At 45.9% G+C, this 72089-nt stretch overlaps 1 protein-coding gene across 1 annotated transcript; it reads right to left on the minus strand.

The window, feature by feature from the left end:
• Positions 1–11600: 11600 nt before the first annotated feature.
• On the minus strand, positions 11601–55075 carry LOC141258649 (mitochondrial fission regulator 2-like). Its single transcript, XM_073673602.1, has 7 exons — positions 55045–55075; positions 54744–54824; positions 54310–54640; positions 42628–42817; positions 39089–39157; positions 11755–11929; positions 11601–11668 (listed from the first exon to the last, which is right to left on the minus strand). Exons 1-7 carry the CDS (start codon positions 55073–55075, stop codon positions 11601–11603), a joined length of 945 nt encoding a protein of 314 aa, XP_073529703.1.
• Between the last annotated feature and the right edge of the window lie 17014 nt (positions 55076–72089).

The following is a 72089-nucleotide window of genomic DNA, read 5'->3' on the forward strand; positions in this document are numbered from 1 at the left end:
GAGGTGGGAGGAGCTCTGCCTCTAACTCCTCCCTTCTCCTTCCATCTACATAGCATCTTATCAGGAGCAGTTAATATCTCCTAAGTAGATGGGAGTGTGGGGGAGGTGGGAGGAACTCTGCCTCTAACTCCTCCCTCCTCCTCCTCCGATCTACATAGGATCTTATCATTAGCAGCTAATATCTCCTAAGTAGATGGGAGTGTGGGGGAGGAGGGAGGAGCTCTGCCTCTAACTCCTCCCTCCTCCTCCTCCGATCTACATAGGATCTTATCAGGAGCAGCTGATATCTCCTAAGTAGATGGGAGTGTGGGGGAGGTGGAGGAACTCTGCCTCTAACTCCTCCCTCCTCCTCCTCCGATCTATATAGGATCTTATCAGGAGCAGCTGATATCTCCTAAGTGGATGGGAGTGTGGGGGAGGTGGGAGGAGCTTTGCCTCTAACTCCTCCCTCCGATCTACATAGGATCTTATCAGGAGCAGCTGATATCTCTTAAGTAGATGGGAGTGTGGGGGAGGTGGGAGGAGCTCTGCCTCTAACTCCTCCCTCCTCCTCCGATCTACATAGGATCTTATCAGGAGCAGCTGATATGTCCTAAGTGGATGGGAGTGTGGGGGAGGTGGGAGGAGCTCTGCCTCTAACTCCTCCATCCTCCTCCTCCTCCGATCTACATAGGATCTTATCAGGAGCAGCTGATATCTCCTAAGTAGATGGGAGTGTGGGGGAGGTGGGAGGAGCTCTGCCTCTAAATCTTCCCTCCTCCTTCTCCTCCGATCTACATAGGATCTTATCAGGAGCAGCTGACATCTAAGTAGATGTGAGTGTGGGGGAGGTAGGAGGAGCTCAGCTTCTAACTCCTCCCTCCTCCTCCTCCTCCGATCTACATAGGATCTTATCAGGAGCAGCTGATATCTCCTAAGTAGATGGGAGTGTGGGTGAGGTGGGAGGAGCTCTGCCTCTAACTCCTCCTCCTCCTCCTCCGATCTACATAGAATTTTATTAATAGTAGCTGATATCTCCTAAGTAGATGGGAGTGTGGGGGAGGTGGGAGGAGTTCTGCCTCTAACTCCTCCTCCTCCTCCTCCGATCTACATAGAATTTTATTAGTAGTAGGTGATATCTCCTAAGTAGATGGGAGTGTGGGGGTGGTGGGAGGAGCTCAGCCTCTAACTCCTCCTTCCTCCTCCTCTGATCTACATAGGATCTTATCAGGAGCAGCTGATACCACCTAAGTAGATGGGAGTGTGGGGGAGGTGGGAGGAGCTCTGCCTCTAACTCCTCCCTCCTCCTCCTCTGATTTACATAGGATCTTATCAGGAGCAGGTGATATCTCCTAAGTAGATGGGAGTGTGGGGGAGGTGGGAGGAGCTCTGCCTCTAACTCCTCCCTCCTCCTCCTCCTCCTCCGATCTACATAGGATCTTATCAGGAGCAGCAGATATCTCCTAAGGAGATGGGAGTGTGGGGGAGGTGGGAGGAGCTCTGCCTCTAACTCCTCCTCCTCCTCCGATCTACATAGGATCTTATCAGGAGCAGCAGATATCTCCTAAGGAGATGTGAGTGTGGGGGAGGTGGGAGGAGCTCTGCCTCTAACTCCTCCTCCTCCTCCGATCTACATAGGATCTTATCAGGAGCAGCTGATTTCTCCTAAGTAGATGGGAGTGTGGGGGTGGTGGGAGGAGCTCAGCCTCTAACTCCTCCTTCCTCCTCCTCTGATCTACATAGGATCTTATCAGGAGCAGCTGATATCTCCTAAGTAGATGGGAGTGAGGGGGAGGTGGGAGGAGCTCTGCCTCTAACTCCTCCCTCCTCCAATCTACATAGGATCTTATCAGGAGCAGCTGATACCACCTAAGTAGATGGGAGTGTGGGGGAGGTGGGAGGAGCTCTGCCTCTAACTCCTCCCTCCTCCTCCTCTGATTTACATAGGATCTTATCAGGAGCAGGTGATATCTCCTAAGTAGATGGGAGTGTGGGGGAGGTGGGAGGAGCTCTGCCTCTAACTCCTCCCTCCTCCTCCTCTGATTTACATAGGATCTTATCAGGAGCAGGTGATATCTCCTAAGTAGATGGGAGTGTGGGGGAGGTGGGAGGAGCTCTGCTTCTAACTCCTCCCTCCTCCTCCTCCTCCTCCGTTCTACATAGGATCTTATCAGGAGCAGCAGATATCTCCTAAGGAGATGGGAGTGTGGGGGAGGTGGGAGGAGCTCTGCCTCTAACTCCTCCTCCTCCTCCGATCTACATAGGATCTTATCAGGAGCAGCAGATACCTCCTAACGAGATGGGAGTGTGGGGGAGGTGGGAGGAGCTCTGCCTCTAACTCCTCCCTCCTCTTCCTCCTCCCATCTACATAGGATCTTATCAGGAGCAGCTGATATCTCCTAAGTAGATGGGAGTGTGGGGGAGGTGGGAGGAGCTCTGCCTCTAACTCCTCCCTCCTCCTCCTCCTCCCATCTACATAGGATCTTATCAGGAGCAGCTGATATCTCCTAAGTAGATGGGAGTGTGGGGGAGGTGGGAGGAGCTCTGCCTCTAACTCCTCCCTCCTCCTCCTCCCATCTACATAGAATTTTATTAGTAGTAGCTGACTTTTCCTATATTTAATGTAATCATCTTTCTTCATTGAACACCAGATGTTATCTCTGAATTGAGAATTATAAAAATGAAAGATCAGATTTGACAGAGACAGAAGCAGATTTCTCTGATAAGACATATTACAGAGTTTCTTATTTTCATGTGTACTATTGATTTACTAAATAAAAAGTGAAATGAAAGTTACTGTTTATGACTTGGAAAAAGCAAGTTTGCAATGTTCCATCTACTTAACATTAGTAATAAGAGCAGAAAATGAGTCAATATTAGATGTAGGATTTGTAGAGGCACTCTGCTGGCTTGCTGAAAATCTTGACATACAGGCCCCGATTCATCAAGACCAGCGATTTTCACGTCGAGGGGGGGGGGGGGGCTTGCTGGAGTCAGACACCCATGCCTCTTAATGAATAAGAAGTATCTGACAAGTGGCGTGTCTCGATACAAATCTTACTCCAGTCAGAGATTGACGTAAGATTTGTGGGGTAAGGAATGCTGTCTCTCATCATGAATTTGATGAGTGCGGGTTGCCACGTCCTGCCCAGCTCCGCCGACATTGTCAAAGCTGAGGGAAAATACTGTGAGAACATCATAAGTTGCAAACTTTTAGCACAGCCCCACGTTGTGCCAACATTTTCCAACTTTTCAAAGCTTCCATACCAGAAATCAGGCATAAAAGCTGTGATGAATCAGACCCATAGTGTTGTAGCAAGACATTCTCTCTCTCTACTTGTGGTCAGAAAGTAGTAATGCATAATGATGGTTCCTAATAAATGTTCTTAAAATAAAGTTAGTATTGGGTGGAGTTAGCTGAAGTGTCCACATTTTACCATACAAAAATTTGTGAAGATGTTGCATTCTTACATATCTATCAATTGACACAAACTTAACTAATACTCACTATATAGTTCATTAAAACTTACAGATGTGCCCCTGGGCCTACTGATCCCTGGAAAACCTGGGTATTCTTTGGGCTCCATTGGGCCTTTGAACTCCTCATCTCTGCTTTCCTTCTTATTGTCTTTGTCATCATCAGACAGAGAAGGAGATGGCTCGTGATCTTTTCTTCTTTTGCTGTATAAAACAAAAGCCACACATAACAGAGAACGCTTATAAAAAAAACACCACCACATACAAACAAGACAGACATCAACATCACCAACTGTATCTCATACAGGAATTCTGGATGATATAGCCCCAATTACTCTCATGGTATGTCTTCGCCTGCCCCAGAACTGGACATTGTGGTCTCATGGAATATACAGATTATTACTTTACAATGTAAGGACTTATCCTTGGGTAACTATACTGTACATTGCGATACATAGTCTGTTGGCTAACTGTTGATATTGCAGATGGTAAATTAAGTACCATGGCAAAATCATACAGGTGAAGAATCCCAGTGACCTACTTAGTGTGAAATCACCATAAGTGCACAAAGAGCCTAGTTTATGCTTTATTTGCTGACTACAAAAATAACCATTGAGGAGGATTATGGAACTACAATACTGGTGGCCTTTTCCTAGGATCGTTAGGGACCAAAACAGCAGCACCTTGCCAAGTCGCTCACTGGGGGGGCACAGCACCCTACATACAGTAGTGGTTGTGCCTGGTAATGCAGCTCACTCACTACAGTGAGTGAAAAGGACCAAACTGCAATAGCAGTCAAAGTGGCTAAAAAAAATACAGTAAGTTACTGCCTCCCCTTCATGTTTTAACAGGCACAACACTGTAATTTCAGTAGTGGCCATTTGTGCAATTACATCTCGGACCTATTTAACTGAGCAATAGCTGCAAAACTAGGCACAAGCACTACCAAAGTACAGTGCTGTGCCAGGCAAATAATAAAGATGATGAAGCTACATTCCCTTCAGTCAGCTGAACAGACCGCCAATAATATTATCATGGAAAATGCCTTTAGGAAGTCTGAACACAGCAATCTAAGAGAAGCTGCGGAGTCTTATGTAAAAACAACTATTGAATCGTAAAACATTATGAAACATTTGCCTATACTCTGTAGTTTAAGTTATTAACATTTTCAATAGCTCTGCTAGCTGTCAGAGAGTTTAATCCCATTCTGACCTGCTCCCACAGCTAACAAGCATTGAGGTGTAGAAAAAAAATGAGACTCTTCATATAGATAAGGGTGCATAGATATCTCTCTTTTGGCAAGTGTTCATTCCATAGATGTCTATGGACACATATATTATGTAAGTCGGAGCCTTATCTAGCATACATGTCAAATGTGCACTAAACACTGTCTGTGCCTTGGCTGCAGGGTTGCATTTGTATCCAATATGAAACAAGGAGTGGCACCAAAACACAGAATGGCTGCGTGCCCACTATGCGTTTTTCAAGCGTTTATGCTGCGGAATTTCCGCAGCATAAACGCTTGGTAATCCGCCCCCCATGGTCCCCAATGATAAGCCGCACTGTCAATGCCCATGCTGCGGATTTTATTTTCCGCAGCATTTATACTGCGCTCAAAAATCCACAGCATGTCCATTCATTTTGCAGACACGCAGCGTAATCGCCGCCCTTGACTTGCATTGAAACGCATATAATCCGTGTCAGTACATTTGTACACATGGATTATATGCGTTTCTATGTGCGGATGGTACCCAAGTCTATAGGAGAGGAGACTCTCATCCAGACCTGGGTACCATTGTACCTGTGAAAAAAAGAATAAAATAAAAAATAAAGATTATATTCACCTTCTGGCGGCCCACGCAGTGCTTGTTCTCCTTTGCCGGCAGATCGCGAAGGACTGTAGGACCTGCGTTGTTTGCATGGATTTATATAGTGTGACCAAGTTGTCAAGCACTTTCCAAGTGATGCTAAAATCACTTGGAAAGCGCTTGACATCCGCATGCGAAAATGCATGTGAAGAACGCTTCACATCCGCATGTATTTGGCAGGAAAACGCATGTACAATCCGCATGCATTTTTTCTGCCAGGGAGATGCAGAAATGCTGCAGAAATTTTCTGCTTCATTTCTGCATCGTGGGCACATAGCCAAAGGGTGAAATCTTTTAACTATAGTTTTTCTCTTTAGGTTCTGGCTCTGGCTTAAAAATTCTGGCACAAAATACTGCCTAGAATACTGACTAAACTACACCTTGTGTGAACATGCACAATATCCACTAGTATTAAAGCCCTTCATCATGATCCTAAAGACAATTCATCCCTATTCCATCGCTATTAAAATATCTTGATTCTAAAGCAAAAGTCCTGCTGGTGTCCCATACTCCTGATGAAGCTGCACATGGAGGGAACGTGTCAAGGGGGAATCTATGAGTACTGTATGTGACTCGCCCAGGGTGATATAGGGGAAACTTGGTACCCGGGCCTTTACGTTGTTTAGGATGTCACAGCAGTCGGCTCCCGGGCCCATCCTCTGGGGTCACTCTTTAAAAAGGGCTGGTCGTTTGATGGAACGAATAACGGTTTTGTCTCGTGACGCCACCTGTGGTTTCTGGTAATGGGTACCAGCGCTGCTGCAGACCTCCGGGGGTGATGGAATGGCAGCTGGGATGCTTCGGCTCCCCACAAGCGAAGCGGGCCCCCGGGGCAGGGTTGATGGAAGGAATGCAGGTGAGAGGTGGCCCAGTCGGGCCAGGGGAGAATAACAGACACGCACACAGGGGGTACGCTTCAGTACCTTTACTGGTGTAGACGGCAGGTACGGTCCAGGGTACTTGATAGGAAGGGTGCACTTCTGGACTCTCCCCAGTGAGTGGGTATAAGGCCTCCTGATCTATTTCTCCCTCTCTCTCTCTGAAGCTTCTGACCAGCCTGAAACTGAGCCTAGCTTCTGTACTCTTTCACTCTCCAAACCTGTATGCTTGGTGGTAAGAACTTTCTTCTGGCTACCACTATCCCTGGACGCTGGGGCCTTCGTGGTTCCTAGTTCTTTAGATGATTGTAGCTTCAGGTTGACCAGGGGTCTGGAATCCTCCTGGTATACCGGTTATTCCTACTGGGCGTAGAGGACCCTGTAGGCGCGGACCTGGTGTCCGGCTTGCGTTCTGGGGTGAGCCTAAGACGCTCCTCTGCCCCATAACACCTTTCACTCTTCTCCTTGCCTCTGGCAACGCTCTGGGCCCTGAGGCTTCAGCATGTGCTTTAGGCCCTGGCTGGCCCTCAGCACAGCATCTCACATGCTGCTTCTTCACTGAACTACAGTGCCAGCACACTCTCCCTCTAACTCAACCTTCCAGTCTATATAGATCCCTAACAGGACTCCCTCTGGTGGTATGAGGTGGAAGGGTGGATGTGTCTGTGATGTAATGAGGGCCTCTTGTGGAGAAGTCCGTCCATGCACCCTTTTGGGTCCTGTGGTACCTGTGAACAGCAGGGTGCCACATATGATTTTAATATTCCAATATCCAATGTAATAAAGTAATAATAGTACAGGGTGCAGGTTTCAACATATAACCCTGTTAGGCTGTGTGCCCACGATGCGTTTTTCAAGCGTTAACGCTTGGGAAACCCTTGGTAAACCTTCCCCCATGGTCTCCAATGCAATTCCGTACTTTCAATGCCCAGGCAGCATATTTTTCCGCAGCGTTTATGCTGCGCTCAAAAATCCGCAGCATGTCCATTAATTTTGCGAACACGCAGCGTAATCGCCGCCATTAACTTGCATTAGAAAGCGCCAATTCCGCAAGACTACATCTGTACTTGCGTAATTGGAGCGTTCTAATGTGCGGATGGTACCCAAGTCTGGAGGAGAGGAGACTCACATCCACACCTGGGTACCATAGAATCTGTAAAAAAAAGAATTTAAAACAAAAAATAAAGTTTATACTCACCTTCCAATGTCCTCCCGGTGTTTTGTCCACGCCGTCCGGTCTCCTGCAATGCTCGCACTGTTGTGAAGGACCTGCCATGACGTCACTGAGTCAAGTGACCCATCACATGACTCAATGACGTCACCGCAGGTCCTTCACACCACCGCGAGCATTGCAAGAGACCGGACGCATTTCTGCATCTCCTTGCATGCGTATTTTACATGTGTTTTTTCAGCGTTTTCGCATGCGGTTTTTTCAAGCGTTTTTTCAAGTGATTTTAAGCATCACTTGGAAAAGGGCTTGACAAGTTGGTCACACAATATAAATCCATGCAACTGGCATGGATTTATATTGTGTGACCAACTTAGAGGAAATTTCTACTATCAAATGCTGCATCTAAAGTAAAAAAAATAATTAAAAATTAAAAAGAAATAAAAAACGTTATATTCACCTCTCCGGTGGTCCCCGGTCTCCTCCCGGCCACGTCTAGTACTGGCAGGACCTGCAGTGACGTCATTTAGTCAGCTGATAGTTGCGCGACCGCTGACGTCAGCGGTCAGGTGATGGTCGCGTTACCATCAGCTGACTAAATGACGTCACCGCAGGTCCTGCCAGTACACCTCGGGACGCCGAGGAGAAAGGACGCGGCCGGGAGGAGACCGGGGGCAGAGGGAGAGGTGAGTATGAATATTTTTTTTTATTTTTTACTTTATGACTCTCTTTTTACTTGCAGGTACGATGGTATCCGGGTCGGATGAGAGTGTCCTCTTTTCCAGACCTGGGTACCATCCGCGCATTGAACAGCATAACATCCACATGTATACATGTGGATATTATGCGGTTCAATGCAAGTCAATGGGCGTTATTTTGCCCCCAAATTGGTTGTGCTACGGATTTTTCCGCAATGATAATCCGCAGTGGTAATTTCCGCAGCATGTGCACAGCACATGCGGATTATCATTGGGGAACATCTCAGACCTCTTAACAAACGATTTGAATGCGTTTCCGTGGCGGAAATGCATTAATTCCGTATCGTGGGCACTCAGCCTAATGGTTGTGACTCACACTATATTCATTAAAGTTATATGTTTAAAACATACCCATGGCAGTAGCAAAGTTATAATTTACTATTCACCTGACCTGAACACATTAGGCTTGGATTCAAGTTATTTATATATATATCTGTCAGCAGGAGATATCTATGCCTTGTCCATAGATTTTAACAGCTCATTGACATATTAAGAAAAATGTGGATTTTTCTGGAAACTTTGGATCACAGATATCAAGGTGTCACTTAATTCAGCTTCTTATGACCAACATGCCCTTATAAAACGGCTTAGGGGGGGTTGAGCCTACTGAGATTCCCTTTCATAGCAATTACAGATAAATTCTTTTTAGGATCTTGCTAGTGAAGGACTGTAATACTAGTGGAGCATTGGGCTCATACTGTATATAAGGAATCAATTCCCTTCTCAAGCACCAAATTATTCCTATGACACTACTAATTTGTTCTTTGTGAAGATGGCCTTACTGAACTACTTCATTATTTCTTCATGAAGTTTAACAGAAAAGAAAGCACATTGTCCTATGATTTGTTTCTATAATGAAAAAACAGACTATCTCCCTTTACCCCTATATCACTGAATATTGTGTGAGGCAAAAAAAGGCTAAACATTTTCCTTAATTTAAGGAGTTGTCCATGATTTAAAAAAAATAGTATCAATGCAAGGACGAAATAATAAAATGACTTGTACTCACCTGGTAAATGTCTCACTGCTCCAGTGGTCCTGCCAGTCTTTGCTACCTGTCCTTATGGCGCCCCTGAGGGTTCGACCGCCACAGGAATGCTGCACTTCTTTAATGGAGTGTGGTGTTCTTCCTCCGAGGTAAGGCCAGTGTGATAGTCGTGACCTAACCTTTTGCATCCAACACCACACTTCTCCAGCAGAGGGGGCTAGTATGCACTAGGTGCTGCTCCCCTGGTTACAGGGAGACTGGGGAACACAAAGTGGTAGGAACCAGTTAGTGGGTGAGGGTGGAGGACTTACAAGTTAGTTACACTTTAGATTTCATATTTAATAAAAAGCCATCTTTGATCTTGGTCCTTCTGCTAATTCTCTCTAGTTGATTAGTTGGTCGTACTGTGCTGTCATGTACTGTGTGTTAATGTGACTTCCCTCCGGGAGCGCAGATCCTGTGTGGGCCTGCGCTGGCAAGGGACACAGCCCTCGTACCCTGGCCTTGGTACGAGAGGTAGGTTGCAGACAAGGAATGTCTCAACCCAGCCAAGGACCAGGATCAGGAAGGCCCGGAGCTTAGGAGTGTGGCTCCACAGCAAATGGATCCCAGGCAGGATGCAGATGGAGCAGTGTACGCCACCTGTCCTCGCCATGCTGATATAGTCAGAGGGACTCTGGCTGCAAGAGGGGTACCGGCCCCCGACACCCGACCTTGCTACTCTACGTCCTAGATGGGAAAGCCCAGTTAGGCCCATAGGATCCCACCGGGTATCGGACGGAGCGGAGCTGCCACCCGTGCCCTTGTTCTGAGAGGAGTTCAGAGAGAGTCCTGGTCTATTTGCACACACACGGACAGGAAAGGATTCGGTCTGTAGTTCAGGAACTCTCTGCTGTAGGGTCGTGACTGAATGCTGGACTTACTCGGAGGTTGTCGGACACCTGTCCCTGGTGACCGCAGGACTCCGCAAGGAGCAGGGAGTCGCCTTCCTTCTGCAATCTCTAAAGTGAGTAAAGCCTTGGAAGTTCACCCCTATGGCCTCCAGACTGTTTATTTCTGCGCCACACCGCGGGATGCGGGATCCCTTCCCCTCTACTGCTACCTCCCATCCTCCTGTCCCTCTGCCCTGAGGCCTCGCTCCACCTGTGGGGAGTAGTAAGAACTTTAGCCGCCATAACACCAGGCCTCAGTGGACTGCAGCGGCGCTGGTGACCCTTCACCAGGCACCACAGGTGGCGTAGTCGTTAATCAGCCACTCAACCCGGACAAGCCCACACCATCTCTTTCTAATGTGACGGCCCTGAGCACGGGTCGGGCCCGGGCCACGGCTGCATCCCATCTCTCCATCACAGGGCCCGACACCGAGTCCCCCAACTCCCAGGGTAAAACACGGGCTTTACGAGTAGAGGCGTCACAACCTGACTTGCTGATCATGCCACCCACCACTGCAGCTTCATATACTGGCATCACTACTGAGGACAATGACTAGCTGCTGCCATCACATGCGTATCGTGGCACGTCATCACTGCACGGCAGTTACCAGATTTTACTATTCAAACTGAATACAATAAGTAATAGATCTCTGATGAGGCAAACACACTTACTGTGATAATCCATGTAAAAAGTCCATGCTATGTTTATTATTAGGCATTTCAATTATCAGAAAGAATCACACAGTTATGGATTTTCACAGCAAGTACACCAACGTGATCAGGTCTAAGATCTATTTAACAATGCATATAGTCTGAATAGTGAAATTTGATAACAGATCTGCTTTAAGAAAAGCAGGTCAATTTACTAGGCAAGTATCATTTATTGTACCACATTCCCTGCTTTGAAACTTTTTTTGTGATTTTTTTTTAATCCCTAATGCACAAAACAAGACCATAATTTGACTATAAGGACTGGAAACCCTTTTAATCTGGTATCACTCTGGTCCAGGAAGTCAATTTATTTTTAACACCCCCTTACAATTTGTGTTTATTGTCTATTTTTGTCCCTTTTTCTATATGGAATGCAAAATCTCATTATATAACGTTAAAAGATCTATATACAAATAAGTGACTGATCATACAGTGGAGCCACTGTTAAACTAGAAATACAAATGTGAAACTACCCCCCATAACGAACAACAATATACACGCAAAAGACAAATAACATCCTACTGCGTGTAATAAACTCTGCTCTTAACGGTAACAGAAAGATCTCCCAAAAATATCTGTCTCCAGGCACAAACAGCAAACAATAGCGGAAATTCTTCATCACTTCAATACACTCTGTGGCATTCAAACACAATAAATGTTTTTTTTTCCTTCATTGACATTGAAGAGTCAACAGCAAACTGCGGTGTTATGAGTGGAAAAAGTGGAATCAAGCAGAAAGAAGCAAAGTTCTTACACAAACGGGTTCTAGAAATGCCCTGCACTGAAGTCCAACTTCCTGATGTTACCTGGACAATAGGACACAATCATTTGTCATTTTCAGTTAGCCTGCTAATCCAAAGTTTTTGTCCTCATCCACCATTAGTCGTGTAAAAGACAAATACATTTTTGCTGTAAAACAAATAATTGTGAAATAGAGACAATGAATTCACAAAGCATTCACAGCTTGCTACAAGACGGATATGCATTTTACTTACTTCTCACCCTTGAATAAGTCATTTCCTTGTGCTCTTCATGGGCCTTTTCCATCTTGCAAGAATCACTAGATTCCTGGGAACCCTTGGAGCCCCCTCGTTCTTTGCGGTGCTCTAGCTTACGACGATCTGTATCACCCCGCAGATCAGTTGAGCTACTCTTTACTTTCTTTTCAATCTAAAGACAAGGCAAAGTCATATAAAATTCCTTAAGGCTATGTGCCCACGGTGCAGAAATGAAGCAGAAAATTTCTGCAGCATTTCTGCATCTCTCTGGCAGAAAAAACGCATGCAGATTGTGAATGCGTTTTTCCTGCAGAATACATGCGGAATACATGCGGACTGACAAGCGCTTTCCAGGCGATAGCATCACATGGAAAGTGCTTGACAACTAGGTCACACTATATAAATCCATGCAAACAGCATGGATTTATATAGTGTGACCGTAAAACAATGCTTAAAATAAAGCTATACTCACCCCCGATGTCCCGGCGTGGCTGCAGCGCTCGTTCCTGTCTGGTTCCTGGCTGCCGGCATATCGCGAGACACAGCGGTGAATGGCCTGCGGTCACATGACTGTGACGTCACCAAAGGTTCTTCAGCGCTGCCGGCATGCAGAGAGAAGCCGTTGGACAGGTGAATATAAACTTTATTTGTTATTTTATTCTTTTTTTCACAGGTACAATGGTACCCAGGTCTGGATGAGAGTCTTCTCTCCTCCAGACCTGGCTACCATCCGCACATTGAATCGCATATAATCTGCGTGTACAAATGTACAGACACGGATTCTATGCGTCTCAATGCAAGTCAATGGCGGCGCTTCCGCAAAATTAATGAACATGCTGCGGATTTATGAGCGCTGCAGAAACGCTGCGGAAAAATCCGCAGCATGTGCATTGACATTGCAGAATGTCATTGGGGACCATGGGGTATGGATTACCATGCGTTTTTGATGCGTTTCCGCTGGGGAAATTCCGCAGCGGAAACGCATGAAAAACACATCGTGTGCACGCAGCCTAATAAAGGAAACATAGAGGGAGTTCATTTATGACAACTGAGGCAAACTAAAAAGATGACTTCTCTGATGTTAGATAAGAACAAAGCAATAAATTATGTGAGGCCATGTAACACGGGCACTTTAGATGCAGCGACACAGAAACACAGAGCAGCCAATACGGGGTTAATAAACAGGGGAAGTTTATAATAACAGGGTAAATCTCCACGCAGGGAGTATCAGGGGAAAAACAAGGGAAAAGCAGGTAAAAGTCTATCACTGACAGTTCACAGTTTAGCTGGATGTAGCAGAGTCAAACCGGTTATAATCAACAGTTTTTTGTCACTTAGCTGACTCTCGCTCCTCACAAGGCAGATGCACGCTGATGCCGGGGTTGATTTTTCAGGCGTCCCCACCCAAACAATGCTCTGTCTTCTGGCGGCAGCGAGCGGTCTCTGGTTTTACCCGCTGAGCCCCTTGTCCATAACACGGCACCCCACGTGCCCGGCTCCACCGACCCTGCGTCTCTTCTCTAGTCAGCCTGACTCCTCCGGTCCACTGCACTCGGCTCTTGCTCCCAGTCCTGGAGCCTGGACCCTCTCACGCTGCTCTGCTGAGCCGGATCCAGCTCCGCTTTCCCCCGCGAAACGTACTCGTCTCTTCCTCCCTCTAGTCACACCAGGAGTCCCTCTGTCACCTGCTTCCCTGTCACATGACTCCTCTGCTTGCAGTCTGTCTTCCCCTGCAACAAGAGGTACGGCCACAGCAGTTCCGGATCCCTTGCTCTGAAAGTACTTACAGCTTGGTCTTCCCCCTTACACTCCCGCTCTCCTTTAACTCACCTTTCCACGGGCGAGAGTTCCTTCATCAAACGTTCACATTCTTGGACTTCCTGGATGATATGGTACCATATGAATTGATCTTGTTCGTAACGGTGAGGAGGCACTCCTGCTGTTGTCCGTTCTGACCGGCGTAACTCAGTTTGACCGATGGGGGGTGCAGGGTCACTCGGATTTCCAATCTGCCCGGTGGCTTCAACCGATGTTGTTCCCTCGCCGCCTGCACTGGGGACTGCAGGTAATCGAGTGCTGGGGATGGAAGGTAGAATCAACAACTCTTCTTCGTCCACATCGTGGCTTGGGGCAACTGTGACAGGTCCCTCTCTAGAAGCAGGTGATTCTTCTCCACCCTCGTCATCTTTAGACAGACATGGTCGCAGCATACTACGATGAATCACTCTGGTAGTGGCTCCTTCAGCCCCCTCGGGTTGAACTTCATACACAGGTCCTTCAGCGCCAATCCTGCGCTTCACTCGTTACGGGGTCCGTTCCCACCGCCTACTCAATTTGCCCCGGGGCCGCCTGTCCCGAACCAACACCCGCTCCCCGGGCCTCAGAGCTGTCCCTCGAAGAGGCAATGTCTCATGATGTTTGAGCTCCTGAAACTTTTGTTGTACCAACCGACGGAGGGTCTGCAGTCGATGCCGATGTTCTCGGACCCAGGAAGACACCCCCGTCTGTGGGTAGTCCTCCTTGGGGTTCAGCTCTAACTCGGTGATCTCTAGCCCCTTTCGTCCGAACAGCAAGGTATAAGGAGTGAACCCAGTCGTACTATTCACTCGGTTGTAGTAGACCCACACCAGCCACACTCGGCCACAAACTTAGGCCATCGTACCTTCCGATCTTCCTCCAACGTGCGGAGCATTTGGATCAGTGTCTGATTAAAGCGTTCACAGGCGCCATTTCCTTGAGGGTGGTAAGGAGTAGTCCGTGACTTCTCAATCTTGTACAACTGGTGCAGCTCTTCCATCACCCGGCCTTGGAAGCAGGCGCCTTGATGGGAATGAATCCTCTTTGGGCAGCCGTACACCCGAATGAAGTCTCGGCAGATGGCCTGCGCAGCTGACTCGGCGGTCTGGTCTCTGGTCGGGGATCACTACCACAAACTTGGTGAAGTGGTCTGTCATTACCAGGCAATGTTCATACCCGAGATGCGCCGGTCCAACAGTCAAATAGTCGATCATCAGCACCTCCAAGGGGGCACAAGTCACAATAGTTTGTATGGGGACCCGCTGCTCCGGGGGCTTTACCAGCTCACAGCTCCAACATCTTCGACAAGTGTCTTCTATTGTTGCTCGCAGTCGGGGATGATACACCAGCCTCTGCAACCACTGAAACGTCTTCTCTGGTCCGAAGTGAGCCCCTTGTTCATGAGCCTCCTTAGCCACTACTCCGACCAACTTCTCTGGGATCACCACTTGCCAGGTGGTCCCGAACTCTCGCATTAGTTGCACCCGTCGGTACAGCAGCCCGTCTCGCAAACACAGTCTCTCCCATTGTCCCAGCATTTTCAGTGCTCCCGAGGACAGGGTACTCCTCTCTTCTCGACTGGGGACTTGCCGCAAAGTCACCCATTGACGTAATTGAGCAACTTCTCTGTCAGTCTGTTGAAGTCGGATCCAGTCATCTCTTGGCTGTCCTAGCACTTGTTCTTCCGACGTCTCTCCGATCTGTCCCTGTGCTGCAGCCAGCGGTCCCATGAAACTTCGGAAGCTAGATGTCTCATCCGCCACCAAATCTTCATCACGGTCATGATCAGGCTGTTCATATGTCACTCTGGAGAGGGCGTTGGCATGAGTATTCTCTGCCTTAGGCTGGTAGGCGATCTTATACCGGTACCTGGCCATGCGGGCCACCCACCGCTGTTCCAGGGCCCCCAATTTTGCATTCTCCAGGTGGGCCAGCGGGTTGTTATCTGTTCTCACCAGTACTTCGGACCCGGACAAATACTCCGCAAACTTCTCAGTCATTGCCCAAACCAGAGCCAGCAACTCTAATTTGAAAGAGCTATAATTATCTGGGTTCCTCTCGGAGTCGTGAAGGGAGCGGCTGGCATATGCAATCACGCGCTCTTTCCCCTCCTGTACTTGGGATAACACGGCTCCCAGACCATGCAGGCTCCCATTAGTGTGGAGTATGAAGGGTTGGGAGAAATCCCTATAGGCAAGTATTGGGGCCTCGGTCAGGGCCACTTTTAGGGCACGGAAGGCCTCTTCCTGGCTGCTTCCCCACCGAATCGCCTGATTCTTGGAGCCCGCCGTCACTCCCTTAAGTAGCTCCAGCAATGGGTTGGCTATGCGGGTGAAGTTCTTCGCGAATCTTCGGTAGTACCCGGCAAGACCCTGCGTCTCTTCTCTAGTCAGCCTGACTACTCCGGTCCACTGCAGTCGGCTCTTGCTCCCAGTCCTGGAGCCAGGAGCCTGGACCCTCTCATGCTGCTCTGCTGAGCCGGATCCAGCTCCTCTTTCCCGCGCAAAACGTACTCGTCTCTTCCTCCCTCTAGTCACACCAGAAGTCCCTCTGTCACCTGACCTCCCAGCTCTCTCTCTCGACACACCCCCTGCTTCCCTGTCACATGACTCCTCTGCTTGCAGTCTGTCTTCCCCCTGCAACAAGAGGTACGGCCTCGGCAGTTCCGGATCCCTTGCTCTGAAAGGACTTACACCCCGGTCTTCCCCCTTACAGCCACATGGTCAACCACTATAGGCACATCAATGGTCATAAGCTATCCTGATCAGCGCTGCAGCCGGAGATTGGTGCTCATGTACTTTTGGGGGGTGACCTGAGCAGCTCTGGAAAAGGAGTGGCAGTGCATCAGTAAGGTGCATCTACTTCTTTATTTCAGAGCATGGTGGAGAAGTTGTTTTTTTTCCTCCAGGGGAGAACAACTGCTTTAAGACTTCAGTTTTTCTAGTGCCGAGTAAGGGCTCATTCAGATGTCAGTTTTTCACGGTTATCTAATAGTCCATGATGCTGTTCACATGTCTGTGTATTCTGCCAATGTTTTTTGCATTCTGTTTTTATGGCTTTCGTGGTGCGGTAACAATTGCAGACATTTCAGGTCAGCAGGATTATGTCAATATGCTTCATAGACTTACCCGGGAAAATAGATTTCTGGGCTCTATGTGTAACTTTTTAGACAAAGACTTGAACCTGCAATCATCTGATCATACCGTATACAGCAGAACTAGAGAGTTACACTATATTGTGAAATTGACAAGCACTCCAGAGACCCAACCTATTAAATGCCACCATCACTGATTGACAGTGACATATAAAGTTAAAAAGCAGCTATCAGAGCTAGCTCAAATCGCTGTTGTCGGGGGAAGAACCTGCTCCATACATGCACACCCTGATGGTGATGTACCATTATGTTATGATCAGGGGCGGACACAGACTGTAGTGGGCCCCTGTGCAAGAAATTTTGGGGGGCCCCCCCTGCCCTTCATAAGGCAACAAAGTTATGTAAATATAACCCCCCATGTGCATCTCTCACCCCCCCATGTGCAGCTCTCATCCCACCCATGTGCAGCTCTCACCCCCCGTGCATCTCTCATCCCCCCATGTGCATCTCTCATCCCCCCATGTGCATCTCTCATCCCCCCATGTGCATCTCTCACCCCCCCATGTGCATCTCTCACCCCCCTCATGTGCATCTTTCACCCCCCCCATGTGCATCTCTCACCCCCCCCATGTGCATCTCTCACCCCCCCATGTGCATCTCTCACCCCCCCATGTGCATCTCTCACCCCCCCATGTGCATCTCTCACCCCCCCATGTGCATCTCTCATCCCCCCCGTGCATCTCTGATTCCCCCCACTCCTAGTTAATTAATTGTATTTAAAAAAAATAAAACATGTTATACTTACCCCCATGCAATCCCTGCAGAATCCTGGCGCTCGTCCACGTCGCTGCCACCAGGTTCTCCTGACGTTCGGCCATGTGACGGCGCCGTCACATGACCGGAAGTCAGGGGAATCATGAAGGCGCTGCCGCAACAGCGCAGCTCAGCGCTGAAATGTCCCGGACCCGGCGCATAGCATGCATGAGGAGAGAGACGCACAAGAGGGGGGCCCCCGAGGGGGCCCCTACCGGCCGGGCCCCATACTGGAGTCAGGGCAGTCATGCCCTGATGGCGGCCCTGCTGGAGGCTGGAGGGGCCCCCTCTCCCTCGGGGCCCCCGTTCAATGAACCGGCTGCACGGGCGGTAGTTCCGCCCCTGGTTATGATGTGCAAAGTGATTAAATTAAGGGGGCTCTTGCTGAAATGAATAGGAGACAAGATGCAGTTTTCGACAATGGCCAGTAAACTGGCTAAACTGTTCACTGTCTGTAACCAGCCGTAAAAGTGTTAATTGTCTGGGTGCCAGACCACCACAAAGGTGATATTATCATATTATACTACATATATTATTAGCCTTGGCAAACCCTTTAAACAAGTATGGAATTCTACATAAAACAAGTAATTTTTACTCTGAATTTAGTAAAACCTCTCTCCACGTAGGCACATTAGATATGAGCATTTAGATTATGTTTTTCTGCCACAAAAATATAACTCGTTCAATTATATTTCACATCCTGAAACCGGTCACCAGATTTACCCAATATAAACTAAAGTCACCACCTTGAACGCCTATGCCCTTGCCAGTTTTCACCTTCATGACAGGCCAATTTTTTCAATTCTGACCAGGATAACTTTAATAACGCTATTGCTTCAACGGATTCCACTGAATCTGAGATGTTTTTTTGTGACACATTGTAGTCCATGTTAGAGGTAAATTTAGGATAATATTTTTTGCGTTCATTTGTGAAAAGATCAGAAATTTGGAGAAAATGGCACAATTTTCTAACTTTCATGCCCTTAAACCAGAGAAAATGCATCATACAATTTTTTTGTGAACTTTCTCCTGACCACGCCAGTACCCCATCTGTGGTGGAAAACTACTGCAGGGCTCGGAAGGGAAGGAGGACCATATGACTTTTTGAATGCAAAATTGACTAAAGTCAATAGCGGACACCCTGTCACTTTTGGAAAGCTACTGATGTGCTTAAACAGTGGAAACCCCCACAAGTGACCCCATTTTTGGACACTATACCCCTCAAGGAATTATCTAGCTGTATAGTTCTAGTAATGATAATAATGTTTTTTGTTTTACTGGTGTATGAATTTATAATGTGGTGGTATGGGTAAGTTGTGTGGAGTATATCAGATTATAAAAGTGTGTTGTGTTAACAGAGTAAAAGCCAATTTTTATCAATTTATGGACTTGTGATACGCTTTGAAGTAATCGTTAATGCAAAGGCCAGATTTCTCAGGGCAGGTTTCACAATGGTAAATTGTCTCCTTTCGTATTCGCCTCTTGGAGCATACTCTGAACTGGGAAGAAGGCACGCCCGCCGAAACACATGTTGGGGAAGTGGCACTTCTCTTTGACCTAAGGTATATGACTTTTTTTTAATTGTTTAGGCATGCAATAGGCTAATTAATTTACAACGTGGTGCTTTGGCATTGATTTATAGTATGTCCTAGTTGAACTACCATCTATGTCTCTTGTTTACTGCACTAGATCACTTTATGTATAGTGTACTATGTATCTACATCTCTATATAGATCTATTAGCCAATGCCTACTCTTACATAATAATGCCTTAAGCCTGCTTCACTATTTACCTTTTTTCAAGCTATATGATTATTTGTAGACCTGGTTGAGCTTTGGTGCCACCTATTAGCTTGTTACCGTGCATCACCCCGCACCACCACCTTTTTACTTAGTTTTCTCTATGTTGTATTCTTGTATTCAAGAAAATGTGAATAATTTTTAATTAGAGTTCTGTGTGCGCAATTTTCTTCTATATGTTCAATAGAGGAGTTGTAGACCCCAGACCACCGATGCCCATTGGACTGGACAGTACTGATTAGCATACAACCCAGGAGACTTATAAAAAATATCTTTGGGAATGTACAGGGGGAGCTAGGGGCTTATATACAGGTTGATGGGCTGTGGTTATAAACCAGTTAAATGGTGGTGGCTTTAGTTTATATTGGAAAAAACTAAATCTAGTGATCAGAATCAAAATGTCTGAAAATATAAGCAACATAAAAATACATAAGGAAATTTTCTTTTTTTATGGGAGAAAACCTGATATACACGTAAAACAATACACAGTGCAGATGTATACTAAATTATATAATTCATTATACATTAAGACACAGGAAAACATAGTACTTAAAGGATTTTTTGGGTTGTAAGTTAATAAAGCTTATAGGAACACAAAACATATAAAATGCATCAATTCCTTCCGTTTTGTCATGTGGTCATAACTATGGACACCTAATGTCCTCAATGCCCTGCACATGGGGTAAGTGACATAGCGAATCAGAAGAACTATACTACATTTCTAATTGGAGGCATTTGCTAATATTATTATTACACCTACTACATATTGTGATATGATCTTGGAGATGGGAATACCTCTTTAAACTATATGTGATAATCCAAGAATGGTTTCCAGCATTACATACTGGTATAATGTGGAACTTCATAAGACCAGAAAGAGATAAATGGCCAATTGCACACTAACCCAAAAAGATAGCCATCCCCAATAGAAAGCGTCCCAATTAAATTTATTTTAATTATAAACAAAATAATATTGCATTATTTAATATGAACAGATTGGCATGCATGATGACAGTATTATAGCACCCCTGGCATATACCTGTGTATTTTTGGGCTCTTTGGACGGCTGGCATGCTCATCAGCGGCTGTCTGATGCCCTGCAAATCTCTCACGGAGGGTCTTTCTGTCACCCTTGAAATAATGCTCTGTTGGTTGTAGAGGAGAAAAACTGCCTCATTAGTTTAACTCCCTTTAAACACTAAGCCACAGATTTTAAAATGGGACTTGTAGAATGTCAATATATATTAATAGGTTGAATCCTATTAAAAAGGCAGAAAAGAGGAAAAAAGATATTACATAAAAGATAATACTTCTCTTCCATGGGATATTTATCAGTCATACATTATCCAGTTGTTATTAACCTTCACATTCACAATTTCCAATGACAGCCAACTCCAAATAGACAATGTTATGGTTGATTATTAAGTGTAAGCACCCATAACTATAACATTTCTATTTAATAATGATATATAAGACAGCAGACAAATGAATCCTTAAAGGGAACCTGTTGCATCCAGAAATGCCATTTATCTGCAGATGTAAGTGCAAACAGCAGGTAAATAGCATTTAAATCCTATTTAGTCGCCTTACTGGAGCAGCAACTTCAGGGAGAAAATTAGGTTTTATTCTCCCTGCAGCCAGTCACTTCCAGTCATCAAGGCGGTGCAGGGGCTGTTAGTTACCGTTCACTACACAATGAGCACGTTGTAATCACTCCCCTGCACATTAATTGACTGTCTGCTCTGCAGCAAATGTGTATGGCATGTGTTCACAGCTGGTTGTCCATGTCCTGGGAGTGAGAACAGTGCGCTAATAGTATAGTGAGCAGAGACTAACAGCTCTCTGCACCTCCCCAATGACTAAAAGCGGACGGCTGTAGTGAGAATATATGCAGTTGTGCTCAAAAGTTTACATACCCAGGCAGAATTTTTACTTTCTTGGCCTTGTTTCAGAGAATATAAATGATAACAAAAAACTTTTTCTCCACTCATGGTTGTTGGTTGGGTGAAGCCATTTATTGACAAACTACTGAGTTTTCTCTTTTTAAATCTTAATGACAGCCAAAAACATCCAAATGACCCTGATCAAAAGTTCACATACCCCAGTTCTTAATACCGCGTATTGCCCCCTCTAACATCAATTACAGCTTGAAGTCTTTTGTGGTAGGTGTGGATGAGGTTCTTTATTTTCTCAGATGGTAAAGCTGCCCATTCTTCTTGGCAAAAAGCCTCCAGTTCTTGTAAATTCCTGGGTTGTCTAGAATGAACCGCGGTTGAGATCTCCCCAGACTGGCTCAATCATATTGAGGTCAGGAGACTGAGATGGACACTCCAGAACCTTCACTTTGTTCTGCAGTAGCCAATGACAAGTCGACTTGGCCTTCTGTTTTGGATTGTTGTCATGTTGGAACATCCAAGTACGTTCCATGCGCATCTTCCAGGCTGATGAGTGCAAATTTGCCTCCAGTATTTGCTGATAACATGCTGCATTCAACTTTCCTTCAACTTTTACCAAGCTTCCTGCGCCTTTGTAGCTCACACATCCTCAAAACATCAGCGATCCACCTCCGTGCTTTACTGTAGGAATGGTGTTCCTTTCATCATAGGCCGTGTGGGACCTCTCTCCAAATGTAATGTTTATGGTTGTAGCCAAAAAGTTCAATATTGGTCTTATCACTCCAAATTACCTTGTTCCAGAAGTTTTGAGGCTTGTCTCTGTGCTGTTTGGCGTATTGTAGGTGAGATACTTTGTGGCATTTGCGCAGTAATGGCTTTCTTCTGGCGACTCGACCATGCAGTCCATTATTCTTCAAGTGCCTCCTTATTGTGCATCTTGAAACAGCCACACTGCTAGTTTTCCGAGAGTCCTGAGTTTCAGCTGTTGTTATTTGTGGGTTTTTCTTTGCATCCCGAACAATTTTCCTGGCAGTTGTGGCCGAAATTTTTGCTGGTCTACCTGACCATGGTTTGGTCTTTACAGACCCCGTGATTTTCCATTTGTTAATCACAGTTTGAATGCTGCTGACTGGCATTATCAATTCCTTGGATTTTTTTTTGTATTTCTTTCCTGTGTTATACAGTTCAACTACCTTTTCCCATAGATCCATTGAGAATTCTTTTGCTTTCCCCATGACTCATAAACCAGAAACGTCAGTGGCTGGATAAAAGATGCAAGAGTCTGTCTAGATCCCAGAAACTCACTCAGCTTTTATGCACACACACTTACTACAAGCAAACAGGTCACAGGTGAGGATGTCACCTTTAGTAGCCATACAAACCCATTCATGTCAAATTCTGTGCATGTTATCAAGCCAAAATCATCAGGGTATGTGAACTTTTGATCGGGGTCATTTGGATGTTTTTGGTTGTCATTAAGATTTAAAAAGAGAGAACACAGTAGTTTGACAAAAAATGGCTTCACCCAACCAATAACCATGAATGGAGAAAAAGTTTTTTTTGCTATCATTCATATTCTCTGAAACAAGGCCAAGAAAGCAAAAATTCTGCCGGGGTATGTAAACTTTTGAGCACAACTGTATATATACAGTGGCTTGCGAAAGTATTCCTTGCCATTTTTTGTGTTTTGGTACCTCACAATCTGTTTTTTTAGGGTTTGCATCAGTTCATATAAAGATCATGCCTACAACTGTGAACATTTGGGTTTCTTTATTTTGTGAAGCAAACAACAAAATGGATAAAATAACTGAAAACTTCAGTGTGCAAAACTATTCACCCCCCATTAAGTCAGGACTTTGTAGAGCCTCCTTTTGCAGCAATTTCAGCTGCAGGTCATTTTGAATAAGTCTCTATGAGCTTTCCACATCTCGCCACTGGGATTTTTGCTCATTCCTCAAGGCAAAACTGTTCCAGCTCCTTCAAGTTAGATGGTTTCCTCTGGTGAAAAGCAATCTTCAAGTCTGATCACAGTTTCTCAGTTGCATTAAGGTCTTAGCTTTGATTATGCCACTCCAAAACATTTACACGTCCCACCTTGAGTGTTGCTTTAGCAGTATGCTTTGGGTCATTGCCTTGTTGGAAGGTGAACCTCCATCCCACTCTCAAATCACTGACAGACTGAAACAGGTTTTGCTCAAGAATATCCCTGTATTTCATTCCATCCACCTTCTCCTCGACTCGGACCATGTTCCTTGCCCCTGCTGCTGAAAAACATCCCCACAGTATGATGCTACCATCGTCATGTTTCATTGTGGGGATGGTGTTCTTGGGGTGATGAACCTTGGTGGCCAAAAAGTTCAATTTTGGTCTAATCTAACCACAGCACCTTCTCCCATACATTTGGGGAGTCTCCCACATGTCTTTTGGCAAACTCAAAACGAGCCTTAGGCTGAGTTCACACGATGCGTTTTTAATGCATTTCCGTGGCGTTTTTGCAGCTGCGTAAACGCCGCAGAAACGCATTTAAACGCATGGTAGAAGGGCAGCAATGTTCCCCAATTGAAATCCGCATGTGCTGTGCCCATGATGCGCTCAAAAATCTGCAGCATGTCAATTAATTTTGCGTAAACGCGGCGTTTTCGCCGCCATTGACTTTCATTAGAACGTGCCAATTCCGCAAGACTGCATTTGTACTTGCGCTATTGGCGCGTTCTAATGTGCGGATGGTACCCGAGTGTGGAGAAGATGAGACTCTCCTCCACACCCAGGTACCATTTAAAAAGCTGTAAAACAATAATAAAATAAAAAATAAAGATATATTCACCTTCTGACGGCCCCTGGTCTCCTTCCCTCTGCTCGCGTGCAAGACTGAAGGACCTTCGGTGACGTCACAGTCATGTGACCTCAGGCCCTTCAGCGCAGTGTCTCGCGATATCTCGGCAGCCAGGAACGAACGCGGCAGCACACACCGGGGCATCAGAGGGTAAGTATAGCTTTATTTTTTTATTTTTAAACATTCTTATACTGTCACACTATATAAATCCATGCCGGTTGCATGGATTTATATAGTGTGACCTAGTTGTCAAGCACTTTCCAAGTGATGCTAAAATCGCCTGGAAAGCGCTTGTCAATCCGCATGCAGAAACGCATGTGAATCCGCATGTATTCCGCAGGAAAAACGCATGCGTTTTTTCTGCCAGGGAGATGCAGAAATGATGCAGAAATTTTCTGCTTCATTTCTGCATCGTGTGCACATACCCTAACAATTGTGTGCAAGTAAAGATTTTTTTCTGCACACTCCTCCATAAAGGCTACCTCTATGGAGTGTACGGCTTATTGTGGTTGTATGGACAGTTACGCCAGTCTCTGCTTGGGAACTCTGCAGCTCCTTCAGGGTTACTTTTGGTCTCTGTGCTGCCTCTATCTAATTCCCTCCTTGCCCGAGCTATAAGTTTTGGTGGGTGGCCCCCTTCTTGGCAGTTTTGTGGTGGTTGCATGTTCTTTCCATTTAATGATAATGAATTTGATGGCGCTCTGGGGGATCATCAGAGATTGGGATATTTTTCTTAAAACCCAATCTTGACTTGTACTTCTCAACAACTTTATCCTTGACTTGTTTGGAGATCTCCTTGGTCTTCATGGAGTTGTTTGGTTATTGGTGCCTCGTGCTTAATGGTGCAGCCTCCGTGGTCTGTGAGAAAAGCTATGCATATACTGACAGACCATGTGACACTTAGACTGCACACAAGTGGACTTCCTTTCACTAAGAATGTGACTTATGAAGGTAATTGCTTGCACCAGAAATGTTTTGGGCCTTCATAGTAAAGGGGGTGAACACATATGCACATGCCAATTTTTAGTTATTTGATTCCATAAATTTAATTTATGCCTATATTTTTCTCACTTCACCAATTTAGACTATATAATGCTGATGCATCACACACAAATAGGATTATAAAAATATTTAAACATAGGTTGTAATGTAACAAAATAAGTAGAAAGCGAAGAGGGTGAATACTTTCGCAAGCCACTGTATATAAATATTTACGAATATTATTATGTAAACTGCAGAGCACCTGTTTTCTTCCAACCTATTATGCATTATCACTTTCTTGGGATAGGAAAATTGGTCCAGGAAATCATTTTAAAATTGAGCCAAGTATTAAATTCCATGTCACGCGGAAATGCTGATTTATGTAACACGTTGTGCAAGAAGCATCACCACGAGCTTAAAAACATCTGTGTTTCCCGCTGCTGTGTAGGCCTCTGGGATGTTATATTGTGGGAATGACAACTTGGTTTCATATACCTCTACAACTTGGAGGTCACCAGATCTGCATCATAAAGCAGGTGTAAACGATATTAGCGAAAATACTGAATATATTTCTAGTGTACAGATTTGCTAGGAGAAGAATCCATTGGTGCTTTGCAGCCCCCTTGGTGCTCACTTGTGGTATCTGCAGGAATATTTCACAGTTGAATTGCTGTAAACAACCTTGAGGGTGTGAAGCTGTTGGGGACATCATATACGGTGACACACTGCCTATAGGCTTCCTACCGAGAAACATTATATTCAATGTCAGACAATGAACGAGTTGGGATTGAACAGTTTACGTGGAGTGAGGAATATTTCCATGCAGTAAGGCTATGTGCAGATTGCACTTCTGCCCACTGTCGGGCGCATATACGCAGAAGGTATGCGCCCTACAAACCTTTATATTAACAGGAGCAAGGTGGATTTTATACACAGTTGTCTAGTGGTGGTTTTTGAGCCTTTTTTTGAGTGTGGATGAATGTGCATGTTACTGTATATATTTGTGTATGAGGTGATGACACACTATATTATATTTAATTTAGACATAATATACTATTGTAGGATGGTGAGACAGCAGTCTGGCGCTTCAGGGCTGGAGATATATGCTGACCCACCAAAGTGGTACAAAGTATAGATACCAGTGTTCACATGAATATAAACCTTGTTTCCTGCTGATATCAGCTCATCTATATACTGTATATAATTGTCTTATCCCGTCTGTCTGTCTGTCTTTCTGTCTGTCTGTCTGTCTGTCTGTCCAGGAAATCCCGCGTCGCTCATTGGTCAGGCCGCTGTCTGCCCAGGAAATCCCGCGTCGCTCATTGGTCCGGCCGCGGCCAATCAGTGACGCGGGATTTCAGAAAAAAAGATGGCGGCCGTTAGCGGCTCATCTGCCGCACGGAGGTCAGCGGCGATGCAGCGGGGAGATGAGCGGCGCTAGCAGCAGAACTACCCGACCAGCGCCGCTGACCTCCATGCGGCTAACATCGGAAGATCAGCGGCTGGAGCCACTGATCTCCGGACCGCAAGTGTGAACGGAGGAACGAGGAGCGGCGCCGCCGGGCGGGATGCTTCTGCTGCGAGCAGCCGCTCATCTCCCAGCTGCTCGCAGCGGAAGTAGCTGCACAAGCAGCGCCGCTCCCCGGTCCTCACTAATACGACGCTGATTGGTCGCGGTCGACGCACGCGACCAATCAGCGATATGGAAGGAAAATTTAAACGCCGCTCTGCTGATTGGTCGCGGTCGCCGGCCGCGACCAATCAGCATTATTGGCGCCACATTTAAACCCCGCTCTGCTGATTGGTCGCGGTGGCCGGCCGCGACCAATCAGCATTATTGGTGCCAAATTTAAACCCCGCTCTGCTGATTGGTCGCGGTGGCCGGCCGCGACCAATCAGCATTATTGGTGCCAAATTTAAACCCCGCTCTGCTGATTGGTCGCCGTGGCCAGCCGCGACCAATCAGCGATATGGGCGGCAAATGCAAACGTCGCTCTGCTGATTGGTTGCAGTCGCCGGCCACGACCAATCAGCACTATTGGCGCCAAATTTAAACCCCGTTCTGATGATTGGTCGCGACCGCCGGCCGCGACCAATCAGCGATTTTGGCGCCAAATTTAAACACCGCTCTGCTGATTGGTCGTGGCCGCCAGCCGCGACCAATCAGCGAGATTGGCGCCAAATTTAAACACCGCTCTGCTGATTGCCGGCCGCGACCAATCAGCGATTTTGGCGCAAAATTTAAACACCGCTCTGCTGACTGGTCGTGACCGCCGGCCGCGACCAATCTGCGATTTTGTCGCCAAATTTAAACACCGCTCTGCTGATTGGTCGCGATCGCTGGCCGCGACCAATCAGCATTATTGGCGCCAAATTTAAACCCCGCTCTGTTGATTGGTCGCGACCGCCGGCCGCGACCAATCAGCGATTTTGGCGCCTAATTTAAACACCCCTCTGCTGATTGGTAGTGTTTGCAGGCCGCGACCAGTCAGCATTATTGGCGCCAAATTTAAACACCGCTTTGCTGATTGGTCGAGGTCGCGACTAATCAGCGATTTTGGCGCCAAATTTAAACACGCTCTCCAGTCCTCACTAACACGGTTCGCTGATTGGTCGCGGCCGCCGCCCGCGACCAATCACCGACATTGCCGCCAAATGTAAACACCGCTTTGCTGATTGGTCGCTTTGCCTCAGGGCAGTGAGTGTGGATGATGGGAGTGATGGTGCACGGGTGTAGCAGGAACGACTCTTTGCAGTGCAGTTCAGGGTCTTTACTGATGATGATAAGGCAGACCCTCCCGGGAGTACTGGCTAGCATAAGAGGCCTGGTCAGTCTGTGAACAAACAGGAGTTCCCCTGGCCAGGTGGAGTTGTAGGCCTCCCCGTCTGTCTGCACTCTTCCTGGCTACCTTGCTGTAAGCGAGTGGAAGTAGCCCACGTCCCTGAGCGTACCGTGTAGTGCTCACCCGTATGGCTGGTGACTTGGGGCCTTCTGATAGCCTCCGCTCCTCGATGGCGGTGCTGGTCCCTTGCTCGTGACTGAGCCTCCGGGTTTCTATGGCCAGAGGACCTGGAATCCCCTGCCGGCTGGTTTCTGCTGCTGGACGTAGAGATCCTCACAGCCTCGGACTCCGTTATCCGGTCGTAGTGTCTTCAGCCAGGACGAGCTATATCTGCTTCCAGTCCCTGGCACTCAGCTCCTGCTCCTACAGAGCTCCTAGCTGTTGCTTTCCCTGTGTCTGGAACTTCACTCTGAACTAGTCTCAGCTCTGTCTCAGCCTCCAGTCTCTGGTCTCTCTGGAGCTTCACTTCCTAACCCCGCCCCAGAACCAGTTTATATAGGGCAGGTTCCTCCCCTATCTGGTCTGGGACAGGAGGTGTTGCATGTTCAAGGGCTCCTGACCAGGGAACCTCCCACTTGCTCCCAGACGTGATATTTCTATCACCGTGGCAACCAGACCCCTGGGGTGCCACACTTGAAAGGCACCTATGAACATTGCTATGGTAAAAGTCCCTGATCCAAAGTCCTGTTGAAGCAGCTGCTGTAAAAACGTAAATGTGTACACTAAGCGCTTTGGGGAGCCAGGATATTTAAAAGTTGCCCGCGATGCAACTTCTATGTTGCACCGCGTGCAGCCCAGGCCTCGTATTTACTGAAATTGTTCCTGGTTCGAGTATTAATAGTCTTTATATTCTGCAGTACATATCGTGGGCTGCCCTGCCGTACAGCATAATAGTCTCAACTGTAGGTTGAGTGTTTGGATTTGTATATGTTGTGGGTGTAGTTCAATATACAGTGCTGGCCAAAAGTATTGGCACCCCTGCAGTTCTGTTAGATAATACTCAGTTTCTTCCTGAAAATGATTGCAATCACAAATTCTTTGGTATTATTCTCTTCATTTAATTTGTCTTCAATGAAAAAAACACAAAAAGAATTGTCCTAAAGCCAAATTGGATATAATTCCACACCAAACCTAAAAAAAGGGGGTGGACAAAAGTATTGGCACCCTTTGAAAAATCATGTGATGCTTCTCTAATTCGTGTAATTAACAGCACCTGTAACTTACCTGTGGCACCTAACAGGTGTTGGCAATAACTAAATCACACTTGCAGCCAGTTAACATGGATTAAAGTTGACTCAACCTCTGTCCTGTGTCCTTGTGTGTACCACATTGAGCATGGAGAAAAGAAAGAAGACCAAAGAACTGTCTGAGAACTTGAGAAACCAAATTGTGAGGAAGCATGAGCAATCTCAAGGCTACAAGTCCATCTCCAAAGACCTGAATGTTCCTGTGTCTTCCGTGCGCAGTGTCGTCAAGAAGTTTAAAGCCCATGGCACTGTGGCTAACCTCCCTAGATGTGGACGGAAAAGAAAAATTGACGAGAGATTTCAACGCAAGATTGTGCGGATGGTGGATAAAGAACCTCGACTAACATCCAAACAAGTTCAAGCTGCCCTGCAGTCCGAGGGTACAACAGTGTCAACCCGTACTATCCGTCGGTGTCTGAATGAAAAGGGACTGTATGGTTGGATACCCAGGAAGACCCCACTTCTTACCCCGAGACATAAAAAAGCCAGGCTGGAGTTTGCCAAAACTTACCTGAGAAAGCCTAAAATGTTTTGGAAGAATGTTCTCTGGTCAGATGAGACAAAAGTAGAGCTTTTTGGGAAAAAGCATCAACATAGAGTGTACAGGAAAAAAAAAGAGGCGTTCAAAGAAAAGAGCACGGTCCCTACAGTCAAACATGGCGGAGGTTCCCTGATGTTTTGGGGTTGCTTTGCTGCCTCTGGCACTGGACTGCTTGACCGTGTGCATGGCATTATGAAGTCTGAAGACTACCAACAAATTTTGCAGCATAATGTAGGGCCCAGTGTGAGAAAGCTGGGTCTCCCTCAGAGGTCATGGGTCTTCCAGCAGGACAATGACCCAAAACACACTTCCAAAAGCACTATAAAATGGTTTGCGAGAAAGCACTGGAGACTTCTAAGGTGGCCAGCAATGAGTCCAGACCTGAATCCCATAGAACACCTGTGGAGAGATCTCAAAATGGCAGTTTGGAGAAGGCACCCTTCAAATATCAGGGACCTGGAGCAGTTTGCCAAAGAAGAATGGTCTACAATTCTAGCCAAGCATTGTAAGAAACTCATTGATGGTTACCGGAAGTGGTTGTTCGCAGTTATTTTGGCTAAAGGTTGCGCAACCAAGTATTAGGCTGAGGGCTACTTTTGTCTGGCCCATTTTTGGAGTTTTGTGTGAAATGATCAATGATTTGATTTTTGCTTCATTCTCTTTTGTGTTTTTTTCTTGCAAGCAAATTAAATGAAGATAATAATACCAAAGAATTTGTGATTGCAATCATTTTCAGGAAGAAACTGAGTATTATCTGACAGAATTTCAGGGGTTCCAATACTTTTGGCCAGCACTGTAGCTCCCTCTTGATTCAGTAAAAACCTTATTTTCTGGGAATAAACTGTCTGGGTCGTCTTCCTTATGTGTGACTTCGTCGTATCCTGAGAACCCCGTCGGTACTCGGCTTACACTGTCAGGGGTGGATTATAATGAGGGCAGTTTGGGCAACCCCCAGGGGCCTGCAGCTGTAGGGGAGGCTCATGGCCAGGCTGCCCTCTTTATAAAATTGTTTGTGCCACCATCTACAGCATCCATTATTGGACAGAAAGCTTTCCTGTATCTCCTTTGCCACCAATAGAGAATCGCTACAGGAAGCTATTCTTTGCTTTCTGCCTGGCGCTTTCTCTATGACTCAGCCAGCGCATATTCATCACACCAGCTGCGTCATTTAGCAAATACCCACCGACCACAAGAGGAAGAAAGCACAACACTGTCTGGAGAGGTGAGAGATTGTTTTTGTTGAATGAATTTTGGCTTGGGGGCAAGAGGCCATGATATTATAATTAATTGGGGGTGAGAGAGAGGACATGACATTATAATGAATTGGGGGTTGGAGAGATGACATGACGTTAAAATGTTTTAGGGTTGGGGTGTGGGGAGAGGACATGACATAATGAAGTGAGGGAGTGGACATGACTTTATAATGAATTGGGGGTGGGAGAGAGGACATGACATTATAATGATTTAGGGTTGAGGTGTGGGAGAGGATATGACATTTTAATGAATTGGGAGTGGGGGGCGGTAGAGAGGACATGACATTATAATGAAGTGGGGGAGAGGACATGACATAATGAATTGGGGGTCGGGTGGGAGAGAGTATCCGACAGTATAATGAATGTGGGTAAGGGGGAAATTACATGACTTTATAATGAATTGGGGGCGGTAGAGAGGACATGACATAATGAAGTGGGGGAGAGGACTTGACATTATAATCAATTAGGTGATTGGGGGTCGGAGTGGGAGATAGTATATGACAGTATAATGAATAGGGTCAAGGGGGAAATGACATAATGAATTTGGGGTGGCGGTGACAGAGGACATGACATAACGAATTGGAGGTGAGGAGTGGGAGAGAAGACATGACATTATATTAAATTGAGGGTGGGGAAGAGTGCTAATTATAGTTACTAGGGGGGCACAATTCTGGGTTAACAATTTATATATAACGCATTTTTTAAGTGCAGAATTCTATTGTTTCAGCACCAGAAAGCACATACAAAAAAGAAAACGTCAAATCTGCACAAAAAAAAACACATAAAAATTTGGAAAACTCATTAAAAAAATGAAGCAAAACCACATTATTCAGATTAGACTGCTATTGCATATTTGGGTGCAAAGAAAAATGCAGCGTTTTTTTACAAGAGGGAACATTGCCTAAATTTCCAGTTTAGTTCCCTGATCACACAATACCTCCATCAGATCGATATAACCCGATTTGTCGTGAGAAAAGTGGATCTGTGTCATAACGCATGCCATTTTGAAGCCATGCAGAAAGACATCATAATGATCGGCAAAGTATATGGGAAAAGTTTTACTTCTGTTTATTCCCGTTGGTATCCTGGCTCCCTATGCTGGAGAAACGATTTTGGATGAAATGTGCCAGCTGAAGCCAATCGGTGGTCATGGGACATTCCCCGCTGGAAGAACCACCTAGAGATTGGCATTGAACACATACAAAGGTGCATGTATTAATATTGTTGCATTGTTTATGCTTGTTCCATTTTTGATATGGTTTTGGTGTGTACTTGACACGGCGTTTTGGTTTTTTTCAATACGTTTTTATTGAAGATTTGATGGGTTTTTTTATTCTTCCGTCCACTTAGCCTTATGAGGGCTTGTTTTCTGGGGAATGGCTTGTACTTTTGAATGATATCATTCATGATATCATGCGATAGATCCAAAAAGAGACATGGAGTCAACAGTCCAAAATAGTAAAGAATAGATAAAAATGTATTAGATTATAAAATACATAAATCACATAATAATCAAAGATGTAAACAAAGAAAACAAAAAGTGTTTGTGACGTGACATGACGGGCATAGGAGATCTATATATCTTCAAATAGTCACCAAAAGTGATACTAAAAGGTATGACCAACCGCTCACAGGACAATACTGGCCACAAGCACAAGTAGCACTTCTAGACACAGGTTTAAAAGGTCTCATATTCAACACAATCAATAAATACATGTAATAATACATGTATTATTTATAGAAATGTAAAGTGCTTGTGCAAAATAGGTTTGATCTGGAAACATTCCAGATGGAAAGGTACATTTTGCATGGAGCGGCATGCCACAAGCTCAGGTGCTCATAGCTGCCAAATCAGAACTCATACTTTGCACTGACGAGGGCCAACGGCCCGAAACACCGTGTCTGCAAATTGATATTCTGATTTGGCTTTTATCCTGAGTCATATTGCACGACTTGTTAAAGGGTTGATTGTGACTTGTAGGATTGCTACTTCCAATTGGTGGCGCTATAGAGTACAAGTCCTTTTTTTCTCTGAAGAGGCAATTTGCATATTAAATTTCCCAGAGGAGAATTGCATGGCGAATAAGCCTCCTTACATTGACATGCCAGAGCTGGTGTGTCACTCTCCATAAGGAGAAACGCTACCCCTTAGACCTCAGTCCAGAGCTTCTCACCTAGCCAAGTTAGTTCTCATACTTTGCACTGATGAGGGCCAACAGCCTGAAACACCATGTCTGCAAATTGAGATTCTGATTTGGCTTTTATCCTAAGTCATATTGCACGACTCGTTAAAGGGTTGATTGTGACTTGTAGGATTGCTACTTCCAATAGGTGGCGCTATAGAGTACAAGTCCTCTTTTTCTCTGAAGAGGCAATTTGCATATTAAATTTAAAATCCCAGAGGAGCATTGCATGGCGAATAAGCCTCCTTACCTTGACATGCCAGAGCTGGTGTGTCACTCTCCATAAGGAGAAACGCTACCCCTTAGATAAAATATTTGAAATTCTGTTTAAAAGCCAATGATGCCCCCTAATGGAGCAATATGATATAACATACAAAAATGACATCCACTGGAGAATAAATGTAAAGAATAATGAGGTATATAACACAAAATTGTCCTTTTCTACAGAATAAAAGTAACTAATATTTATACTAATAAGTCTCAGTACTATATACAATACTATACATCTGACGAGTCGCTTGTCATCTTTTATGTACATGTGAATGCTGCATATCAGTAAAACTTTGTTCACACACTGCTACTAATGGGCTACCTAGGAATCTGTATTGGGGACTGTGATAATACAGCCTAAAATCTTAATTAGCCAGACAATTAGATTTGTTAATCCAAGAGAAATACCTTATTGTGTTTTATTAGAGATTGCTGGCTGTGTTTTTCTAATGTTCTGCTTGCTTATCAGTTTATGTACACTAATTTAACTTGTAAAGTGTCCTGCATTCCACTAATCTCATTAGTACCTCAGGAGCATCTAACCATTGTTCAAAAAATTGTCTAGCCCCATTGTGTAAGTCTTGAAAAAAGATCCGGCCGAGCCTTCACCACAGGGAGTCTCACATGTAGACCCAGGTGATGAGGTCACCTGAGAAAGATACCTCCACTAATGCACACTTAGCTTTGGGGGAGGAGAATGAGAGCAGTTCTGCCATTCAGGGGGCTGAGCCCAGAGAAGCAGAAGATACATGTTTTTTGTCAGACTTGGGGCAGAGTGTCAAGGAGCATCAGAAAGACTTTACAAAGAGAATGAGAGACATCCTTCAGGAAAGTAGCATGGCACCCAAAGAGACACAGATTTGTATTCTATGATTCTAGTTTATGGGTATTCGCCCTGACTGGAAAGATTCGGATCTGCTCCATTGACCATCAGAGAGACATGGATACATTTTGGGGAGACAAGGGTTGGGACGAAAAAGTCACCTGGCCCAATGGATATGTTGTTTGAAGTTGCCAGGAGGGACCTACCGGTCGCCTGCAACCCACAGAGACATTCAGAGAAGCCAGATTGGGACCCACCGGTCATGTGGCCCCATGGAAACTCGAGGAGAGGCCAGGTTGGGACCCTCCTGGTCTTGGATCTCGATGGACTGCTAGCTTTCTAAGCTTGCTGCTACCTTCTCTCTGTGGGGGCCAGCCTGAAGCGGGGGGGCCACGGGTTGAAGTAGTCATCCCTGGAAGTCTCCAAAGTTTCAGCTGTTCTATCCCAGGCGGGTGGAGAAGGACGTGTGAGGACTGTGTAATGTTGTACCATCTTGGGTATTTGCTGGGGCTGTTCTATGTGTTTAATGTCAACTTTATGATTCAATAAAGTATTGCCACACTGTTTTACCCTCACCCTGTGTTGTCTGAGTAGCGTTACGCCCACGGAAGACCAAGGATCTTCACATTTTGGTGGCAGCTGTCAAGCAGCTTAAAGAGCACATTGTGAGCCAGTATTATATAAACTGGACTGATGCATGTCACCATTAAAATAAAACCGGTCAAAATTGTTCTTATTACAATGGGCACATTGTAGATTCAGACTGAAGGACAATGACCAGTCCCCCCCCCAAAAAAAACAACAAAAAAAACTCCAAGCTATGTGACCAAGAAGAAGGACCTCAGTCCAATTGAGATGGTTTTGGATGAGTTGGACAGAAAAGTGAAGATTAGGCAACCAACAAGTGTTCAGCACCTCTGAGAACTCCTTCAAGACTATTGGAAGCCATTCCATGTGAATGCCTAAAGAAGGTCTTGAGAGAATGCCAAGGATGTGTATAGTGGCCATCAAAGTAAGGCCAGGGACAGACGAATGTATCAAAAATCCAGAAAACTTGGGCGATTTTTTTGTGTGTTCAAACTTTTGACCCAGTACTGTATATAGCTGCTACCGGTAGAAGTAGACTTTATAGCATTGTACGAGCCAGAATTATGTAAACTGGACACACGCCTACCATCATTAATATCTAGCATTGCTATTACTTTAGGTGGCGTTAGCCAGTGTTATGCAAACTGGACTGACAACTTCTATCAATACCCTTTTGCCACTCATTGGCTCACACCTACACCATAGCAGTAATTGCCTATTTCTCTGTTCCTTTGGTTTGGTGGAAACTTTGCACTTAATGTATTAAGAAACAAGAGGTCAAAAGAAGTTGGAAGTGAAAACAAATTTATTTTAAAAACGATATACTAAATAGCAGAATGTACATCATTTCCTGTGAACACGAGCAGCAGATAAAACAAAGCAGCATCTCATGGTTCTCCCTGATTGCAAATGTAAAGCCTAGAAAAAGTTAAAATCACATAAAACCAAGAACAAGATAAAACTGAAATTTAGAAATGGATAACATAACACATGTCAAGTATGAGTGTGTAAAATAATTCTGTAAGGCTACATTCCCACAATAAGTTTTTTTTATGCAGTGTATTTTTGAAAAAATGCAAGTAAGCTATTTTACTTAATGGGTGAAGAAAATCTGCAACATCAAAAACTCACCAAAAACTCATTGTGGGAACGTAGACTTAAAAGGAAAAGCATATAAAAGCATGGGTTCTTGCATGGAACACAGCCATCGATTTTTAGCTAGCAAAACCTGGTAAGAATTCATATGTTTCATCGGTCCAATCACCTGTCTGTCTTTCCAACACAGGTTTATCAGCTATACAAGAATGGACATGCTAAAAAGAAAACAGATTGCTTGAGGGAGAATAAGAAGGCAGCATTTAACAATGCAAGTAATGCACTTTAAAGAGTTTGTCCAAGAATGCACTAATATGGCCCTTGTCACATAATTCAAACGGCAGTTCGTCCTAGTCACGCGTCAAAATGGGCTGCAGTCTGAAGAAGAAACACTGCTCCAAAGACCTGTGTCTCAATGTCAGAGGAGCTGTATCGTAAGCACATGTACCTCTGTGAGCCGAGGAGAAGTATGTGAGAGAATTGCACAGTGAATAAGCCTCCTTACCTTGACGTGCCAGAGCTGGTGTGTCACTCTCCATAAGGAGAAACGCTACCCCTTAGACCTCAGTCCAGAGCTTCTCACCTAGCCAAATCAGTTCTCATACTTTGCACTGACGAGGGCCAACAGCCCGAAACACCGTGTCTGCAAATTGAGATTCTGATTTGGCTTTTATCCTAAGTCATATTGCGCGACTCGTTAAAGGGTTGATTGTGACTTGTAGGATTGCTGCTTTCAATAGGTGGCGCTATAGAGTACAAGTCCTCTTTTATTCTGAAGAGGCAATTTGCATATGAGAGAATAAATAAATCTTCTTGGCTGACTGGGCACAAGGGACTGAGGGTGGAGACTGTGCTCAGTCAGCCCAGAAGATTGATTTCTTCTTGTCACACACTTTTCCTTGGATCACAGAGGTATTGTGTGCTTACAATATAGCTCCTGTCTGTTGGAACACAGGTCTCAGAAGTAGTGTTTCTTCAGAATGAAGCCCGTCCTGACACGTGCCTAGGACGGGCTGCGTTTGAATTATGTGATGGGGACAATTTTATTATATGCCTGGAGAACTCCTTTTAAGTGCAATTCTACACGCACAGTATTTATTCATTACTAAAATCAGCAACTAACAGGACTTTCAAATTTCATCATCTCGGTCTACATATAACAGTACCCATGAAGCTTCACCTGCCATGGAAGGGTTTTCCTATGCAGGCTTTCCTTTGCTATTTTAAGAGTTTTCCACACTTATTTATCAACTGCATGTGGCTTTTACTCTGGTTAGTTATGTACTCACACTACACCTTCCCCATCTCCATTTAGAGTCTTGCCAAACTAATTAAGTGGATTGTCTGCAATTTAGGGTATTTTTTGTTTTACTTAGATGCATGTATTTGAGGCTAAAAATCATTTTAGCAATTATGTTTACTTAAAAAATTGTACCATTTGCTTCTGTGTTGCACTGTCTGTTGCTGGCTGCAGAATGAGTTAACTGAGAATCATCAGTAAGCCCTTTGTAAAAGTCTTAATGGGAGAGTTTATAGAGCTTTCATCTGTCTTTTTCTGAACTCCTGTCAGCTCATTTATGACCACAGACCACATCAAAGTTGAATGTGCAGGGAAACAAACAGCCTGTAAAAGCCAAACGGTGAACAATGAAACCCAAAAATTATTTTTAATCTCAAATACACTGCATTTTAATAAAAAAAAATAGTATGTATAGTATGTACCAAATTTTGTTATCTCCTTTGGTGTTATGTAGCTATATTGCATAAAGCAGCCTGGAAATAGCATTTGATGGACCAGAGTTAAATAATGAATGGCCCCAGTATGTTACAAAACTAGTAGCATTACTTTGTGTCATGGTAAAAGTGAATTGAGAAAAGTGACATATCCATAACATATGACATAAATATCTGGTTGTGCCTCTGTCAAGACATCCAGAAATTGGAAAAACGTGGGATCCCATATTACTGCTCGAACCTGGGGAATAAAGGAGCAGAGGTTATGATGTCACTTCAATGAAGTCTGGGTCTATTAGAGTCATTGGTCTGCTCCTCTATTTTTTTGCTGCAGGTTTATAGTGTACCTAGACTTGTGTGCTCCCTCATGTATGACCTTCTGATATGGAATAGGACCCATGCCCAAGTGTCTCCTGCCGTGGTACAGTAGCCACTAGAACTTGACCACCGAGCATGCCGAAGTGTTGTATCACACCAAAAGATGAGACTGTGTGTGAGGACTAAAGAGTAAGTACGCATTATGGTTGTAGAAGAGCACAAAGGACCTTCTTCTGACTGGTGGAACCTGACCCAAACATTTATGATTTAGCCACTTAATAATAATACTTATCAAAATGTTATTTTAAGCAATTAAAAAAAATATGTTGAAATTGCCCACCGAATCAAGTGTTACGGTGGAACCATGAGACTTGTACAGTAAGATAAACCTTCCAATGGCAATCCTAAGGCATAAATTAAAAAAGAGGAGCAGCTTGTTACATTAGGCTATTCGGAGTAATTGTCAAATTTTCACATGCTTTTCCCAAAAACCTCTGAAACATGTCCATCAACTCAGACATGGACTTGCTTTCTTGTAATTTCCTTCTGTGTTATTTTCCCAATAGGATTTAGCAGGTGGCGCCCAAACTACAAGTAAAGCACAGAGAAACAGAGTAGACCCAGCACCACATTGATTCTGACTGTATATATGTGCCAATGTCCCAGAACAATGCAAAGGAGAACTCTGAGGAAAATTGGGACTAGGGGGGCACCAAATATACTGGATTATTAAATATAAAGACAATGTTGTACAGAATTATGCAAAATTTTTATTGTTCCAAAAACATTAAATACCATGATAAAAAACATGATTAAAAAACATATACAACAAAGACACAGCAAAGAATAAAGACAAGAAAATCCCCCCAAGAGAAAGGGAAAGTAAACAAATCTATCCTATATAGTATATAATACATTTTGTGCAGAGGCAATGCAATTCAATAAATACAATGCACAATTCCAATGTCCCTGAAATAAGAATAAGATGGTTTCGATGAAATTATTAATAAAATATCATGAAAAAATATATAGAGCTAGACTCAATCTTAATCCAATATCATATAAATTGTATCCACAGAGAAAAACCTCATGTACTATGATAGTATAGGGATTAGGAAAATTGTCAAGAATAAAGCTGCTCAAAGAAATAGGAAGGATATAAATAACCTACGCGTTACGCCAAGTGATTATGGCTTCATCAGGGGTATGAACATCAACTCAGACATGAACTTGCTTTCTTGTAATTTCCTTCTGTGTTCTTTTCCCAATAGGCTTAAGCAGGTGGCGCCCAAACTACAAGTGAAGAACATAGGAAAAGTTAGAACCAGATATACATTCATATATACACTGGGAAAATCGTGAAGGATCAGTCAACGATTCAATTAGTTAAAACACTTCTACCCAATAAGGGTATGTGCCCACGATGCAGAAATGAAGCAGAAAATTTCTGCAGCGTTTCTGCATCTCCCTTGCCAGAAAAAATGCATGCGGATTGTGCATGTGACTCGCCCCCTGGGCCGAGGGGCACCCGGAACCGGGCTTCTGGGGGTTGTAGTCTCCGTGGCGGTGACCTGGTCCCATGGCTCAGGGTGGTCAGGCCAATGGCGGTCTTTTGTGGGGGCTTTTATGGGATAATGTCCGATTACGCCACCCGTGGATTGCGGTCAGTGCGAACCGCCGCTGCAAGGCAGACCGCTGGGGCTGATGGTGTATGCAGCTGAGGTAGTGTGACTCCCCACGGGAAGAGTGCAGCCCCAGGGCAGTGTAGTAGACGGTGGGGGTTATGGTGCACGGGCGTCCCAGTACCAGTAGTGCTGCATGCGGTGAGAAAGCACAGAGACAAGGCGTTGCAGTTCAAGTTCTTTACTCACAGTTCTCATCCAGTTCACTTGTGCACAGGTAGGACCGCCCGAGCCGTGCTGCTTCCACCAGGCAGGGGGCTCGGTCAACCCCCAGGTAATTCCAGAGTGTGGCACAGGACTCCCTTCTATCCTTTCGTCAGCCGTGCCCCACCAGTGACACTACTTTTGTCCAGCTGCCTCGGATCTTCTCCTGGGAGGGCTGGGTGCCCACTTCCCTGACCCTATGTGGTGTGCCTTTCTAGTAGGTGTAGTAAGGGGTCGCACCAGTAAATGATCGCGACCACCGGTTCTTGGTTAAGGATTAGTCGCCTCCACCAACTTGGGATCCGGTACCCTGTTCTGCCAACCCGTCACCTGCAATCTCCTGGGTCCTTAGGGTTCCTTCTGCCTTCGTGTCTCTGGGCCTCTCTTGGTGTTCTGTTCCTTCTTACTTTCCTTTCTGTTCCTTTCTGTTTCTGTCCTTTCTTCTGGCTCTGGCCTTCACTCTAGGCCTGCCTCGTGGAGCTGGGCCCAGACTGAGCCACAGCTCCCTGTCAGCCCTCCTGGCTGAACTCCTTTTCTCTTCTCCTCCTGACTGAACTGACTCTACTCGACTAAGATGGTGACACCTTATATACCTCCCTCTCTGTGTATGAGCCCAGGTGACTTCCAACCAATGGGCTCCTACCTATGCCCAGAAACCGTCCCCCCCTGCTCCTACATCACTGGGTGTGCTTCCCCCCTCCCCACTCCAGCCAGGGACATGATCTGTCGTGCCTGCATTACTGTACTAATGGGAGCACCGTTGAGCTGTCCCCCGGAAATGGGGTGTGTGTGATGCATGCAGCTAACCGAGCCCCGATAGCATCACTTGGAAAGTGCTTGACAACTAGGTCACACTATATAAATCCATGCAAACAGCATGGATTTATGAAGTGTGACTGCAAAAAATAAAGCTATACTTACCGATCCCCTGCCGCGTGTGCTGCCGCGTGTGTTGTCGCGGCCTTCCGGGTTGCCGGCATATCGCGAGACTGCCTGCGGTCACATGACCGCAACGTCATCTCAGGTCCTGGAAGATAAGCGCTGCCGGCCGGCCCACGAGAAGGTAAATATAAACTTTATTTATTATTTTATTCTTTTTTTCACAGGTACAATGGTACCCAGGTCTGGATGAGAGTCTTCTCTCCTCCAGAACTGGGTACCATCCGCACATAGAAACGCATATAATCCACATGTACAAACGTACAGACACGGATTATATGCGTCTCAATGCAAGTCAATGGCGGCAATTCCGCTGTGCTTCCGCAAAATTAATGAACATGCTGCGGATTTTTGAGCGCCGCAGAAACGCTGCGGAATAATCCGCAGCATGTGCATTGACATTGCGGAATGCCATTGAGGACCATGTAGTGCAGATTACCAAGCGTTTTTAATGAGTTTCCACTGCGGAAATTCCGCAGTGGAAACGCATGAAAGACGCATCGTGGGCACGCAGCCGAAAGGTCTAGATTTTAGAGTATGTGGGTTGCCTTAAAAGGGTTATATAGCATCTATAAGAACTATGTTTTTTTTACTATGTAGTATCAACAGTGTAAAAACTTGGTTTCGATGACGAATGCTTCAACAAAGGCACATGCTTGACAGCTGCTCCATTCATTCCCTAGGTGGCTGCTCGGCTTTTTCCGGTAGACTCCCAGCGGTCATGCATCTGACCTGCGGCACATATTTTGTATCAGGGATAAAAGTTCACCATTGGGGATAAAAATTCCCCGTTCTGCCAATTGGTGCATGTTGCATCTTTGTGGACTTAAAGATATATTTTGTGCATTTTGGTTTCATTAAATATATTGCACCATTTGGCTTTTACAGACTATTTGTTTCCCTGCACATTCAACTTTGATGTGGTCAGTGGTCTTAAACCAGCTGAGATGAGGTCAGAAAAAGACATAAAAAAAGGTACTCTCCTTCTCTTGTTATAACAGTTCTCTCCTATTGAACTGTTATAATAAGCTCACTGATGGATTCTTAGACAGTGCAAGATAGAGACTACAAAAGGCAAACGGTGCAAAATTTTTAATCAAATCCAATTCCAAAAAATTATTTTTAGCTAAAAATGCATGCATTTAAGTATTTAAAAAAATTGTCTTTATTGATGGACAACCCCTATAGAGCAATTAGGGTCTATATCTGTAGCTAGTGCCGCCAACATTAGGAACCATATTTCAAATAAATGGGGTTGTCCGTGCTTTTATACTTTCTTATCACTGGTCAGTAATAGACCATGTTATACAGTCAAGGACCATGTTATACAGTTGACTTAGTCTTATGGCCACGTCACACGATAGATAATTGCTGCCAAGTATATAATGTTAAAAGGGGTTATCTAGGACTATTATTATTTTTTTAACTATTGACCTAAGAACTAACAGGTAGGTAGTTGCTAACTACCAGTCTGTTGTGCCCTGCACCGATCTCTGCTGACACAGAGCGGTCACAGCAATTCAGCGGCTTCTGCTAATATCATGTCTACAGAGCAGCGGCTTCTCTTCTGCTCTGGTCTCTTGATGGATCGTGACTGCCGACGTCATGCTGATTGGCAGCCGACTCACAAGTTGCCTAACGTCGGTAGCCACGCCCCATCAACAGAGCAGCCTGGAAGAAGAAGAGCTGCTCTGTTGACTTGGAGCAGCTGAATCGCCGGCGACAGTGGTCGGTGACCTCTCCGAGCCGGCACCGGATACAACAGGCAGGTAGTTGCCACTATTAGTAACAACCTGCCTGTTAGTTTTTAGGCTTATAGTAAAAAGATAAAATAGTCCTGGATAAACCGTTTAAAGATCCAGCAACAAACCTTCCATTCACGATCTTTCATAAGCCTGATTTTTGGTTGGTCAGTCATGTAAGATTTACAAACAGTACCATTGGGGCTTCAGGACTGGAGAACGGAGACTCCTCATGAGATCTATTTTCTTTATTGACAGCGTCATCACCATTTCTGTGCGCAAACTTCTGCTTCAAGGCTTTGGCTATAATGGCTGCAGGGTCTGTGGGATCATTAAGTGAACATCTCTTCTTGTCTTTCCTGGTTGAGGGTTTCCCACCAGGGGATCTAAAGTGAAAAAGCGGTGAAAATAAACATCACTGCCATTCTGTAACAGACGGGCTGACAGGCTATAACTTAGCTCTTCATACAAACCACTTTTCATTCATTGCTGCTATGTCTAATAAGATTTTTTTTTACAGACTTTTTCTAAAAAAATGCATCAATCACCTGCTATCCATTTTCTGAAAAGACTCGTCTAAGATCCTATTAGTGGGGCTAATACAGCATATTTATAATTAGGGACAGACTACTCTGAAATGTTAAATCTAATATAATTATTGAAATCATGTTTGCATAAGTTAATTTTAACTTTGCAAGTTATCACTTATCTGTGAAGCCCAGCTGTGCTTGGTATCACAGACCCAGGAGGGTGTATTGAAGGATTCCTCCACAAGAGGCCCCCATAACCATTCACACATCTCCACCTTCCACCTCAGACCACCAGAGGGAGCTCCTTAGGGAGATATATAAGGGAAGGTGGAGCCAGGCAGCATTTAGTCTAGACTGGAGACGACAGAAAGCAAACCTGTTGTGAGAGTTCCTGCAGTGCAAAAGCCTGAGAGAGGTCAGTCTGCAGTGGAGCACGTTCTAGACTCACGTGTAGCTCAGTGAGGTGAGCTTTAGGTGTGCCGGCGCCATAAGATCGGTGAAACGCGGCACGCTGCCGTTAGTGTAAGTAGCCTATTGAGGGTCCGAGTAGGCCGAAGGCGAAGAGTAGAGAGTTAGTTCATAGGGGGCAGAGGAGCTTAACTAGCTCACCCCGAAGAAGAAGTAGTTACCGGACACTGGGTCCGAAGCTTGCCAGGATCTCCACGACCCAGTAAGATAAACCGGAATCCCTGGAGAACTACAGGTCCCAGGATCGCTAAAGTGCTGATACGTACCAGAGCCAGGAGACACATAGGCCCCGTAGGTCGGGAGCGTGCACTCCAAGAGAAGGCCCTACCACAAGGTCAGCCAGCGCAGGACAGAGACAAAGTTAGGCCTAGCTCCAGGCAGGTCAGAAACTTACTACGCAGAAGCCAGAACCAGGAGGCCCAAAACCTGCTCATTGGGGAGGATCCGGACATACACCCTTCACCCTACAGTGCTCCGGGGAGTGCCTGAAATTCCACCAGTAAAAGGTACTGAAGTAACTATTGTGTCCGTCCCTGTTCTTGATCTGGCCCGGCGGAGTCTCTTTGTCCTGCATCCCCGTTCCTATACTGCCCTGAGGCCCAGCTCTACCTGTGCGGAGCTATACCATCAAGCTGCCTTATCACCAGCCTCAGTGGACTGCGCAGCGCTGGTGATCCTCACCAGAAGCCACAGGTGGCGTCACAAACTCTTTCTTTTACAAGACCAACCCTTTTAAAAGAGAGGCCCAGAGTACGGGCCCGGGAGCCGACCACCGCGACATCCCTAAAGGCCCGGGTACCGAGTCATCCCCATTCCCCTGGGCTAGTCATCTCTTTCCTGGCGTCACAAACAGGATCACGTGCCCACTGCAACGACGCCGTGTTTTGCCCGTTGCCACCGGGTACTGTGCGCCTTTATTTTGAACTGTGTACGAAAAGTTGTGGTGAAGATAGCCGCCATTGTTGGGCCGTTGAGCGAGAAGAAGGGCGTAACCACGGGAAAATAAGGGGCGTACCTGCAAAAGAGCGCGAAGTCCCGGACACGCCCCACGCCTTGACGTCAAATCAGGAAGCGCCAGGTCCTGTACGGAGCGTCGCTGAACGCTCTGACGTAGGATGCAAGCGACGCAAGGTCCTGAAGACAACCGTCACCTGCGGAGCTGCGGCCTACCGGAAGAAAAACCAGAAGGTAGGCCACGGTTAACTAGGGGGGCGCTAAGATGTCCGTCGAACAGCAGAACGCCGACCTACCGGTCAACGTCCCCGATAATGGGCAGGCCGAAGCCGCCGCTCCACCAGCAGCGCCTGTAACACCTGTTATTCCTATGACTTTACCGTACATTCCTGGAGCAAAGTGGCTCCGCCAGTACAACGGCAAACCAGATACCCTGTCTGGATTTAAGCGGAAGATATGTGGTATTTTGGACATGTACTCTATGACCGGCAAGCAAAGAGCTGCCGTTGTATTAGGACAGCTGACCGGTGCTGCGGAGCGGGAAGTGGAAACATGGTCGGCCGCAGACCGGAGACAGTGTCCGCAATATTCCAAAAACTACAGACTGTCTTTGAGGACCTTACTAAGGCGGACCTCCGGATGAGGTTCTACAGCTGCTCCCAACAACCAGAGGACTATGTTCGGGACTACGCCTGGCGTCTTCAAGCGGCCCTGCGGGCTCTGAACCAGGTTAGTCCGACCAGCTTTGAGAATGAGAACAAAATGCTGAAGGAACAGTTTGTCCGGGGACTGAAGTCTCCAGAGGAGAGCAGGACTGTGCGTTGGTGGTCCCTGGATCATCCAGATGCCACCTTTGACAATCTAAAGGACATGGCTATAAAAGGACTACAGCCCCTGGAGACAAATGCCATCCAATGTTACCAGGGTGGGGCAACCCCAGAGTCTGCAACGCCCACCTTTTCTCCAGTGACTGCTGAAGCTAAGGTTCCAACAACGTCCCCTAAAGACCTGGACAGTCTGCGCTCAGAGGTGCGTCAGTTGAGTAAAACCCTGACCACCGTGCTGAGTGCCCTGCAGCTGCGGACGGAGCCTGAGGGAGGAGGGAAGATCCTGCTAGCTGATAGCCCTGAGGATGTCCCCTGGATGCGGAGGAGGAGGAGGCCAACACCACCCTCGCCGAGGACCAGTGACCAACGCCGTCCACCAAGGGAACCGATCTGTTACCGATGCCGTAAGACCGGACACATCGCCCTGAATTGTCCCTTAAACGAGAAAACCCTAGGTCCGAGGGCCACCACCCAGGAGTAGACTCACTAGGTCCATCAGACTGGTACAACAGGTTCGTCGGAGGAAGACCTTTCCTGTCCATTGTGTTGGACGGGATCCCGATGCATGCCCTGCTGGACACAGGATCTCAGGTAACCATCATACCTGAAGTCCTCTACAACAGGTACTGGTCCATGGACGATCTGCGTCCGCCAGCTCCAAATTTGTCTGTATATGCATCAAATGGACTCCCCCTTAACCTACTCGGGGTTAAGAATGTGACTGTAAAGGTGGGGAGAGTGGAGCTGAAGGACCAGGGACTTATTGTAGTGGAGACTAACCCTGATGACAGCAACCCATATATGGTACTAGGCATTAATGTTGTTGGTAACTGTTTGGGAGAGGTTGTGTTCTTGCTCCAAGAGATCGCTGACACTGCCAGACTGAGACAGAGGAGGGTGCTGCAGAGAGAGATCCGCGTCTTGATGTATCAACAGCAAGTACAATTAACAGATGGTGAAATCGATAACGTGAGGGTAACAGACCCTATACCCATTGTTGTTCCCCCAATGAGTAAAATGCTCATCTGGTGTAGAGCTGCCATAGGTCTTAGAGGACAGAGCTACCAGGCGGTAGTAGAACCCCTTTGCTGTGAGCACAGACCCACGCTCTTAACCGCCAGGGGGGTGGTAGATGTACGTAATGGGAGGGTGCCTGTCCGTCTTCTTAACCTAGGGGAAGATGAGGTCAAACTGCCACGTTATGCCACTGTTGCTAAACTACATGCTGTCAACAACAACTGTATCCATGTGGCGGAGTCCTTAACTTCACCAGAAGAAGTGGAAGATAATGACCCTGCAACCCAGGTGGAGGATTGGTGTCAACAGCTCCATGTTGGGACAGACACCACTCCTGCCCATCAAAAACAGGGTGTACACCGGGTGGTTCAAGAATACTGGTTAGGAAAAAGGATGGGAGCATGAGAATGTGTGTAGATTACCGTCAAGTAAATCGCATTACACATAAAGATGCATACCCTTTACCATGCATAGAAGAGTCCCTAGCTGCCTTAAAGTCTGCAAATTACTTTTCTACCCTTGACCTCACTAGTGGTTACTGGCAGGTCGCTGTGGCTGAGGAGGATCGGGAGAAGACGGCCTTCACCACCACGATGGGACTCTGCGAGTTCAACAGCATGCCGTTTTGACTCTAAAATGCCCCCGGAACGTTCCAGAGACTGATGGAGTGCTGCCTGGGACACCGCAACTTCGAGACTGTGTTACTTTACCTGGATGACGTAATTGTGTACTCCAGAACGTACGAGGACCACCTGAAACACCTGGCAGAGGTATTTGAGTCACTGTCCCGGTACGGGATGAAGTTGAAGCCCTCAAAGTGCCACCTGCTCAAGAGAAAGGTACAGTACCTGGGGCACATTGTCAGTCCGGAAGGGGTAGCACCAGACCCGGAGAAAGTTACTGCCATCCAGAAGTGGCCGGAGCCGAAGAACCTCAAGGAGGTGCGTCAGTTCTTGGGACTAGTCGGATACTACCGGAGGTTTGTAAAGGACTACACTAAGAAGGCAGCTCCTCTGCAAGACCTCCTGGTAGGGCAGTCCCCCAAAAGCAAAAACCCTCCATTCCACTGGGGTAAAGAACAGGCTGAATCATTTCAAGAGATGAAGGAGATCCTGACAGGTGATGAGATCCTAGCCTACCCTGACTACAGCCAAACATTCCTGCTGTATACAGATGCCAGCAATGAAGGCCTGGTCACTGTCTTAAGTCAGAAGCAGAATGGCCAGGAGAAAGTCATCGCGTATGCAAGCAGGAAGCTCCGCCCGACCGAGAGGAACCCAGAGAACTATAGCAGCTTCAAGTTGGAGTTCATGGCCTTGATCTGGGACATCACAGAAAAGTTCAAGCACTACCTAGCCTCCAGCAAGTTTACTGCCTACACTGACAATACCCCCTTAACTCATCTTGAAACAGCCAAGCTGGGAGCCATGGAATAACGATGGATGGCTCGGCTGTCAAACTACCAATTCACCATAAAGTACCGGGCGGGCCGCAAGAACGCCAACGCCGATGCCCTGTCCAGGATGCCTCACCAGTCAGACACAGAAGAAGAAGTGGATGACCTGGAAGAGGTTGAACTACCTGCCTTCCACCGGAATGGGATGGCCCACGAGCTACGAGCCTCCAGGAAGCAACGCGGTAAGACGTTAAACCCCTTGCCTCACCACAGCTGGAAAGAGACCCAGGACAGCGACCCGGTTGTCAGCCGTATCAAGGAGCTGATAACCCAAGAAGGTTCCTCCCTGGAGAAGGATGCGGCTCTCCAAGCAAAGCAGCTGTGGAATGAGAGAAGCCGGCTGTTTATCTACCGTGAGAAGTTGTGCCGGAGGTACGTCAATCCCAAAACCCTCGAGATGGTGTGGCAGATAGTGGTCCCCAAGACGGACATCCAGATGGTGTTGGAGGCCTACCACGATCAAGCGGGGCACTTTGGCTGGAAAAAGCTAGAGACCCTGTTGAAGTGTCGATTCTACTGGGTGGGGATGCGCAGCTTCATTGAGAGGTGGTGCAGAGACTGTGGACCCTGTAGCCTCAGAAGAAAAGACTACAGCAGCCAGAAGGCACCCCTGCAACCCATCAAGACGACTCGCCCTCTGGAGATCGTGGCCCTGGACCATGTCAAGTTGTCACCCAGTCGGTCAGGATACTCCTATGCCCTGACCATGGTGGATCACTACTCCAGGTTCCTGGTGGTCTCCCCTGTCAAAGACCTGACAGCAGAGACAGCAGCTAAGACGTTCCAAGCGTACTTCTGCAGGTCCCATGGATAGCCTGAGCAGGTACTGACAGACCAAGGCACGGCCTTTGAGGCTGAATTGTTCAAAGAGTTCTGCCATCTGTACGGGTGTAAAAAGATCAGGACTACACCGTACCACCCCCAAAGTAACGGTCTCTGTGAAAAGATGAATAACATCATCATCGATCTACTGAAGACCATACCACTAGAAGAGAAAAACCAGTGGCCAGACCTACTACCTGACCTAGTGGATCTGTATAATCACATACCAGTAAGTTCCACCAATTGCACTCTGGCATATCTCATGCGTGCAAGACCAGGGAAGTTGCCCATGGACCTGAAGCTTGGTGTGGTAGAACCTGAAGCTGATGTGACCACTGAGGACTGGGACACGACCAGACAGGAGCAGTACAGGAGAGTCCAAGCCTGTGTCGAAGACAGTCTCACTCGGGTGAGGGATAAACAAGAGGCACAATACAACAGAAGTGCACCAGCAGAACCCTTCACACCAGGAGAAGTGGTATTGAAAAGGAAGCGGAGGAAACACAAGCTTGATGACCAGTGGGAGAGAGAACCCTACACTGTGTTGAATTCAAGGTTTGACAACAGGAAGACGTGTTTGATCAGCAAAGATGGAGGAAGAACAACTGCGACAATATCTAGGGACCACCTGAAGTTGTGTCCACATCTACTAAAGACTCAAGAAGAAGTGTCTTTCACAACCCAGGAAGAACCTAAAGAAACAGTGATACACACTGACCTTGGAGACTTCCCAGCGGATTGGCCTCAAATAGGAGGTGCAGTAATCATTCCAGTACTCCAATTCTATGAACAGCCAGAAAACCCTCCACAGCAAGTTGAACCTGTAAGTGCTGCAGAAGAGCCAGCTCAAGAAGTATCCCCGGATGAAGGATCCCCGGCAGGAGCGGAGCAAGAGGGCCCAGCCAATGGTAGACTTGCCAGTCCAAGAGAGAGGTTAAAGCAATTTTACAACATGGTTACACGTAAAACTGGTAGGGTAACTGAGGATACAGATACTGACACTCCACTAACCACAGCACTATGCAGATCAGTACGCAGCACAAGAGGTAAAACTCCTGCTAGGTACACTGAGTAAAGTAGCAAAATTTCAGAGAATGTAGATAGTTACCCCTGGGGTATTGAGTATTAAATTGTAATGTATTGCATAGCTGTTTGTTTTCATGCATGCTTATCAATTTGTGCTTTTTCCTATTAATTCTTTATTTGCATAATGAACTGCATGGCTGAGGACTGTGTGCAGCCCAAAAACTCTTATTGTATATAATTGCGCTCCCTGGAGTGCCCCTTTCAGGTGACCTCAGAAGGAAAACCTGTCTGGAGTGGCTCTTTTGGAGGTCCAACTCGGATCTTCATGCCCTGCAGCCACCCCAGGGCCTGCGTAGAGGGTTTAGGACAGGTCCCTCAAAACTACCAAAGTACTCTACCTTGTGAGATGGACATCCTGTATGGGAACCTCACCATAGGAGACTTGGATTCTGAGGACACTCTGTATTTGTATTGTTTATGCAACGTTTAAGATCCGTGCCTCCCATAAAGGGAAGAGTGTTCTAGTATTGCTTATGTTTCCTATTGTTACTGTTGTTATAAAATGTACTTCAGCCCGGGAGTGCTGAGTTTAACTAGGGGGGAATGTGAAGCCCAGCTGTGCTTGGTATCACAGACCCAGGAGGGTGTACTGAAGGATTCCTCCACAAGAGGCCCCCATAACCATTCACACATCTCCAACTTCCACCTCAGACCACCAGAGGGAGCTCCTTAGGGAGATATATAAGGGAAGGTGGAGCCAGGCAGCAGTTAGTCTAGACTGGAGACGACAGAAAGCAAACCTGTTGTGAGAGTTCCTGCAGTGCAAAAGCCTGAGAGAGGTCAGTCTGCAGTGGAGCACGTTCTAGACTCACGTGTAGCTCAGTGAGGTGAGCTGTAGGTGTGTCGGCGCCATAAGATCAGTGAAACGCGGCACGCTGCCTCTAGTGTGAGTAGCCTATTGAGGGTCCGAGTAGGCCGAAGGCGAAGAGTAGAGAGTTAGTTCATAGGGGGCAGAGGAGCTTAACTAGCTCACCCCGAAGAAGAAGTAGTTACCGGACACCGGGTCCGAAGCTTGCTGGGATCTCCACAGCCCAGTAAGATAAACTGGATTCCTTGGAGAACTACAGGTCCCAGGATCGCTAAAGTGCTGATACGTACCAGAGCCAGGAGACACATAGGCCCCGTAGGTCGGAAGCATGCTCTCCAAGAGAAGGCCCTACCACAAGGTCAGCCAGCGCAGGACAGAGGCAAAGTTAGGCCTAGCTCCAGGCAGGTCAGAAACTTACTACGCAGAAGCCAGAACCAGGAGGCCCAAAACCTGCTCATTGGGGAGGATCCGGACATACACCCTTCACCCTACAGTGCTCCTGGGAGTGCCTGAAATTCCACCAGTAAAAGGTACTGAAGTGACTATTGTGTCCATCCCTGTTCTTGATCTGGCCCGGCGGAGTCTCTTTGTCCTGCATCCCCATTCCTATACTGCCCTGAGGCCCAGCTCTACCTGTGGGGAGCTATACCATCAAGCTGCCTTATCACCTGCCTCAGTGGACTGCGCAGCACTGGTGATCCTCACCAGAAGCCACAGGTGGCGTCACGAACTCTTTCTTTTACAACACCAACCCTTTTAAAAGAGAGGACTAGAGTACGGGCCCGGGAGCCGACCATCTTGACATCCCTAAAGGCCAGGCTAAAGGCCCGGGTACCGAGTCATCCCCATTCCCCTGGGCTAGTCATATCCACAGGATAAGCCTGCTGATCGCAGGAGGTCCGCATGGAAGACCCCCACCATGAATGGGGCTTGGAAGAGACACATTATATTTGAGCCTTCTCAAGCATTCACGCCACTGCTACATTCATTATATGTGGGACTTCCAGAGAAGGGTACAGCATTGTTAACCCCATTCATGAGCTTGCAATTTTCTGTTTTTGCCCTTTCATTTTTTTCTACTCTTATTCCCAGAGCCAAGTTTTTATTTTTTGTCAATATACAGTACAGACCAAAAGATTGACACACCTTCTCATTTAAAGATTTTTCTGTTTTTTCATGACTATGAAAATTGTACATTCACACTGAAGGCATCAAAACTATGAATTAACACATGTGAAATTATATACCTAACAAAAAAGTGTGAACCAACTGAAAATATGTCTTATATTCTAGGTTCTTCAAAGTAGCCACCTTTTGCTTTGATGACTGCTCTGCAAACTCTTGGCATTCTCTTGATGAGCTTCAAGAGGTAGTCACCGTCAATGGTTTTCACTTCACAGGTGTGCCCTGTCAGGTTTAATCAGTGGGATTTCTTGCCTTATAAATGGGGTTGGGACCATCAGTTGTGTTGTGCAGAAGTCTGGTGGATACATAGCTGATAGTCCTACTGAATAGACTGTTAGAATTTTTATTATGGCAAGAAAAAAGCAGCTAAGTAAAGAAAAACGAGTGGCCATCATTACTTTAAGAAATGAAGGTCAGTCAGTCCGAAAAATTGGGCAAACTTTGAAAGTGTCCCCAAGTGCAGTTGCAAAAACCATCAATCGCTACAAAGAAACTGGCTCACATGAGGACCGCCCCAGGAAAGGAAGACCAAGAGTCACCTCTGCTTCTGAGGATAAGTTTATCCGAGTCACCAGCCTCAGAAATCACAGGTTAACAGCAGCTCAGATTAGAGACCCGGTCAATGCCACACAGAGTTCTAGCAGCAGACACTTCTCTTCAACAACTGTTAAGAGGAGACTTTGGGCAGCAGGCCTTCATGGTAAAATAGCTGCTAGGAAACCACTGCTAAGGACAGGCAACAAGCAGAAGAGACTTGTTTGGGCTAAAGAACACAAGGAATGGACATTAGACCAGTGGAAATCTGAGCTTTGGTCTGATGAGTCCAAATTTGAGATCTTTGGTTCCAACCACCATGTTTTTGTGCGACGCAGAAAAGGTGAAAGGATGGACTCTACATGCCTGGTTCCCACCGTGAAGCATGGATGAGGAGGTGTGATGGTGTGGGGGTGCTTTGCTGGTGACACTGTTGGGGATTTATTCAAAATTGAAGGCATACTGAACCAGCATGGCTACCACAGCATCTTACAGCAGCATGCTATTCCATCTGGTTTGCGTTTAGTTGGACCATCATTTATTTTTCAACATGACGATGAACCCAAACACACCTCCAGGCTGTGTAAGGGCTATTTGACCAAGAAGGAGAGTGATGGGGTGCTACACCAGATGACCTGGCCTCCACAGTCACCAGACTTGAACCCAATCAAGATGGTTTGGGGTGAGCTGGACCGCAGAGTGAAGGCAAAAGGGCCAACAAGTGCTAATCATCTCTGGGAATTCCTTCAAGATTGTTGGAAGACCATTTCCGATGACTACCTCTTGAAGCTCATCAAGAGAATGCCAAGAGTGTGCAAAGCAGTTATCAAAGCAAAAGGTGGCTACTTTGAAGAACCTAGAATATAAGACATATTTTCAGTTGTTTCATACTTTTTTGTTAAGTATATAATTCCACATGTGTTAATTCATAGTTTTGATGTCTTCAGTGTGAATGTACAATTTTCATAGTCATGAAAATACAGAAAAATCTTTAAATGAGAAGGTGTGTCCAAACTTTTGGTCTGTACGGTACCTTTTTTTTTTGCGGGACAAGTTGTTCTTTTGATTGACACCATTTATTTTACCATATCGTGTACTGGAAAACGGGAAAAAAATTCCAAGTGTGGTGAAATTGCAAAAAAGTGCATTTCCACAATTGTAATTTTTTTTTTTTATTTACCATGTTCACTAAATGCTAAAGCTGACCAGCCATTATGATTCTCCAGGTCAGTACGAGTTCATAGATACCAAACATTTATTGGTTCTTTTATATGTGAGTGGTGAAAAAAAAATCTGAAGTTTGTAAAAAAAAAAATAAAAAAAAATCGCTTATGTCGCCATTTTCCGAGACCCGTAGCATCTCCATTTTTCGGGATCTAGGGCCAGGTTAGGGCTTATTTGTTGCGCCCTCAGCGGACGTTTTTATTTATATAATTTTGAGGTAGATACAATGTTTTGATCGCCTGTTATGTTTGCGGAGGCAAAAAAAGAAAAACATAATTCTGGAGTTTAGATTTTTTTTGTCGTTACGCCGTTTACCGATCTGATTAATTTACTTTATATTTTGATAGATCGGAGATTTCTGAATACAGCGATACCAAATATGCGTACATTTTTTTAATGGTTTTATTTTCAATAGGGCAAAAGGGCGTGATTTAAACCTTTATGTTTTTTAAAACTTTTTTTTACTTTTTACTGGCAGCAATAGTCCTCTTAGGAGACTTGAAGCTGCAATCATCTGATTACCTGTGCTACACATAGCAGGGCTTCAGCCCTGCTATGTATAGCAGAAATCACAATCTCCTATGAATGCCGGCCACAGGGGATCTACAATGACAGCCAGGGGTCTTCTGCAGACCCCCGGCTGTCATGACAACACATTGGCACCCCGCAATCACATGACAGGGACGCCTATGGGTGTGTCTTGTGACGAGCTTCTGGCAGGTGTGTATTAAATGCCACTGCTAGTGATTGACAGCGGTATTTAACTGGTTAACAGCTGCGGGTGGATCTCGGATCCGCCTGCAGCTGTTAAAGGCACATGACAGCTCATGAGATCAGCAGTCATGTGCAGGGAAAGATGCAGGCTCAGTGACAGATTTTTTCTTTTTTTTTACAGTTTTCTCCTTCATTCTATTTCACGCATGTCTGTAATAAAAAATATATATTTAAAGAAAATCTATAAAATGACCTTTCGACTGCCCGAAGCTTGATGGAATTCATGCCTTTTAACACATCCATCATACTAGGGAGCTGATCCACACTGCCTTTCTCTGAAGCCTCACTTTCCGTCGGGCTGCATTTGTGAGAAGCTTTACGTTCTCTTATAATATCAAGTGCAGATTTTAGTTGGGAAGATGAGACTGGGGGTGGTGGAGGAGGAGGAGGAGGAGGAGGAGGAGGGGGCAGCGGAGCTACTGGGGTTGTAAATTGCAAAAACTGTGCGGAAAGTGGTGGAGAAGCTGAAGATGGGGATGAGAGGGCATTACCTGGGCAGCTAAATGAGCACATTGATTCTGTATCTGAGAAACAAAAATGAGATCAAATCATACCAAATACATAGCAAAAGCTTGACCTGTTTAACCCATTAAGTGATTTATAAGGATTACAAAAACAATGGCTTACGAGACTGTGCGGCTTGTGACTGTTGTAGGGCAACAATGGCAGCAATCTGTACTCTCTGCTGCAGCAGCTCATCTTCCAAAGCTGAAAGGCATGATCGTCTGCAGGAAGGAGACTCTTTTCACACACTCTCTTGGCCAACATCATAGTCAGAGATCCTGAGTCTGAATTATTCGGGTCCATTGACTTGTTGGATGGAAGATCGTGTCTGATGTTACTAAAGGGAATCTGTCACCAGGTTTATGCTACCTCATCTGAGAGCAGCATGATGTGGGGGCCGAGACCCCGAATCCAGTGATGTTACTGGGCTCCTTGCTGTAGTTTTGATAAATCATTGTGTTATCTGCTGCAGCTCTGCTAGTCCTCTCAATGATCAGCTCCTGCTATGCAGTCCTTAATATTCATGAGCTCAGGCTAACCATGTCCCTCTCTACTGTCAGCGTTGTCTATGCACAGTGTAGACAGAAAGCTGTAAATCAGTGGTGCAGGCAGGGCTGTGGAGTCGGTAAACCAAACCTCCGACTCCTCAATTTCCATGACACCGACTCCAACTCTGACTCCAACACCCTCATACATGGATCATGTTTAAGAGATAAATTTACTGTAGCACAGATTCATCTCAGCTAAAAGTCTAGACCCTTAGATCAAGAATAGGACAGACATTTATAGGACATTTCATAACTTTCCCAAATTCTTATGAAATAATATTCTCCACAAACTGCATTGAACTACTATACCCAATTTGTTATATATTTTAGGAGTCGGAGTCGGTCCATTTTATCATGACTCCGACTCCACAGCTCTTAGTGCAGGTGGGGTTAGACTGAGCTCATACAATATGGGAGAAGACAATCAGAGCTCACCAGAAGTAAGAAGTATCTTGGTATATTTATTTGTCTTATTAGTCACACCAAACGAAGCAGCACAATAACAGGAAATGGTCGGCACCTGCGTGCACCCACGCTCTCCTGTAACAGGTCAGCTGCTATTTTTTAGCCAACAAAAATGCCAAGACCCTTATGGTGAGTGTCATCTTTCTTCTCCCATATTGTATTACTGGGCCATTTACTATTGTCACTGAGCATCATCTATGTAATTACCTGACAGAGGCCATAATGATAATTGATCAGTGTCATATATACTCAAGCCGTTACAGTAGTAGCCTAACCAGTGTCTACACATACTTACATATATATATTGTAAGGCAGTGCTAGTCATCACGCTGGGGGACCCTCGCTTCACCGGGTCAATTAAAGCACACATGCAACGTTTTCCAGTAACATGAAATCCAGCAGTTTATTACACTTCATAACTGCTTATCACACAGTCCATCTCAGTGGCTCACCGGCATGTTTACACACATAACAACCAAGAGCCTTTCAAGTGGCAGCCAGGTCCACTTGGCTCCAGTTACAGCCTTCAGCAAAGTAACTATATCAATGTCCATATAACGCACCGCTTTTACCTTTTGCCGGGTCTAGCGGATTCCATCAGATTTGTTCTGCCACAGCTGTGGCTTTAAGGCTTCCCAAGCCCTGATCTCAATACTATGGAAAATTTATGCGCAAAGCTGAAAAGGCAGGTGCAGGCAAAGCGACCTACAAACCTTGATCAGTTACACCAGTTTTGTCAGGAGCAGTGATGAGTGAGCATGCTCGCTACTGCTCGGTGCTCGCCCGAGCATCTCGGCAGTTTTGTCTGCTGTTGCTGTTAGATATTTCTAGAAATAGGCCCAGGTCTCAGGGGCCAGGAATAATTTTTTGGGGCATCTTAATCCTCATTATTTGCTTAAAAAGCAATCCAGAGAACACCGTTGTTCTGCGCCATTTGCTTGTTGGCACTGCAGAATACAGCCAGTTCCTTTCCATATTACAGCGCTAAAAATCCAGCTATTTAAAACTGTGGTTTGTCCGTCACACGGATCACATATAATTGTGCTGACAATACTGCCATTTCTGGCCTCCATTAAAATTTTGTTTCAGTGTGTCAGTGAAGAAATTGACAACAGTTTGCTGTTCAAAATAGTTAACTACATGCCAGGTATTTAAAACTGTGTTTTCTCCGTCACACGGATCACATATACGTTTTCAGACAATACTGCCATTTCTGGCCTCCATTAAAAATTTGTTTCAGTCTGTCAGTGAAGCAATTTACAACAGTTTGCTGTTAAAAATAGTTACCTACAGGCCAGGTATTTAAAACTGTGGTTTCTCCGTCACACGGATTACATAAAACTTCGCTCCAAATTCAGCCATTTGTAGTGAGTGTGGAAGTGTGGCGCCCCTGAGGGTTCAGTCGCCACAGCGGTACTGCACCTCACCCAGAGGTATGGCATCTCCTTCTCTCAGGTAAGGATGGAGTGCTGCCCGGGACCCTAACACCTGCACCCAACACTACACTACTCCAGACCATCTGGAAGGGCAATATGCACTGCTTTCTGCTGCCCCTGGCTGGAGTGGGGGGGAACCAAACTGATGGGGAACCATGTAGTGGGTGTGGGTGGAGGACGCAGATCAGGGGAGCACTTGAAGAAGAGGCATATATATATAGGGAAGCCATATTTTTAGAGAGTTGAACGAAGAGAGAGGGAGTGTGAGGACGTCGGGAGCGGAGACTCTTCAGGAGCTCCACTCGGGAGGCAGGTCTGGCCTGTCATGGCCAAGACTGAGAGAGGAGTGGGAGCAAGAGAGAAAGGCTCCAGGAGCAAAAGGGGTCCCACTGGGTACAGTGAGTGCCGGACCGTCACCCGTATGCCCGAATCTGCCAGGCGGTAGAGGGATCAGGCCACAAGAAGGAAACCGGTCCCTGGGCTAGCCAAGTTACTTTAAGTCTCAGCTAGAAAACCGGAGGCTTCTGCACTTTCAAGGTGCAGTTGCCACATCCGCACCTAAGCCACCGAAAAGGGCATCAAGTAAGGTCCGGGAACTTCAAGTTGCCAGAGGGATCCCAAGGTACCTGATCGGTACTTTGTGTGGCGGGGAACAGGGCAGGAGGGAGAGACCCAGCACGGGAAGTCGGCTAAGAAAGGAACATACAGAAAGGGGTCCCATTAAGTGCCCTTGAGATACTTGAGGGAGTGCTGGACCCCTGCTTGGTGAACGCAGCACGACGTGGGAGGCTGTCACCTGTACAGGCAACCTGAGGAACTTGATAACTGTGAGTAAACTCGGACGACTGCACCCCACTGTCTCAATCAGTTATTGCTGCTATGTTATCGCTCCTGCACTACAACGCCCAGCATTACCATCTGCACCTACACTGCCGTGGAGCTGAGCTTTGCCTGTGGAGAGCCGCACCAACCCAGCTGCCTTAACATCTGCTCCAGAGGTCTGCAGCAGCGCTGGTACTCATTACCAGGAACCACAAGTGACGTCACGAGACCAAACTATTATTCATCCCTTCAAGCAACAACCCCCTTTTTAAAGAGTGACTCCAGTGTACGGGCCTGTTTGCCGACTGCCGTGACATCCCAAGAAGGTAAAGGCCCGGGTGCCGAGTCCCCATATCCCCCTGGGTGAGTCAGAAGATATTGTCCTCCATTTAAAATGGACAAGGCACTTGGCAAGGGACGGGGAACTGGACATGATGGTGATGATGCATGCAGACGCTGAAGCCGAGGCCGTGGGCAAGCTGAAATTGTGCCACAACAAACACCCACATCTTCTCGCCTGACCTTCTCGTCCCAATTCTTAGGGGACCGCAGCACACCACTATTGAACCAAGAGCAGTGTCAAAAGGTTGTTTGTTGGATAGCGGATAATGCTTCCAGTCACTTTGCCACCACCACCACCACCCTGCCTTCCACATGGCCAACTCTCAGTAGCCGTGAGTCTGGACTGCATATTCCTCACCCTAATCCTTCTTCCTCCCACCATGCCGAGTGCCCAGAGACAACTGATCCCACACTTGGAGACTCCGAAGAGCTGTTCACTTTTCCATTTAAAGATTCGGGCCTCTCGCCCGGTCCACTTGAAGCAGGGCAAGAGGAAATCGGATGTAGCGATGCCCAAATATTTGAGCAGCCATGGCGATGGTGGGAAAGTGTCACAAGAGGTGGATGATGATGAGACACAACTGACAGAAAGTTAAGAAGAAGACCAGGGTGCAGAAGTGGAAGACGAGGTGGTGGATGATATAGTAACTGACCCTAGCTGGCAGGAGGACATGCAGAGCGAGGACAGCAGCACACAGGGGGAGGGAGGCAGAGCACCCCAGCAGGCAGGAAGAAGCAGTGTGGTGGCCACAGACAGAAGGCAGGCAACAGTGCCCCGTAACACCAACACGAAGGAAGTTGCCAGTACAACTGTTAGGTCTTCCTGAGTCTGGTTGTTTTTTAAACACTCTGCTGATAACCCCAAAAAGGCCATTTGCACCACCTGCCAGGCCAGCATCAGCAGGGGTAGCAAAACTAGTAAGCCTATCTGCCTAACATATAATACATGGTCAGCAAATCCCTATAGTAGAAGTATAACCAAAAAGATCTATTTTGGAGAGAGAAATTCGAATGTGAAAGAGAAAAGATTTTTTTTCCCGCCTATACAGGTAATGATTTTAGTCTACTTATAAGTACTCTCCAAACAGACACACATGAGGGATTTAAATTATAAATATATACTGTACTTTATTGAAAAAATATTAATATCATAAAAATTACAATAGTGAAGGACAAAATGAGGGCAACAAGGGAAGGGGGGAGAAGACAGCTAGAGAGTAGTGGAGTAGGGTGGATAATGTAGCAAAGAGACTAACACCCCAAAATGGCATTCAATACATGACAGGTGTAAATATGCTGCCAATGGATGAAAATCCTAACACTGACCATATCTGGTGATAATGGTTACAAATCCTATGAGGGAAGCTGAGAAAATATCTAGCATAAGACTGATAGCCCTGTATATAAAATACATACAGGTAGATACCAGAGCGGTTACATGCAATCAAATGAGCAATAAATTATAATAGTTACGCTATGAAATGTACGTGTCAGTAAATCATGAATACAGGCATTAAGCTTCCATTACCTTGAGTCATGTCAATGGGATCCAAGGCAGCGTGGGAGAGAATGCTGGGGGTGTAAAGCAGCCTCGACGCGCGTTTTTCCCGGAAGTGGCTTTGTCAGGAGGCGTGGTTATCATGAGGAGAGGGGACACCTTATGTACCAGAATGTACCAATCGGAATTCGGTACGTTGTAATGTCCCGCCCCTGGTGATGACGCGGACGCCCGCGCGTCACACGCAGCCAGGAAGGGGCTGGAGTACCTCCCACATTACACAGCAACGCAGCCCGTCGGAGACGCCGCCGGGACGGAGGCATATGCACACAGAGACAGGTGTGTTAAGGTTCAGAGGGCGCATCAGAAAGCCTGAATGAGCAGGCAACAGGCTGTGGGAGGCTCAGCACCACGCAAACACACAGAGTGGCCACCTCACTGCGTCGCAAAGTGCTGGGCGTCCATCAGCGCTAAAGCAACAGTCATGAGCAGCCCTGAATGGTAGGGGAGGGGGGGCATATTAATATCTCTGTATAGGGGGGAAAAAAATCTTTTCTCCTTCACATTCAAATTTCTCTCTCCAAAATAGATCTTTTTGGTTTTGTAGCATAACTAGAAGCCTGACCATCACCAGCATGTTCAGGCACATGGCAGCAAAGCACCCCACTAAGTGAGCCGAACACCAGGGTCTAGAAACAGTGTCTGCGGGTGACACCACTGCTTCTTCCACTGTTGTGCATGCACCCCAATCCCCTCTCCATGGCGCATGCCAAGATGCCTCCTGCCCTGCACCTGTCATTGCACACTCTCAAGTAGCAGCATCAGGAAGCACGTCCACGTCCTTGTTCAAGCACAGCATTCAGTAGTCCATACCCCAGTGCTTGGAACGCAAGCGCAAATATGCAGCCAATGCCCCACAGGCCACACTAGTAAATTCCCACATTTCACGACTGCTTGCGCTTGAAATGTTGCCTTTTAGGCTCGTGGAGATGGAAGCATTCCGCAACCTGATGGCGGCGGCCAATCCTCGGTACTCGGTGCCCAGTCGCCACTATTTCTCCCGGTGTGCTGTCCCCGCATTACACAAGCACGTGTCCCAAAACATTAGCCGTGCCTTCAACAACGCAGTTACTGGGAAAGTCCACCTAACCACAGACACGTGGACAAGTGCTTGTGGGCAGGGACGGTACATCTCGCTGATGACACACTGGGTAAACATAGTGGAAGCCGGGACGCAGTCGGATCTTGGAATGGAACACGTCCTCCCGACGTCAAGGATCGCGGGCGCCAGATCAATCAGGGTTGCCCCAACAGTCTACAGCTCCTGCACCTCCTCCTCTTCAGCCTCCATCTCTGAAATGACTACATCAGTCACAAGCTGGAAGCACTGCAGCACTGCCTCGGCCAAGCGGCAACAGGCTGTGCCAAAGCTAATATGCGTAGGTGACAAACCCCACAATGCTGAAGAGTTGTGGACAGCTCTGAAAGAGCAGGCAGATCTCTGGCTCACACCACTGAACCTACATCCAAGCATGGTCTTGTGACAATGGCCGGAACCTGATGGCGCTCTGAGGCGAGGCGAGCTCACACACGTACCATGCCTGGCCCATGTGCTTAATCTCGTGGTTCAGCGATTTCTCAAATCCTACCCGGAGCTGCCGGATCTGCTTGTCAAAATACGCCACCTGTGTGCCCATTTTAGAAAGTCAGCTACAGCTTCCACTGCACTTGACGTGCTTCAGCAGCGTTTGCAGCTTCCGGCTCACAGACTGCTGTGTGATGTCCCCACGCAGATGTTGGGAAGGATTTGTGAGCAGAAGAGGGCAGATATTGAGTACCAGCATCAACAAGGCCATCGGTATTCAGTTCAGACTCCACACATAAGACCTCAGGAGTGGACATGGATGTCAGACATATGTACCATCCTCCAAAATTTTGAGGACTTCACCAAGATGGTGAGCGGCGATGACGCCATAATTAGTGTAACATACCTGGTGGTGGGCTTGCATGGTGCACCATCTCTCACTGTGCAAGATCGCAAACTCAATCTTCAGTCCAGTCTGCTAGCCTGGCTTCTATTCATGCTGTCTGTTTGTCTCTGTTCTGACTGCTTAGGGCGGCGGCCCGGTTACTTCCTGTTTCTTGTAGCTGCTGTGGGCACACCCCTAATGCGTCCTCAGCCTATTGCTGTCTGTCACTGGATATTTAAACCAGCTTCACCTGGAAGCTGGTGCCTGAGCAACTCTATCATTCAGTGTGCTCCTTGACTCTGAATGTGCCAGGTCCTGTTCTGTTTCTCTTGCCTGTCTGTCCACCTTCCTGGAGGCTGTATTTCCAGGCCTGTCTGAACACGCTCCTAGCCTGTTCGTCCCGCCTTCTAGGGGCCGCATACCTAGATCTGTTATCTGTGTTTTCTTGCCTGTCTGTCCGCCTTCCTGGAGGCTGTATTTCCAGGCCAGTCTGAACTCGCTCCTATCCTGTTCGTTCCGCCTTTTCTGGGGGCCGCATACCCAGACTCGCTCCTGTATCTCGCTGCAGTGTCAGTTCCTGTCTGAACACTCAGTTCCTGTCTAAACACTCTCCTAGCCTGTTACCTGTCTTTATGTCCATACCTTCCCTTTTTCTGCAGAGTCTGAACCTGCACCTAACTCTTACTCATTGTCGCTCTACTTCCGTTTGTGAGTTTAGAGTACACTCGCTACTTCATTGCAAGTATCTTGTGTGTATCTGGTTCTGCCTTTCTCTTCCTGTCTGTTCCGTGTGAACAGTGCCCTGTCTGCTCTGCTCTGCCTTTGCTCACCGCTCCAGCGGTTTATCTCTGCTGTGCCTTGTTCACCGCTCCGGTGGTTCCTGCCCGCTCTGCCTTGCTCACCGCTCCGGCGGTTTCTGCCCACTCTGCCTTGCTCACCGCTCCGGCGGTTCCTGCCTGCTCTGCCTTGCTCACCGCTCTGGCGGTTCCTGCCTGCTCCGTCTTGTTTACCGCTCCGGCGGTTCCTGCCTGCTCTGCCTTGCTCACTGCTCCAGCGGTTCCTGCCTGCTCTGCCTTGCTCACCGCTCCGGTGGTTCCTGCCTGCTCTGCCTTGCTCACCGCTCCGGCGGTTCCTGCCTGCTCTGCCTTGCTCACCGCTCCGGCGGTTCCTGCCTGCTCTGCCTTGCTCACCGCTCTGGCGGTTTCTGCCCGCTCTGTCTTGCTCCCCGCTCCAGCGGTTTCTGCCCGCTCTGTCTTGCTCACCGCTCCGGCGGTTTCTCCCTGCTCTGTCTTGCTCACCACTCTGGCGGTTTCTCCTTGCTCTGTCTTGCTCACCGCTCCGGCGGTTCCTGCCTGCTCTGCCTTGCTCACCGCTCAGGCGGCTCCTGTCTGCTCCGCCTTGCTCACTGCTTCGGCGGTACCTCTCTGCTCCGCCTTGCCCACCTCTCCGGCGGTTCCTCTCTGCTCTGCTTGTCTACCGCATCTTCAGTTCTGTTCCTGAATCCCAGTCTGTACTGGACCCTATCCAGCCTGTGCTCCAACCTGCTAGTACCTCCCCGTCTGCACGCCAGCCGTACTTGTCAGTACCCTCCAGTCTGCATACCAGCCGTGCCTGCCAGTATCCTCCTGTCTGCACTCCAGCAGTGCTTGCCAATACCCACCTGTCTGTATGCCAGCCTAACCTGCCTGTTCCTGTATTCCCCGGTGTGGGCGTAAACAGCCGTGTCAGGGGTCTGACCTGGAGTCACGCCTGGTCCCTCTTCTCGGTTCCTCTCTGGCGCATGGCATCGTAGCCGTCGTGCGACCTTGGTCGGATCGGGTTGATACTTAGTTACGCCCCTCCAGGCACTCTCCGGTTCATGGCACAGTGGAATCACTAAATCACGCACACGCCAGTTAGCCCGGGCGTGTGCATAACAATTAGCATCACCATCCCGCTTCTCTGTCTTCTGAAACGCTCTTTTCTCACAATCAAAGAGGATGCATTGCAGGTGGAGCACGATGAGATGGAGCAAGGAACCATACAGGGTGATTACACACAGCCAAGCCTCAACTCATCCCAATGTGGATTGGGTGACAATGAGGAAGAGGAGGAGGAAGAACAGGAGCTAGTTTCATGAGCTATAGACGGTACTACCTGCATAACTGTCATCCCATCTGTTCAGTGTGGATGGCCAGAGGACAGAGAGGAGGAGGAAGAGGAGAGCATGGTCAGTCATCCTCTTGCCTGTTAGCAGTCTGGCACGTATGGCTAAGTTTATGTTACGCTGCCTTTCCCATGACCCTCGCGTTCTCAAAATTTTGGGCGACAGTCATTACTTGTTGGTGACACTTCTAGACCATCGCTACAAGGAGAACTTTATATCTCTTATTTCTGAGGCTGACTGGTCTACAAAAATAGGGCAGTACCAGAAGGCCCTTGCTGCGGAACTATTAAAAAAATTCCCATCTGAAAACGCTGGTGGCAGAGGTCACAGTTCGTTGGACAACCAAGGAGTACAGGCAAGAGAAACACAACTTCAATCCAGCAGAGGCAGGGGAACACTGTCAAAGTTCTGGGAGAATTTTCTCAGCCCCTCCCATCGCACAGGCCCTGAGGCGCGGGGTACTCTCACAAGGAGTGCAAAGTTTGGGAAGATGCTGAGGGAGTACCTTGCCGACCGTACCAACTTCCTCCGTGATTCCTCTGTGCCTTATAATTATTGGGTATCCAAGCTGGATACGTGGAATGAACTGGCTCTCTATGCCTTGGAGGTCCTGGCCTGCCCTGCTGCCAGCGTTTTATCAGAGCGGGTTTTTAGTGCCGCTGGTGGAATTATAACTGATAAGTGCATCCGCCTGTCAACTGAAAATGCTGACAGGCTGACTCTTATAAAAATGAACAAGGGTTGGATTGGGCAAGACTTCTCAACACCACCGAATGATAGCAGCGTAACATAAACTCAAATCCAGTGTCTTTTTTTGGGAGGTGTATTCCCATGCACCTCTTCACACCCACACATGGGTATACGCTTCCTGATTTTGGCTATTTGCTCTTGTCCTCCTCCTTCTCCTCATCCTCATCCTCCACCACCATATCACCAGGTAATTTTTTTAAAGGGTGTTTATGATGCATGTAGTTTTTATACAGTATGTTCATGTATACCCCCCAGGGGTAAATGTTTGTCAGCCCATACACTTAGGGCATGGGCATTACAAGTATAGGAGGCCCGCTCCTTTCTAATGAGGACATTTTTTATGAGGCCCTCCTCCATGTGTCTTCCAAGGGGTATTGGAGTGCCTCCTAGTTTTTAGCAGCCCTTGCATTCACTGCATAGGCAAACACAATGGGAGGCCCACTTCCTAATAATGGGAACATTTTTTTTCAAGAGGCCCACCTCTACATCTCTTCCAAGGGGCATTGGAGTGCCTCCAAATTTTTGGCAACCCTTGCTTTCACTGCATAGGCAAACACAATGGGAGACCTACTTCCTAATAATGGGAACATTGTTTTCAGGAGGCCCTCCTCTAAGTCTCTTCAAGGGGGTATTGGGGTGCGTCCAAATTTTGGGCAGCCCTGTCACTCACTGCATACGCAATAACAGTATAAGAGACCCACTCTTTAGTAATGGGAACAATAAAACATAGCCGGCTGATGGCTCTCTAAGAATAATGAGGGCCGACTGCTGGCCCTTTAAGAATAGTAAAGGCCGCCTGATGGCCCTATAAAATAGGCTTTGTGACTTTCAGAGTCCCTCCTTCATAAATGAAACACGATGTGTCTGATCATGTCTCACACACCACATGGCCAGATAAGGTTGTAAAATGTTAAAATGACATTTCCTGGTGAATGCATTTGCCACGGTTGAAAGCAATGCAAAAGTGCAAAAATGCATCAAAAACGCTAAGTGTGAACATAGCCCAAGGTGTGGAGGAGTATTTTTGTTTTTGGCTATTCATTTTTCTTTATATACAGTACAAGTCATTACAATGGAAAGCATGTTCCTTAACATATTTCCCAGGAAAATCCATTTTGGTTTCGTTTTTGTATGTTTTATTGTGAGTCTGTAAAAGTGGTGTAATACCTCTGATAACGTTGGTGACAGCAGTGATCTGGGAGTCAGAAATGCTTCCAGGGGTCTTCCGCATGCTGTTCCATTGTCATTTGAGCACTGTTCCCATCGATTTGGGCAATTTTTAGGCCCTCTGCAGACTGCCGGGGGGAGGCGCCTGAAAAATGCTCGAGTTTCCCATAGACTTACATTGGGCTCGTTGCTGTGGTCGAGCACCCGAGTATTCCAATGTGCTCGACCCGAGCAACGAGCACCCGAGCATTTTAGTGCTCGCCCATCACTAGTCAGGAGGAATGGGCCCAAATTCCGACCAACTATTGTGAGGAGCTTGTGGAAAGATATCCCAAATGTTTGACCCAAGTCATTCAGTTTAAGGGTAATGGTACCAAATTTTAATGAAATGTATGTAAACTTTTGATTTTGCAGCAAGTAGTAAAAATGCCTTAAAACATTCTCTCTCTCTCATTATTCTGTCATTTGGCAAATATTAAAAATTATGGTAATCCTAATGGACCTAAAATGGGAAAGGTTTATTCTGATTTCATGTCAGATATTGAGAAAAACATGCATATGTGTCTTTTTATATAGTGTATGTGTAAGGGGGAAGACTGGGGTGTAAGTGCTTTCAGAGCAAGGGATCCGGAACTGCCGGGGCCGTACCTCTTGTTGCAGGGGGAAGACAGACTGCAAGCAGAGGAGTCATGTGACAGGGAAGCTGGGGGTGTGTCGAGAAAGAGAGCTGGGAGGTCTGGTGACAGAGGGACTCCTGGTGTGACGAGAGAGAGGGAGAGACGAGGACGTTTGCGTGGGAAAGCAGAGCTGAGTCCTGTGGAGCAGAGCAGTGTGAGAGGGTCCAGGCTCCTGGCTACAGGACTTGGAGCAAGGGATCCGAGTGCAGTGGACCGGAGGAGTCAATCTAACTGTAGGGAGAAGAGACGCAGGGTCCGTGGAGCTGAGCACGTGAGGTGCCGTGTTATGGACTATGGGCTCAGCGGGTAAAACCGGAGACCGCCCACTGCCGCTAGAAGACGGAGCATTGTTTGGGCGGGGATGCCTGAAGACAGCGTCAGCAGCACCAGCTGGCAACTGCCTTGTAGAGGATACAAGTCAGCTAAGTGAAAAAACTGTCGTTTGTTACTGGTTTGACTCTGCTACATCTAGTTAAACTGTAAACTGTCAGTTACAGACTAATACCTGCTATTTCCCCATATTTTCCCCTGTTACTCCTTTTTATTCTTGATGCTTATGAGTGGCTTGCACCGTGCAGTGAACCCTCTGTATTTACTTTCACGCAGTCTTCTCTTTATGGTAGATTTGGATATTGATACGCCTACCTCCTGGAGAGTGTTGTTCACTTGGTTGGCTGTTGTGAAGGGGTTTCTCTTCACCATGGAGATTATTCTGCGATCATCCACCACTGTTGTCTTCCGTGGGCGCCCAGGTCTTTTTGCATTGATGAGTTCACCAGTGCTTTCTTTCTTTCTCAGGATGTACCAAACTGTAGATTTTGCCACTCCTAATATTGTAGCAATTTCTCGGATGGGTTTTTTCTGTTTTTGCAGCTTAAGGATGGCTTGTTTCACCTGCATGGAGAGCTCCTTTGACCACATGTTTACGTCACAGCAAAACCTTCCAAATGCAAGCACCACACCTCAAATCAACTCCAGGCCTTTTATCTGCTTAATTGAGAATGACATAACGAAGGGATTGCCCACACCTGTCCATGAAATAGCCTTGGAGTCAATTGTCCAATTACTTTTGGTCCCTTTAAAAACAGGGTGGCACATGTTAAGGAGCTGAAACGCCTAAACTTTTCATCCAATTTTAATGTGGATACCCTCAAATGAAAGCTGAAAGTCTGAACTTCAACTGTATCTGAATTGCTTTGATTAAAATTCATTGTGGTAATGTCTAGAACCAAAATTAGAAAAATGTTGTCTCTGTCCAAATATATATGGACCTAACTGTATATTCAGGTATTTAAGCGCTTTATACAGCTTCAATTTTCCAAAGACTTCAAGCGGTTAACAGAAGTGGGCTCACCATTCTTCAGGCATTTTCAGTTATTGAATGAAGTTAAAAAGAAATAGCCAGAAAATCTCAGTAAAAAAAAATGTTAGTGGTCAAAAACATCTAATAAGCAATCAGGAAGTGACCAAAAGACTCTAAATACAGTTCAGGGAAAAAAAGTCAGCGTGCCCTTGAGCATCTTCCTTCTGACAAACTTGATAATGTCGCCCGCCTCGAAAAGACATCATATGCACATATCCTAATGGTGGTTTTGATCCTCTTTTTTGTATGTTACTAGATATACAGTGGGGGAAATGAGTATTTGATACACTGTCGATTTTGCAAGTTTTCCCACCTACAAAAAATGGAGAGGCCTGTAATTTTTATCGCAGGTACACTTCACCTGTGAGACAAAGAATCTAAAAAAAATCCAGAAAATCACATTGTATGATTTTTACATAAATAAATTGGATTTTATTGCATGAAATAAGTATTTGATTACCTACCAACCAACAAGAATTCTGGCTCTCACAGACCGGTTAGTTTTTATTTAAGAAGCCCTCCTACTCTGCACTCATTACCTGTATTAATTGCACGTGTTTGAACTCATTAGCTGTATAAAAGACACCTATCCACACACTCAATCAATTACACTCCAATCTCTCCACCATGGCAAAGACCAAAGAGCTGTCTAAGGACACCAGGGACAAAATTGTAGACCTACAAAAGGCTGGGATGGGCTACAGGACAATAAGCAAGCAGCTTGTTGAGAAGGCAACAATTGTTGGCTCAATTATTAGAAAATGTCAGAAACATAAGATGGCTGTCAATCTTCCTCAGTCTGGGGCTCCATGCAAGATCTCACCTCATGGGTAAGGATGATACTGAAAAAGGTTAGGAATCAGCCCAGAACTACACGGGAGGACCTGGTCAATGAACTGAAGAGAGCTTGGACCAAAGTCTCCAACATTACCGTTAGTAACACACTACGCCATCATAGATTAAAATCCTGCAGGGCATGAAAGGTCCCCCTGCTCACACAGGCACATGTCCAGGCCCGTTTGAAGTTCGCTAATGACCTTGTGGATGATCCAGAGGAGGCATTGGAGAAGGTCATGTGGTCAGATGAGACCAAAATAGAACTTTTTAGTATCAACTCCATTCGCCGTGTTTGGGGAAGAAGAAGGATGAGTAGAATCCCAGGAACACCGGCCCAACCGTGAAGCATGGTGGGGGAAACATCCTACTTTGAGGGTGCTTTTCTGCAAAGAGGACAGGACAACTGCACTGTATTGAAGGGAGGATGGATGGGGTCATTATTGCGAGATTTTGGCCAACAACGTCCTTCCCTCAGTAAGAGCATTGAAGATGTAATTGCTGTACCTGTACCAAATATTAAGTTCTGCTTTTCTATTGTATCAAATACTTATTTCATGCAATAAAAAGCAAATTAATTATGTAAAAATCATACAATGTGATTTTCTGGATTTTTTTTTAGATTCAATCTCTCACAGTTGAAGTGTACCTACCATAAAAATTACAGACCTCTCCATTCTTTTTAGGTAGGAAAACTTGCAAAAACATCAGTGTATCAAATACTTATTTTCCCCACTGTATACAATGTTAATAATTTTCACAGTATAAAACTACATATTTTGTTACAAAAAATTTCCCAGTCCTGAGGAGGCTGTTATTCAATGAGAGAAACCTATAAGAATTGTCCGACAAACCGGTCATATTAAAAATAAACCTTTATTGAAACACAGTATTTGGTGGCACAAAAGAAAAGAGCATCCACTACACAGCACAGGTAGACCAAAAAAATATATATAAATCTATAAGTAGTCAAAGCGATTAACACAAGCCAGATCAAGCACTAGCACATCAATGTATATATACATATATGTATAGAGGTGTCAGAAAAAATCAAACTGACACTAGATCAGACTGTCTAAATGATTACATCCATAAGGTCAAATAATATGCATAAATGTATAGAGTAGAGCAATGTCAATGTGGGGTTGGATGTGTCAAAAGACGGCTAATGAAACAGTATATAGTATGAAGAATCAGTTACCTCGCACAACTATAAAGGCTTGAGTCGCTGGCCCAGCTTGTGCATACATAGCAGGAGCACAAGCTGGGCCAGCGACTCAAGCCTTTATAGTTGTGCGAGGTAACTGATTCTTCATACTATATACTGTTTCATTAGCCGTCTTTCGACACATCCAACCCCACATTGACATTGCTCTACTCTATACATTTATGCATATTATTTGACCTAATGGATGTAATCATTTAGACAGTCTGATCTAGTGTCAGTTTGATTTTTTCTGACACCTCTATACATATATGTATATATACATTGATGTGCTAGTGCTTGATCTGGCTTGTGTTAATCGCTTTGACTACTTATAGATTTATATATATTTTTTTGGTCTACCTGTGCTGTGTAGTGGATGCTCTTTTCTTTTGTGCCACCACATACTGTGTTTCAATAAAGGTTTATTTTTAATATGACCGGTTTGTCGGACAATTCTTATAGGTTTCTGTCGTAGGTTTATCCGATGGTCTAATATTTTAGTCCACGGTGATATAGTCTGTATAATGTGGATATTCAAGGTTAATGTCCTACAGAAATATAAGTATATATCATCTGTTTTTCCATTGCAATTCTCTAATTGTTATTCAATGAGGTAGTGCAGATCTGAGGTTTTTTTTCTGAGCTGTATTCAGAGTGAGCAAAAAATTGCAGCATGATGTGATTTCACTTCAAAATCGGATGGGTGCAAGAAAAAATATTGGATGCCATTCAGACCATTAGAGTGGCATCGGATTTTTACGGATACACTGCAATTCTGTAACATAGCAAGCTGTAAATGGTCCTGTAAAAGATTAAAATCTTCTGAGTAAAAAAATGGATTGTATACGGACTGCACATGGATGACAAGTGAGGAAAAAATTAAACCATTTTTCTGGATGAAAATCGGACCGATTTTTTTATATGCTTGTGTGACCCCAGCCTAACAGGCTGAGTCAGTGAGAAACTGAAAGGTCTCACTGCAGAGATCAAAGTATCAATTATACATGTCCCACAGTGAAAAAAATAAAAAAAGTTAAATAAAGCATGTTAAAAAGTTTTTAAAAAATAACAAAAGAAACGCTGACAAATCACAAAAAGCCAACTCACCACTAAAAATGCAGCCTTTGTAATAAAGCAAAAATAAACAAAAGATGTAAACATAAATCTATAAAACTGTCAAGTTTTTTATTCTGTGTGGCGAACGCCGTAAAAAAAAAACAAAAAAACATGCCAAAATTGTTGCTTTTTCATCATACTGACACACAAAAGATTGAATTAAAAGCGATCAAAAACTCATATATAAAAAAAATATGGTATAAATGAAAATGTCAAATAGTCCCTAAAAAAGCAATCCCTAATATGGCTCATTTGGCAAAAAAATAAAAAAATGACAGCTCTCAGAATATGATGATGCAAAAATAAATTATTTTTTGTCAAATTTAGTTTTTAGTGTGTAAAACTAGCGAAGCGAAGCATAAAAAAAATGATATACATCTGGTATCACTGTAATCATACCGACCCGACAAACAAATCTGTCTTATCACTTTTACTGCACAGTGAACCATGCAAAAAAATATCTAAAAACAATAACTGAATTGTTGGTTTTTGTTCATTCTGTGTCTGAAAAGTCTGATTAAAAAGCGATCAAAAATTACTATGTGCCCCAAAATGGTACCAAAAAAATCTGCAATTCGTCATGCAAAAAATAAGTCTTCATAAAACTGTTTGCCAAAAAATAAAAAAGTTATAGCTCTCAGAATAAGGAGAAGAAAAAAAACATTTTTTAATAAAAAACATATTTACTGTGTGACAGCAGCAAAACATAAAAAACTATATATATCTGGTATCACTGTAATCGCACCGACCAAAAGAATTAAGCTGCCTTATCACTTATCGCATAGTGAACGGTGCAAAAATAAAAATATGAACTGTTCTTGTACTGCTGTCTATTTGTTCATTCTACCTCCCAAAAATCGAAATAAGACTCAGGTCACATTTATCTTGCGTTCTGCGCTGAGCACTTATGTCGGAGTTTCCATGTAAGTCCCAAAAAAAGGCAATTCAGATAAAACCCCTGAAGGAACTACTCACTTATGAGCAGGGTCGGACTGGAGTTCCTCAGGCCCAGAGGGGAGATTGATTCCACAGGGCCCACCCTACTGCTACTCTACATAGACATTTTACTGCTTCATACTTAGGCCTCATGCACATATACAACACACAATACAGTGTGTAAAACAGCGT

The sequence above is a fragment of the Phyllobates terribilis genome, unplaced genomic scaffold, assembly GCF_046119375.1.
Source record: "Phyllobates terribilis strain yellow unplaced genomic scaffold, ASM4611937v1 Scaffold_3__8_contigs__length_932513732, whole genome shotgun sequence".
In the NCBI taxonomy this organism is placed as follows: domain Eukaryota; kingdom Metazoa; phylum Chordata; class Amphibia; order Anura; family Dendrobatidae; genus Phyllobates; species Phyllobates terribilis.

Coding starts and splice junctions, on each gene's coding strand:
- LOC141258649 (XM_073673602.1), bottom strand. CDS start 55,075: ATGATTTATCAAAACTACAGCAAGGAGCCCA. Junction 54,825..55,044: donor AAACTACAGCAAGGAGCCCA/GTAACATCACTG, acceptor CATGCCTTTCAG/CTTTGGAAGATGAGCTGCTG. Junction 39,158..42,627: donor CCAGTCCTGAAGCCCCAATG/GTACTGTTTGTA, acceptor CTTCACTTGTAG/TTTGGGCGCCACCTGCTTAA.